This window comes from Acanthochromis polyacanthus, chromosome 3 (genome assembly GCF_021347895.1).
Source record: "Acanthochromis polyacanthus isolate Apoly-LR-REF ecotype Palm Island chromosome 3, KAUST_Apoly_ChrSc, whole genome shotgun sequence".
Classification (NCBI taxonomy): domain Eukaryota; kingdom Metazoa; phylum Chordata; class Actinopteri; family Pomacentridae; genus Acanthochromis; species Acanthochromis polyacanthus.
Genome location: NC_067115.1, coordinates 45,677,183 through 45,733,881, shown reverse-complemented (window position 1 = coordinate 45,733,881; position 56,699 = coordinate 45,677,183). Strand labels below are relative to the sequence as shown.

The 56,699-nt window shown below is 41.8% G+C and overlaps 2 protein-coding genes across 2 annotated transcripts; one reads left to right on the top strand and one right to left on the bottom strand.

Annotated features, from left to right (window-relative positions):
- The first annotated feature begins 3,540 nt into the window (after positions 1–3,540).
- On the top strand, positions 3,541–25,726 carry LOC110961860 (UTP--glucose-1-phosphate uridylyltransferase). Its single transcript, XM_022209632.2, is given in 16 exon segments — positions 3,541–3,786; positions 5,054–5,169; positions 7,938–8,045; positions 19,725–19,850; positions 19,852–19,869; positions 19,871–19,912; positions 20,008–20,141; positions 21,713–21,819; positions 21,822–21,875; positions 21,878–21,961; positions 21,964–22,007; positions 22,103–22,232; positions 22,235–22,299; positions 24,040–24,282; positions 24,779–24,883; positions 25,373–25,726. Coding segments are annotated over 16 exon segments (1,503 nt in total). The 5' UTR covers positions 3,541–3,767; the 3' UTR covers positions 25,481–25,726.
- Positions 25,727–29,341: 3,615 nt separating this feature from the next.
- Positions 29,342–56,462, bottom strand: vps54 (VPS54 subunit of GARP complex). The gene is made up of 23 exons (XM_022209631.2): positions 56,294–56,462; positions 50,659–50,833; positions 49,602–49,843; positions 44,721–44,805; positions 44,013–44,047; positions 42,937–43,068; positions 41,581–41,966; positions 40,357–40,483; positions 38,584–38,691; positions 38,437–38,492; positions 37,625–37,721; positions 37,062–37,396; positions 36,647–36,776; positions 36,388–36,569; positions 35,970–36,082; positions 34,876–34,939; positions 34,662–34,767; positions 33,794–33,881; positions 33,500–33,621; positions 32,943–33,023; positions 32,315–32,422; positions 32,134–32,228; positions 29,342–31,375 (listed from the first exon to the last, which is right to left on the bottom strand). Exons 2-23 carry the CDS (start codon positions 50,801–50,803, stop codon positions 31,270–31,272), a joined length of 2,943 nt encoding a protein of 980 aa, XP_022065323.1. The 5' UTR covers positions 50,804–50,833; positions 56,294–56,462; the 3' UTR covers positions 29,342–31,269.
- Positions 56,463–56,699: the final 237 nt, after the last annotated feature.

The following is a 56,699-nucleotide window of genomic DNA, read 5'->3' as shown; positions in this document are numbered from 1 at the left end:
TTTACAATTAATAATTTAATTGTAATGGCAAAATTCTTTATACACAAATGTAAATTTGGAAATGCCAAACCAGCTTTTATTGTTTTCTTAAAAGATCTTTTAATTCTGAAGGATTCTCTGAAACTATGTAACTCAAAAAAAGCTATGTGGCTCTACAATGACATGTCTGCTCTGTCCTTTAACCCCGTTGCACCATGATGTTGTTGGCTTTCATTGTTTTGTTTATTATTATTGTTTTGTTTCGTTTTGATATGCGAATGTTTATTAACACCGATCAGTACTTTGTCTGAATGTAAATTGCTGTTAGCTTATAAGCTTCATTTGTCAATAAAAAAAAAAAAAAAAAAAAAAAAAAAGTGTAGTTATTGCATTTTCCCCTGGAAAGACTTAAATAAAAGCTCTGAGTTGTGCTGCATTCTTGAAAATTATGGTGAAATCTGACGACATGTAGAGAAAACTGTGGTTGTTGTGATAAAAATAGAAAGTGAGCGAAGACGTCTTTAAGGAAGCTACAGGTGAAACCAGGCGGAGTGGGCGGGTCGTGTTAGTAGCTCATTCTGATTGACGGGCGTCTTCAGCCAATAACTGCTTTCCTTTGCCGCCCGTGCCGCTACGTCACTTGCCTTGAGAGAGGGGGTGGGCTCGCGCTGCAGCAGCAGGCTAGCTGTCTGCCAGCTAACGGCTAACAGCAGGTGGATGAACTCACAGCGAACTTACTCCGTTTAACTCCGCTTACTTTGTCCCAAAACCGAGTCCTCCGGCTCCGAGCACTGCTTTGTCCCGGTCCGAGGCTGTCCGTGTTGCCCTCCAGTGCGTTATTGAGGCTCCCCCGTTACTTTGACAGGGTGCTCAGGTGGGTAAAGAGCTTCGTCAGACAGAGCTGTGGCTGTTCGTGCATGAAAAAAGTTGGTCAGAAGCAAAATTTGTTGGGGGAATGTAAGTGGAAAATTCAAGAAAAGCACTGAAACATGTCTGTCTGCTGGCGTGAAGCTGCTTCTCCCCCGTGTGTGTGTGTGTGTGTGTGTGTGTGTGTGTGTGTGTGTGTGTGTGTGTGTGTGTGTGTGTGTGTGTGTGTGTGTGTGTGTGTGTGTGTGTGAGAGAGAGAGAGAGAGAGAGAGACTTCCCACACAGAAAAATACAAACTGCCCACTAATACTTACCTCCACAAAACCATACTGAAATATAGTGATTATGTACGTGCAGTAAATAGATGAATTATAACATGTGTATAATATAAACAAAAAAGGCCACTTAATTTTTAATAGGGTTACATATTGCTTTACAGCACAGAATACGTGCACAACTAAAACTGAAGTAAGTTTGTTATGGATTTAATTTTGCTTTACATGATATTGAAAACACCTTAAGACAAGATATAAAACAAGTGCCAGGATGTCAAAACATAAATGTGAGCATGCAACACCAACAACAAACTAAAATATGATAATAAAATGGTAATCTTAACATTCCAAACTAGTAAAATCAAAATTAAAAGCAGTAGAAGTTCTAAAAAATAGAAGAAGTTATATTTTGTGTGAATTTTGAGTGTTAAATAATGACTATTTGTTGTACTGTGATGAGGTTTGGGTTACTTAAAAAAAACAGTGAACAAACCCTCATGAGTCCTTCAACCACATCTTGACAAAATGCATTTAAAAGAGTCGTGCTTAACCTTTTCTCAGTGGAATCTTCACCTTTGATCTTCACACACGAGAAACAAGGTCAAGTGAAAGGGCAGCATTAAGGCCTCCCAGAGGAAGTTATTTTACATGGAAGCCATTCAAGCAACAGGACGCTGACATTTCTGATAAATTGCATCTGAATGAAACACCAAAACAGACTGCAAATTTGAGGTGTAACAAAGAAACGGAAGAAAAATTATGTACAATTTCTAAAATAGTTACTAAGTTAGATGATTCAAGAACTTTAAGTCATTTATGAGAAAAAGACTCCACAGCTTCACTGTGAAAATTTGCCACAGATAATTGTCCTCTCATCTTTAATATTTACTGTTGTGTAGGATGTAAAAAACAAACAAACTACAAATCCTTAAATGCTTAAAATTAGGATCATCAGACTAGTAGTTGCTGAATGATCTGTTGTTAAAACTGTTCCAGATTAAGTTTTTATTTGAGAACTTTTCAGTCATTGTTGTAGACCGTCTTTTTTGTATCTGTTGTAGATGTAAATTTGCCATTTTAGGGTCAAAACTAGCGCTTGATGATATTTTTTTGCAGCAGCATTTGCACGTTTGACCACACCGATAACATTCTGTACTGTGAACTAGGGGAAATTTGTTAAATTAAGTTCATTAAAGATAAAAAAGCAAAAAAAACAAAAAACAAAAAATAACCTGTTATAAACCTAAATATAGAGCAAAATGTCAAAAAATAAAATAAAACTATAAATATAAATAATAATTCTACTGATTATATATAAACGCAAAATTTGGAAGAAAATGAGTGTGATGAGTTTAAATCATCAAATATTTGTGACATCAACTAAGAAATGATATTGCTAATCATTTCAGCATAGATTGTTGCGTCTGCTGGACAGTACTGGTGAACACATCTTATAAATGATATAAATTACGGTAGTTTCTTGTCATTTGTAAATCCTAGATGAAGTCCCAAAAGGTCCCTATCTTTCATGCTGTGGACAGAATGATCATAAAATAAACTTAATAAAGTACACTAGCGTTCAAAAGTTTGGGCTCACCCAGGCTGCCAGGCACTTTCATGTTTTCCTTGAAAACTCACATTTTATTCCACAAAACTGCTCAAGGGTTTCAATGAGCCTTTCAACACCATTAGCTAACACAATGTAGCATTAGAACACAGGAGTGATGGTTGCTGGAAATGTTCCTCTGTACCCCTATGGAGATATTCCATTAAAGATCAGCCGTTTCCAGATAGAATACTCATTTACCACTTTAACTCTGTCTACACTGGATTTGTCATTCGTTATCTTCATTGAAAAAATATTTTTCTTTTAAAAATGAGGACATTTCTACGTGACTGCAAACTTTTGAACGGTGGTGTACGTAAGTTAAAGTTGCTCTATATTAGTTAAAGTTTACCTAAACTACCATTCAAAAGTAGTCATGTATCACATAAACAAAGTCTAGACTGGATTTCTGATTCATTTAATGCTATGTTTATTGAAAAAAAAATTGCTGTTCTTTCAAAAATCAGGACATTTCTAAGTGACCCCAACCTTTTGAACGGTAGTGTACATTCTGTGGTTTCTTAAAAAGTCATATTTGGGGATTCCGTTAAAACCCTGTAAATGATTTCCTGAATTAAGTTATTCATCTGTTGTTGAAGTAAGTGATTAACTCAAGCTTTGCATTGTGTCTTGTGACATTTAAAACAACAAGCTGGCCTCAAAGTGCTGTGGAGTGTGTGAGCTGCAGGTCAGGGTTTGTGGTGTGAGGACAGCGACACTGCCACCCTGCACATATTGTTAAACACACTCACACCGCGGCTGTGTGTGATTGGTGTGTGCGTTTGTGGGCAGGCCTTGTGTTGAGCTCAGGGTCGGCGCTGCAGATCGCTGAGCTTCCTCTGAGCTGAGGATGAGGAGGACTTGTGCTGCTCTCTGACAGCTGCTGACTCTGGCTTTTTCTTTGGGACCATTTTTCACCTTTTAACAAACACATGGACTCACTGTGAAGCGACACATCTGCCAACCAAACGCTGCCAGCTGCCCCCTTTCTGCAAATCTTACCATCACTGTTTCTTGTTCTTTAAGCAGACTGTGCTAAAATGTCTCTGACTGTAGCTGGTAAGTTCACATCTTGGTTGAAGTTTGGTTGGTTAAAGGACATCTCTGAGTGTGATTCTGTTCTCTCTGATATTTGTTATCCGTGTCGCTGGTTGAGTTTTTGATTTGTGCCTGTGATCTGGCAGCCATTCAGACATAATGTTTGATAAAGTTTAGTGAAAAAAGACTCTTTGTGAGGTATTTAATGTTCAGTGGTCTTCAAGTGGCTCAACCTCAACTTTAACACTGACACAAAGACTTTCACACTGATGTGAGAAAACTCTATAAGCACACTCTGTGTCGCTGTTTTGCAGTTATGGCATTTTTGTTTTCATGTTTCTGGCTTCTTTTTAAAGTGATGTGTTAGAAATATTGTTTGCCACCCACTGAATCTCATTGAAAGTCTCGATTAATGACGTTTAAATGAAGGTAAAGATAAAAATATCTCCAAAGAACTGGGGATGTGTTATTTAGAAGTCGTGCATTTTAAAAACTAGACAGTTTGCTTTGACTCAGAGGTTGTTCAAGGTCGACTTTAGTGTATTTAGACTGCAGTAGTTTTAACTTCACATTTTCTATCAGATTAGGACAAATATTCTGATTACTTTGTTAAATCGTATGTATCGCCCAGGTACGTTATTCACCGGACGGTGAACTCTCTAGATGGGTCCAACACAGGTCCCGTTTAAAGCCCTTTTGATTTCTAGATCTTTGAAGGTTTTAGAAAATCTTAGAGACATATTTTGGGTGAAACAATCTTACAGTGTCAATGTTTTTATGCTCGACAAGGTGAATGGATGCATTTCCAACTTCCTGTTTTAAGGATATGCAGAAAATTTAAAGCAAAAATAGTTTTCAATGCTATAACTATTCTGAAATGTATCGAAACTGTTCTTGTTTTTACACAATAGTGACACAAGTAATAGAAATTTCTCAAGCTCATGTCTGTGGCCTTCAGTGATGTTAGTTTTCTGTCAGTCATTGGATAATATGAATGCAGATACTGACCTAGTAGTGTCAGGAGTTAGTTCAAAGCATAAAGAACTGGCCCACTGTTCAGGCTACACTCAAAATTGTTTTTATTTGTCTTTATATTTTAGTCATTTTAAATCTGACAAAGTAATTGTAAGAAGAATCCAGACAACAACAAGAAGTTTCAGGGTTCTTAGTATCCATCATGCTCGTCTTTGAGGTCTTTTGAATGTGTTTTAGCAACAGGATGTGACTTTAAACTTCTCTGGATTTGTTCTCTAATGAAAGGGGAAATTAAAAGGACATCTGTTTGCAGATCTGACCAGAGGAGCGATGACAGAGTTCCAGGAGAAGCTCCGTCAGCAGCATGAGGAGTCGATGCACCGCGAGCTGGAGGCGCTGCTGTCTACAGCCAACAAGGCCGAAGCCGAGGTGGGAAAACATCCGACGTCCCAAAAAACGACGGACGTTTAGCACAGTACAGCAGTAAATTCAGAGAATAAAATTAGTGCTTTTTTTCTCAGCTTTATTCAGCTTTGTGTTGTGGGTAATGCTGTACTTTGACCTCATATCTTTCATTACATATATTAGTCTTTTGTTAAGGATTGCATTCACTGAGTTGAAACTGATAATACCAGAAATAACTCCTTCTGCAAACATCCCTTATCTCGTGTTTTTTATGTTACAAACATAATCTGTTCTTTTAAGGATGGGCCCCTGAGATCAATAAGGACGTCCGTATCTCTGAGTTTCTATCTTCTCAACTGGAGGATCAGAATCCAATTGATTTTATTTATTTACTTGGTCCACTTCTGTTTGATTGCTGGTGGCTTCATTCATCTGTTGCATACATAGTACAAATATTTGTACCCTGTTGCATACTCGGTGTCCAGTAGGTCATGTTAGCACACGGTACACGGACTCTGTTAGGAAAGCTTTGGCCGGTTGGGGAGCTTGAGGTGAACAACCCAGAGGTCCTGCAAATCATCACGGACACACATGAATAAATACTTCTACAAGCTAAATACTACTGCAGTGAGTGTGAGTACAGATATCAAATCTGACGACAAACTAGACTCTAGTACAGTTCAGCTACAGCCGCTGATCAAAGTACAGCAAGAAAGAAAGTACTTCATAACAGACCTGAAACATTTACCTCATTTTTGTCCCTTCATTGATGTCACATCCCCCTTAGAAAGCAGTCATTCAGTAATTTGTTTGGCAACGACAAGGACCTACTGATGCAACAGTAAATCTGGTAATATTCAGTCATTTATTACTGTCAATAAATCCCATTATAAGTCCTGCACTACAGCACCAAATGTGTGTTAATCTGCTGCTGAATGCGGTCTACAGTACATTCAGTATTTCCTTCTGTATGAATAAGACCGGGGCTGCACAGTGGCTCGGTGGTTAGTACCTTTGCCTTGCAGCTAGAAGATCCCAGTGTGCCTTCTGCTTGGAGTTTGCATGTTCTCCTGTACATGTGTGGGTTTTCTCCAGGTTCTCCGGCTTCCTCCCACAGTCCAGAAACATGCTGAGGTTAACTGGTGATTCTAGACTGTCTGTAGGTGTGAATGTGAGTGTGATTGTTTGTCTGTATATGTAGCCCTGTGACAGACCGTTACCTGTCCAGGTGTCCTCTATCCTCACTCTAAGTCAGCTGGGATAGACTCCAGCCCTCCTGCGATCATAATGAGGATTAAGTGGTGTGTAGATAATGTATGGAGGGATGAATAAGACTTGTTAAAAATGATCATGACCCGCTGGAAATTAAAAACAGGAGGTCCTCGACTTACGTCAGAGCTCCGTTGCCACAGTGTGACAAATGTCGACTTTTGCCGTAAGACAGAACTCTGGGGAAAATGTTAACCAAGCCGTTACGTGCATCACGATATCAATCAGTTCACATATTTGTACAACTGCAGTAACGACAAACAGTCATTAGCTCACACCGAAACACAACTTGGTAAGAAAAGAACGGCAAAAACGTGAGCTATTTACTTCCATGGAGATGGCTTTCCTTTTCTTTGAAGCATCAGAAGAGTCTGCTTACGCTTGGGAACCATAATGAAGTTAGCAAATGTAGCATAATCCAATGTGGTGGCAAATGTAAACAAAGCCATCTTATAGCGCTGCGTGACTACTGTACATGAAGTATTCATCCACTCCACTCGCCAGCTAGTTCCACTGAACCAGTTCTGATGTAACGACGAAACGCCGTACGTTAAACAGAGGACCGGCCCGTAATCAGTTCCAACATAAAGGCGAAATGATGTAACTGGAGGGCTTTGTAAACTGAGGACCTCCTGTACTTAAAAATGAAAAGATCATGTCTTCATTAGAACCAATGGGCTCAGTTCTAAGAGACATACACATTATAGGGAAGGCAGAAAGTATCGAGAGACGGAGTAATGTACTGATGGTTTGGGGCTTTTGAGACCAAATGTAAAATACAGAAAACCTCACCAGCCTTGTCCTTTCATTTCTAAATGTCCGCTGGTACATAAGACAGTCCTTCATTATTTCTTTTTGACCTCTGCTGCTGGTAGAGACAGGGGATATTTATTTTTTGTTTATTATAGTAAAGGCAGCATACAGAGAGACATTATTCTAGATGGAATGTGCTAATGTTTTATTCACTGTAAGCAAAACAGACAAAAAAGTCAAAGCAGGTGTAGTTAAATGTACATTCTGCAGACATTTGTCACAAACATTTATAGTGTTCAGATTTGTTTTCAGGGCTGCACAGTGTTGTAGTGGTTAGCATGTTCGCCTTGCAGCAAGAAGATCCCCGGTTCAAATCCCGGCCTGGCCTGGGATCTTTCTGCATGGAGTTTGCATGTTCTCCCTGTGCATGCGTGGGTTTTCTCCGGGTACTCCGGCTTCCTCCCACAGTCCAAAAACATGCTGAGGTTAATTGGTTACTCTAAATTGCCCGTAGGTGTGAATGTGAGTGTGATTGTGTGTCTGTATATGTAGCCCTGTGACAGACTGGTGACCTGTCCAGGGTGTCCCCTGCCTTCGCCCGAGTCAGCTGGGATAGACTCCAGCACCCCCCATGACCCTGGTGAGGATAAAGCGGTGTATAGAGCATGGATGGAATGGATCTGTTTTCAATCTTTATCACAGCAGTTTGGTGTGAATGTTTAGTGTTTCTGATATTAAATAACGGTGATGTTTGGTTTGTTCTGTTTCAGATCTCCAGAAAAGATTTTGATGGCTTTAAGAAGATCTTCCACAGATTTCTGCAGGTCAAAGGTCCTTCAGTTGACTGGCCAAAGATCAACCGGCCACCAGAGGAGTCGGTAAGCACCTGATTTCTGCTGCAACCTAAAATCAATATTCATGCTAAGACTCAGTTGCGGCTCATGAGGTCATATTACAGGTCTTCTGAGGTCCACTCAGTTTCTTTTCTCTAATTCTTTACATGTGCGTCACACAGCAGGAGCTCAGATGTGGTTTTACTGCTGTAAACACTCTGTTCGGTGTAGGTGAGGGGTGGACCTGGGTAGAGCATGCAGAAAGTAGACCACTATGCTGCGGTCACGTAATCTGGTAATAAACAACCACGTTGTCCTTGAAGTGAAGCTTTTTCATTGGTGTCTTCATGTAAATAATCCTCCTTCTTCACTCCTGGATGTTTATTTATTTTGGCTTTTTTCCAGTCGCATCATAGAATTACATCTACTCATCCACTCGCTGTGGATTAGGACCAACTGATATGTATTTGTAAGAGTCCATACTGATTATTAGCAGTTAAGTGCACCAAAACCAGCATTTAGAACTGATGCATGTTTGCAGTAAAAATGAAAATCTTGATGTAGAAATTAGAATACCAAAAAACTAAACTGTGTTGATAGGCCTTCACAGAGTGGTGAATGCAGTTAGAGGGGCATGGGAGCCAAAGTGGCTTTTAAATATCTGATCATAAATGATTTCCAAAAAATAATGGTACAGATATTTGGACTTGGATTCTTTGGACAGAAATCTTTTTACAAATGGCCTCAATTAAACACGGCAGGATAAAGTTTGTCTCATGTCCGATCCAACGTACTTGAACATTTTCATTCTCACATGCAGCTCCACGGGGTAAAGTCCAGGTAAGACCTGCTGTGTATGCGTGAAAACAGCCGTAGACTGACATATTACTGCAGGTCTCTGCAGGTTTCTGTGTCACTGTGTCAGGTGTTTGAGTTCATCCAGGCAGACTGTCAGCGCTCCTGTTCTGTGTCTGCATTACTCCAAAAGAAGCTCTTCTATCACAGATAAAGGTACACATGCGTAAATATTACCTTAGTTGTACTACAACACAATAGATTTCCTGTTAATGGCATCCTAGCAGGTAATCTAGCCGAGGGGAGCTACTCTGTGTTTGGGGTCTTGCCCAAGGACGCTTCCACATTTAGACAGAAAGACTAAACTGCAGCCGCGTGATTAGAAGATAACTTGCTTTCATTCCTGAGCCACAGTCCCATCAGCAGACACACAGGGACATTTTATGGCTGCCTTTGTGTTGTGGGCTCAAATTGTAATCACATTTTAAACCCCATTAAGAAATAATCTGTTTGGATCCAAAGATGATCTGCAGAATAGAATAGAATAAAACAGCCTTTATTGCCATTGTACACCAAATTGTACAATGGAATTGGCAATATGCATACATAATAAAAGTGGTAAATAGAAACACACTCATGTTGCTCTGCCCCATGTTTGACCAGGAGAAAATATGAACAAACCTGAAAGGTACAGGTTTAAAGCTGGTTAAATAGCTGTTTCATGTACACGTTAATGTTTATGTTTATGTATCTTTACTGTCTGATATCCAGAAAAAAACAAACTCCCCAAGATTTCTGCCCGGTCAGATGTTGCTTGTTTTTGAACAGGTAAACAGATATTTATTTACTATCTGTCGGAGTAACAGTAAGACCTTGTGGTTTTAAGCAGCCGTTAGCATTGGAGGTGTTTGTTGACTGCAGGCAGCATCTCTACAGTTCTCATATCATGGTGTGGTTGTTGGTTTTAGCTTGATCCTAACTGTTCTGTCATCCAAACCCAGTCAACGAGAGCAGTGGTTCTCAGCCCTGTTCCTCAGGACCCCATGTCCTGCATGTTTTAGATGCTTCCCTGCTCCAACACACCTGATTCAAATGATCAGCTGGTCATCAAGCCTCTGCAGAAGCCTGATGACGAGCTGATCATTTGAGTCAGGTGTGTTGGAGCAGGGAAGCATCTAAAACATGCAGGACATGGGGTCCTGAGGAACAGGGTTGAGAACCACTGAACTAGAGGAGGGGCAGCTAGCTGGAGTGTTAGCTAAACAGATCCAATATGGAAATGTAACAGTTTAGCAGAGTTTACTTCTTCACATTTAAAGGAGCGAGGCCAGCAGTTTAGGCTGGAGGGTTCAGTCTGTGTGCTGGCCTCAACACAACCTGACCCTCTACGGAGCTTCTGGTGCGTCTGCAGTGGATTTCCCAGAACGTGGATCAGCTCCTTTAAATGATTCAACGACTACAATGTGGAGATGTGTGTCGTGCTTCATAACGTAACCAAATCTGGGGACAGAACATTCAGGCTAAAGCCAGCTATTTATCAGCATGCTGACATTCCACACACACACACGTAGCTTTTTGTACGGTGTTCCTAAAATACCCGGCTGACTAAAGGTTAGGACTAAGAATAGTCTGACCGCCGCAGCATTTCAACGTCTGGCTTTAGGACAGTGATTCCAGAGGCCGGGCCAACGCTGACATTTGTCTCCTGCGGGTCTCTGGACGTTGATGGACAGCTGCTCGTTTTCACATCCACCGAGTTTGATGCCACAAAACATCACTGTAGTCATGAAGTCTGTTTAAGGAATATGAAACATTTTATCTTGAGTTACTTCAGCAAGACACGAACAAATGACCGTTCAAAGAGTATTTCAAATGACATGTTCATAGGCAAGTATTTCAAACAGGGGTCTGATCTGAGCGTTAGCTTGTCGGGGATTTTTCCAGGCAAAGCAGCAATCAACCTCAACTCCAAAAATATTCGTTGTTTCTTTAGCAGCCTCTTGCCATTCGGGTAGAATTAAAAGACAAATGTAGATAAGGTCAGCCATTTTTTTAAATCACATTCATCCTTTTTGTGATATTCTCTTTGAATAGTCACAAGATGTCTTGTGTTTTTCCAACAGAACATGTATTTGACTTCATCCTCAAGTTCCTCCAGGCTTAATTTTAGCATTCTGTATTCTGTTGTAAGTTCACGATATTCCATGTTTGTCTTTAGTCTTGAATGCGTCAGTAAATAAACTGTCCAGGTTTGGGTTATATTCTGACCTGGAGGTTCACTTGAAGTCAGAATTCATTGAAGGTATAAGCTATTAAAAACAATTTGTTAGCCATTCCACAGGTTTGTGTTTGCAAGCTCTTGTTTGTCAGGTTAATTTTCACATCTATCTCATGCATGACATATAATTTATTGTACAGACATCACCAATCAGTTCCATAATAAACACCCATGTGACGTGCAGATATTTCTTTAACAAACATGTATTCCATCTTCAAATCATGTTTGGGCTCTTCTCCATTTTGTTGCTGCCCTGTTGTCCTCCAGCCTCAACTGACAGAATGATTATTGACGGTGTGAGCTGGTAAACCTGCTGTTCGCTGTCTTAGGTAACATTAACCTACGAGTTCATGCATGTCAGTGAAGTTCAGGTCGACACTAAGATCAGAGGCTTGAATGAGATCAAGAAACACGGGACACTGGTAAACCACCAGTTTTATTAGTGAGTTTATTTAACAATCCCCACAACAGTGCCACACATATGCACTGTACAAAACAATAGAACACTTAAAAAATGTTGTTGGATGGTTGTTTCACCGTCAGAGTCAAAATGCTGCTGTAACACAGTGTGGATTAGATAATCTTACACACACACACACACACACACACACACACACACACACACACACACACACACACACGCGGGGCATTGGGCTGTTCATGTCCTAAGTCTCACTCCACTCATATGGTGTAGCTTAAAACGAATGTTCTATTTATTTCATAATGGAAACAGCAAAACTCCAGTTTACAGCCACAGTTTGTTCTAGTGTTGAAGTTTAGGCCCTTTGACCTTTTTCTGGACTGATTTCACAACTCTAGCTGTTTGTCTTCTTTGTATTCTCACACCTTGTTTTTAGGGTCCGAGCACCGAGGGTGCGAAGGACAGGCGGTGCCAGGGCACCGACTGTCCAAGGCACCAGCGGTGCCAAGGACCCTATTGAAACCCTAGGGTTTATTATTATTATTATTATTATTATTATTATTAGGGTCCGAGCACCGAGGGTGCGAAGGACAGGCGGTGCCAGGGCACCGACTGTCCAAGGCACCAGCGGTGCCAAGGACCCTATTGAAACCCTAGGGTTTATTATTATTATTATTATTATTATTATTATTTTTTTTTTTTTTTTTTTATTTATTTATTTATTTTTTTCTCCCGTAAAGTAAATTGGCTTTTTGGCGGCCTTATCATACTCCAAAACGCGTGAAATTTGGCATGCACATCAGGACTGGCGAAAAATTTGATATTTTATGGGAGTTGCGCATGTGCGTGGCAAAATGGCTCTATAGCGCCACCTGCAAACTTGAAAAAGTAGTCATTAGGCCAACTGCCACAATGTTTCATGTACAGCTACAATATTTGGTGGGCATATGCAGAACATCTGGACACACCAAAAAGTCAATTACAGCCACGCCCTAAACCCAACAGGAAGTCGGCCATCTTCAATTTGCTGTAAATTTTTCAAACTTAATCGCTCCTCGGGAAATGACTTGCCTTTTTGGCGGCCTTATCATGAACCAAAACGCGTGAAATTTGGCGTGCACATCAGGACTGGCGAAAAATTTGATATTTTATGGGAGTTGCGCATATGTGTGGAAAAATGGCTCTATAGCGCCACCTGCAAAATTGAAAAAGTGGTCATTAGGCCAACTTCCACAATGTTTTATTTACAGCTACAATATTTGGTGGGCATATGCACCACATCAGGACACACCAAAAAGTCAATCACAGCCACACCCTAAACCCAACAGGAAGTCGGCCATCTTGAATTTGCTGTACATTTGCCAAAATTTATAGCTCCTAGTGGATAAGTCTGAGAGAACTGAAATTTGGCCAGTACATGCACCAGACCTTTCTGATGAAAAGTTATCAAAAACTCAACCAGAAGCCAAAAGGTGTGGCCATGGCGGAGCCTCAAACAACTGATCCTTCGCCATGAAACAGGAATTGGTGTCTAATTCTTCTCAACATGCTCCAATCTGCCTGAAACTTTACATGTATGATGACAGTCCTGTCCTGATGTCATCCACATAGGGATATTCATTGACAGTCATAGCGCCACCTTGTGGTTTCAGGAAATAGACATCTTTTACACTTTCATGCCCTATTGTTACCCGGTTGATCATATTCACTTCAAATGCAGTGACAACAGCCTAAACACATTGATGATGCATCCCAGTGAAAATGGTGACTTGTCATCAAAGGGCGTGTCTGTGGCGGCCAAACCAATTTCCATGTTTCGCCATGAAAATTTAACGATTCATATCTCAGCTGAACAACATCCTATCTGCCTCAGACTTCACATGCTGGATACCAGGTCCAGTCTGAACACATCCACACTCATAAATTTTGAAAAAGTCATAGCGCCACCTGTTGGTAATAGTAAGTTTAAGGCCTTATATTTTCAGGTACAATGGCCCCAAACTTGGTGATATCATGCTGGAAATTGGTCAGTCGAGTCTTCACCTCTTGACAATCACACACTGTGAAGGGTGTGACATTTCATGCAACGCTGTTGCCGCAGCAACCAAATATCGCCATGAAAAACAAAGCCCTTTCTGACAGGTTAGGAATACTCCAATGCTCACAAAAATTACCACACACATCACCATTGACCCAAGGAACAACACTGTATGCATCTCGGCACTGCACATGCTATAGCGCCCCCTACAGTATTTTTAACAAACAGCCCCCCCAGCACGTTTCACCTACATCCATGAAATTTGGGAGGCTTATAGAGCACATCAGGACGCACAAAAAAGCCTCTTGGAGCCATGTCCTAAACCCAACAGGAAGTCGGCCATCTTGGATTAATTGTGAGATTTTTGATGATTTTTCTCATTTTTGAGAGTTAATACCTCCTTGGGGATAATTCCAGGAGACCTGAAATTTTGTCAGTCCACACAGCAGGACTTGGTGATGAAAAGTTATCAAAAGTTTAACCAGAAGCCAAATGGCGTGGCCATGGCGACCATTAGAGTTTTGATGCTTCGCCATGAAACAACAACTGCTGTATAACTCTCCTCTGCATGATCCAATCTGCCTCAAACTTTCCATGTGTGATCACAATCCAATCCTGATCACATCTACAGGCCAACAGACACTCTCAGTTGCAGCGCCACCTGTTGGAGGGACAATAAATGCTGTATAACTGGCCTCTACATGATCAAATCAGCCTGAAACTTTTCATGAGTGATCAGAGTCCAGCCCTCATCACATCCACTGTTTGAAATACACTCTGAGTTACAGCGCCACCTGGTGGTGGATGGGCAGGAAATGCTGTATAACTAGTCTGAACATGCTCCAATCTGGCTGAAATTTTACGTGTGATTAAACTCTGGTCCAGATGTGATTCAGAGGCCGACACACACTCTCAGTCACAGTGCCACCTGGTGAACGTGCATGGATTCGCCGACCAGCGTGGATGCGAGGACCCGTCCATCGCTGCTTGCAGCTTTAATTATTAGGGTCCGAGCACCGAGGGTGCGAAGGACAGGCGGTGCCAGGGCACCGACTGTCCAAGGCACCAGCGGTGCCAAGGACCCTATTGAAACCCTAGGGTTTATTATTATTATTATTATTATTATTATTATTATTATTTTTTTTTTTTTTTTTTTTTTTTTCTCCCGTAAAGTAAATTGGCTTTTTGGCGGCCTTATCATACTCCAAAACGCGTGAAATTTGGCATGCACATCAGGACTGGCGAAAAATTTGATATTTATGGGAGTTGCGCATGTGCGTGGCAAAATGGCTCTATAGCGCCACCTGCAAACTTGAAAAAGTAGTCATTAGGCCAACTGCCACAATGTTTCATGTACAGCTACAATATTTGGTGGGCATATGCAGAACATCTGGACACACCAAAAAGTCAATTACAGCCACGCCCTAAACCCAACAGGAAGTCGGCCACCTTCAATTTGCTGTAAATTTTTCAAACTTAATCGCTCCTCGGGAAATGACTTGCCTTTTTGGCGGCCTTATCATGAACCAAAACGCGTGAAATTTGGCGTGCACATCAGGACTGGCGAAAAATTTGATATTTTATGGGAGTTGCGCATATGTGTGAAAAAATGGCTCTATAGCGCCACCTGCAAAATTGAAACAGTGGTCATTAGGCCAACTTCCACAATGTTTTATTTACAGCTACAATATTTGGTGGGCATATGCACCACATCAGGACACACCAAAAAGTCAATCACAGCCACACCCTAAACCCAACAGGAAGTCGGCCATCTTGAATTTGCTGTACATTTGTCAAAATTTATAGCTCCTAGTGGATAAGTCTGAGAGAACTGAAATTTGGCCAGTACATGCACCAGACCTTTCTGATGAAAAGTTATCAAAAACTCAACCAGAAGCCAAAAGGTGTGGCCATGGCGGAGCCTCAAACAACTGATCCTTCGCCATGAAACAGGAAGTGGTGTCTAATTCTTCTCAACATGCTCCAATCTGCCTGAAACTTTACATGTATGATGACAGTCCTGTCCTGATGTCATCCACATAGGGATATTCATTGACAGTCATAGCGCCACCTTGTGGTTTCAGGAAATAGACATCTTTTACACTTTCATGCCCTATTGTTACCCAGTTGATCATATTCACTTCAAATGCAGTGACAACAGCCTAAACACATTGATGATGCATCCCAGTGAAAATGGTGACTTGTCATCAAAGGGCGTGTCTGTGGCGGCCAAACCAATTTCGATGTTTCGCCATGAAAATTTAACGATTCATATCTCAGCTGAACAACATCCTATCTGCCTCAGACTTCACATGCTGGATACCAGGTCCAGTCTGAACACATCCACACTCATAAATTTTGAAAAAGTCATAGCGCCACCTGTTGGTAATAGTAAGTTTAAGGCCTTATATTTTCAGGTACAATGGCCCCAAACTTGGTGATATCATGCTGGAAATTGGTCAGTCGAGTCTTCACCTCTTGACAATCACACACTGTGAAGGGTGTGACATTTCATGTAACGCTGTTGCCGTAGCAACCAAATATCGCCATGAAAAACAAAGCCCTTTCTGACAGGTTAGGAATACTCCAATGCTCACAAAAATTACCACACACATCACCATTGACCCAAGGAACAACACTGTATGCATCTCGGCACTGCACATGCTATAGCGCCCCCTACAGTATTTTTAACAAACAGCCCCCCCAGCACGTTTCACCTACATCCATGAAATTTGGGAGGCTTATAGAGCACATCAGGACGCACAAAAAAGCCTCTTGGAGCCATGTCCTAAACCCAACAGGAAGTCGGCCATCTTGGATTAATTGTGAGATTTTTGATGATTTTTCTCATTTTTGAGAGTTAATACCTCCTAGGGGATAATTCCAGGAGACCTGAAATTTTGTCAGTCCACACAGCAGGACTTGGTGATGAAAAGTTATCAAAAGTTTAACCAGAAGCCAAATGGCGTGGCCATGGCGACCATCAGCGTTTTGATGCTTCGCCATGAAACATCAACTGCTGTATAACTCTCCTCTGCATGCTCCAATCTGCCTCAAACTTTCCATGTGTGATCACAATCCAATCCTGATCACATCTACAGGCCAACAGACACTCTCAGTCGCAGCGCCACCTGATGGAGGGACAGTAAATGCTGTATAACTGGCCTCTACATGATCAAATCAGCCTGAAACTTTTCATGAGTGATCAGAGTCCAACCCTCATCACATCCACTGTGTGAAATACACTCTGAGTTACAGCGCCACCTGGTGGATAGACAGGAAATGCTCTATAACTGCTCTGAACATGCTACAGTCTGGCTGAAATTTTAAATGTATGATTGGACTCTGGTCCAGATGCGATTCAGAGGCCGACATACACTCTCAGTCACAGCGCCACCTGGTGGACGTGCGTGGATTCACGACCAGCGTGGATGCGAGGACCCGTCCATCGCTGCTTGCAGCTTTAATTGTTCTTGTTTCTCTTAAACTGAAGTTAAACAGTGAATCCACTTTGACACGCTTTATAATCCGTCACCAGTAATAACTGTATGAAGTTATTTAATGTTCTGTTATGATACATGAAGAGTTACAGCATGTCATTTACGTTTTATTTGAACAATGTTAATACTGTACATCTGAAGCAGCTAAACCATTGTGTCATCATGTTTTGTTTAGTTGTATAGACAAAGAAAATATCATTTAAATGAAATGAAGGAAGATAACGCTTGTTTTTGTCATAGGTCATGGAGGTTAACAGCATGTGAATCTGCACATCTGAAGCTCTTATTAATCTCATTATTTTATTGAAATCTGCTAGTTTACTTAGAATTGGATCAAAATGGAGACGCCAAAAGGTGGAGGCAGAACTTCTGCTGGAAGTTCCTGCCAGTTTTGTTTAAAACTGTTTAAACAGTTGCTTCTCTGAATTGTTTGACTTCTAGTCTTTCTCTGTATAATATATTATTATTGTTACTTTGCTGTGTGAACTGACCTTAGATGCCTTATGTTGGGTATTTAAGTTATATAAATGAAACTAAATTGAATTAAAGATTTGCTCAGTGCAGGATTCCCAGCAGCTTTCAAGTGTGGGGAGAAACTTTAATTTAAGTAGAGGCTGTTTTTGTTGTTGAAAGAAACAGGGTTTTTAAGTCAAGACACCTCAGATCCATGTTTGCATGTTAGAACTGCTGACTGATGACCCTGATGTGAGTTGATGTTACCTCTCTGTGCTCTTGGCAATGGTAACCCTGGCTGACTGTCTGATCAGAGTCAGATCTGGTGGTTTTGTTGCTCAACAGTCTGCTGTCTCTTCTGTAAACAAACTCAGCTGTTTGCTCAGTCTGACCTCATTCTGTTCACCTGCAGCTTTAATGTCTGTCCTGCTCTGACATCTCACCTAAACACGCTGCTTTATTCACATCATTTTAACCGTGTGTTTTTTTTACTAGCATCGGTCACTTCAGCACTACTCTCTTGGTTCCTCTCATGATATTTTTTATGTTAACATTTTGAGAATTAATTTTAGTTTTTCGAGTATTTTTCGAGTAAGGCTTTGAGAATGGCTTCATCTGGTTGATGCCATCTCTTCCGGTTGCAGCTCAGACCACCCAAACATTTGAAGCACAGTGAGAAACAGTCATCCTGACTGGAGCACTAAGCTAAGTTTGGTTCTATTACCGAAGAACCAACCGCAATGACAGAGGACTGAATACTGATTAAACAAGCAAACCAAGAGGAAAACTGTCTACCCCACTGACAGCTGAATCAAACAACGTTCATGTGACCTGAGTTTCCTGGTGATGAACCTCATCTAAACAGTCTGTCAGTCACAAACCAGACATACCAAACAAATCAGTCCATTCTCCAAGCAAACCTCTCCTTAGGACCTAATATTTACTAAACGATGGAATTGTTTTCAAAATGACCACCAGCACGCAGGAAAAGTGAATGTAGGTCCAGGGCTCCAGACTGCAACTAAATTTGACTAAATTTGAGCGAATATGAGTATATTTTTCATCTACTCGCGCATGTGCGGCCAATAAATTTGCCGATTTTTAAAAAATTACTATTGAATATTTTTTTGCTGCTTACAAACTTCTGCTCCAACTTCAGCCCAGTTGACAGAAATGCGCAAATGAGCTGGTTTAACCGACAGCAACTCTAAAGAAGAAGAAGGCGGGCCAATGTGTGTGAGAGCGGGGGGCGAATAACGGTGAAGCTCCCGATGTTTCACAAAGCCTTCATTTACGTTCAGCCTTATTTTGAACACAAATTCACCTTTCTGTCCTTCACTCCTTTCTTATCTCCATTCCCAGCTGCTTCTAAGTTTAGACACATCCTTTGCCAGACAGCAACAGTGTGGAACTGTTTTCTTTCATCTTTACGGGAATTTGCGGACTTTTCAGCAGCGTCTTAATCATGTCAAGAAACCTCTTCTTAGAGAAACACTTCCTGTGCCGCTGAAATGGTCACAAAATAAAAGCCCGTAGCATTAAAATACACCTTCAAAATAAAAACCTTTAGGAAACAGTTATTTTGACACTAGAAGAACAAAGGCTTGCCAAAATTGATGAACTGATCAACAGACCTTTATAAGAGTAATTTACACGTGATGCAGTTTAAATACATAACGTGCACATGCATAACACATGCCTGTACTCAGAACAAGGTCTTTTTGTAAAAGTTTCATCCATTGGAAATTATACATCAACTGAGCAGCCTTGGAGTACTGCACTCTGAGTGCTTTCTTATGTTGTGTCAACTGCTGCACTATAAATGTGAATTGAAAACATAGTTTCTGCATTTATTGTGCAAGTATTTATCAGTAATACAGTTAAAATGAGAGGAAATTGAATATTTACTTTGCAAGTCGATTTTGGTGTGCACCCCTAAATTTTCTGGTTGTGCTCCTAAAATTTAAGTTGGGGGCCACTGTGCTCCTAGGAAAGAAAGTTAGTCTGGAGCCCTGAGGTCATCACATCATAAACTTATTTTATTAGAGAAGTTGATACTTTTGAATGGGAGTCTTTGAGGACAGAGCTTTTTTAGTGGTTTGTTCTTGGAGGTGTTCTACATTGACTGAGGCAGATCTGATCTGACTAAAAGATCTGAATGAAGCATTACGGTGGTTAAGATGATGTGAATGCAGCTCATTTCCTCTCAACCTTGTGACTTGCTCTGTGCTCCCATCAGATCCAGCCCTATGAGAAGATCAAGGCGAAGGGACTCCCTGACAACATCGCTGCCTGCCTCAACAAGCTGGCCGTGGTCAAACTGAACGGCGGTCTGGGAACCAGCATGGGCTGCAAGGGCCCCAAGGAGTCTGATCAGCGTCCGCCAACGAGAACACCTTCCTGGACCTGACCGTGCAGCAGATCGAGGTACATAAACCCCCCAACGAGCAGCTCGGAGGACAGGATGAATCGAGGTTCACATTTTATCCGCTGTGTTTCGCTTTGTTTCTTTTTCTTCTCAGCATCTGAACAAAACATTCAGCGCCGACGTGCCGCTCGTTCTCATGAAACTCCTCAACACCGACGAAGAGACGAAGAAGATTCTGCAGAAATACAAACACCACCGAGTCAACATCCACACCTTCAACCAGAGCAGGTAGCACACGTGGTCCACAGGCCTCCTCTCCTGCATTTGCACCTAAAATGCTGTCAGTAATTCCACCGCAGCCTCCAGCATTCAACCGAGAACGATGCCCAATAAAAATAAAAAAACAACATCTAAAATACCCCCAATCAGAGTGATGCGTGTGAATAGGGCTATAGAATAGAATAGAATCTGTACTTTATTGATTCTTGGTAGGAAATAAATTTGTAAGAGCGGCAGGTTAACATAGACAACAGAAAGCAGAGGAGGAGGAGTGAGGAGAGGAGGGTCTGAGCTGATGGAGGTCCAGAGCTGGTCGGGGGGGGGGGAAGAGGGACGAGCTGGAGAGGATGAAGTAGAAGTTTGGGGTGGAGGAGATGGTGGACCTGGTTTCTGAGGTCTGAGTGTGTGCAGTAGGAGGAATGTAAACAACAATGATGACTGATCCCACACTCACTGCTAACAGTTCAGTGTCCTGCTGCTGATCTGTTCTCTGATGGTGACGTGTGCAGAGTTACACCATCTGTCCTCCACCTCTCCGTTCGTTCATACAGTCCAGAAGCCTGGACTGTGGAGTTATTCTCGGTCATGCAGTCGTTCAACCATGTTTCTGTGTAAACATGAGGCTGTTTTCTCAAACTCCTCCATGTTATTACTTATGGAGCGAACATTTCCATGATAACAGACAGAAGAGCTGGTCTGTAAGCCTGTCTTCAAACCATCTTTCCCTTCTTCCTGTTCCGTTTTACTCCAGCTCATCTCCCTCTACGTCTCTTCCGTTGAAATTCCTCCAGAATATCAGTGAGATCAGAGCCTCCTGTTGAGAGTAAACAAAGCTCCGTTTCTCAGTGGACTTCTACCTGTGAAGCAACAGAGCCAGCCGGCAGCTACGCTGTTTTCTACTCCAGCTCCACTTCTCACTCCTCCAAGACAACAAAGAATTAGAAAGAAAGTCACTTCAATCGCCAATGATTGTAAAAATAAAATAAAGTATGGCATCAAGAAAAAAACACGCTAAACTGAAAAACACAGGACTAAAGAGCTGCTTTTAACAGACTGCTGCATCCCTGGTTTTCTTTCAAACTTGAGAAAAAAAGTTAGTGTTAGTGTGTGTTCTTCAGTGATCTCAACCGTTCATCCGACACATTTCAGACTTGGTGTGAGTCACTGGGAGCTCCAGGAAGTTGAATTTGAAGCACAGACATGTATAGTAGGGGTTGATAGACGCCCAAAACTATCAAGCATATTTACACTATTTGGACTGTTGTTCCTCTTTATCTGTCTGTCTGTCTGCCACTGTATCTCATGGTCAGGTTTACATTCACTCTGCTCTGCTTTCCTTACTTCTAATTTTGCTTCTAGTTCTTAATTCACTTAGTTTAGCCTTTTAAAATCTGCTTATCTTTTACATATTAAATTTCTAAATAAATGTATGTGTTCAGAACCTTCTAAGTGTTATTTAGAGTGAGGTCATTTTGATCCTTGCTATCTCATCTACATATTGAAGAACTGATAGTAAAGCTGATTTGACTTTGAAAACCATACTGAGTAAATTACTCCTCATCTCTTTCATTTCGCTGCAGATATCCGAGGATAAACAAAGAGTCTCTGCTGCCGATCGCCAGTAACATGGGGATGAGCGGTGAGAATGCAGAGGCCTGGTACCCACCAGGTCATGGAGACATCTACGCCAGTTCTACAACTCTGGGCTGCTCGACAAACTCCTAGCTGAAGGAAAAGAGTACATCTTGTGTCCAACATCGACAACCTGGGAGCCACCGTCGACCTGTTCATCCTCCAGCACCTGATGAGTCAGCCGGCCGACAGACGCTGTGGTTCATCATGGAGGTCACCGACAAGACCAGAGCCGACGTCAAGGTGGGTTCATTTCACGGTGTGGTTTCACATCCAGCTGGAAGGAGGTTCTGCTGGGCCTCTGTAGCCTCTCAGTGCTTCCTGTTTCCTGTCTGCAGGGTGGTACTCTGATCCAGTACGAGGATCATCTGAGGCTGCTGGAGATCGCTCAGGTCCCGAAGGCCCACGTAGACGAGTTCAAGTCTGTCACCAAGTTCAAGATCTTCAACACCAACAATCTGTGGATCTCTCTCCCGCCATCAAGAGGCTGCACGAGAAGAACACCATGGATCTGGAGATCATCGTCAACCCAAAGGTGGGAAACACTTTCTCCTTAAATGTTTGTTTTTTTTCACGCTGGACTCCTTAAAGCTGGCTAACACAGATTTAAAGTGGCTCATGCTTCATTTTCAGGGTTTTCTAATCATCAGCTAAAGAATTTCAGACACAGTGTTTAATTAACTCTCTGCTGAAGTGTGTTTTTATAAATGACAGTAAAGTCCTGCTGAAGTTCCATGTGCTTCAAATATAAAAGGCCACAGAAGTCATTTTCCAGTAAATATCTGGTGTTTAATTATCATTGTGGCTTCAGTGTGGATTCAGCTTTTTACTGCTGGAGGTGCAGACGGCTCTCAAAGATGGTGTTTCCTTGACCTGGTTCCTCTGTGCTCAGCCAGCCCATGTTGTTATGTTTGTATTTCATCTGGGCGGGGTGGATGGGGGGTGGAATGGGGTGGGTCTTTCGGGAAAGCACGCGTGTGTGTGTGTGTGTGTGTGTGTGTGTGTGTGGTGTGGTGTGTGTGGTGTGTGGTTGTCTGTGCGTGCATGCGTGTGTGTGTGTATTATTCTATGTAAAGCACTTTGTGCTGCATTTCTAATGTATGAAAAGTGCTTTATGAATAAAGATTGATTGATGATTGATTGATTGATTGATTGATTGATTGATTGGAGATGAAACTAGTTGTAAATATTTCACACAAGATCATGCAATAAATGTGAGCGGGCATGAGATGATAAATAGGAGAGAAGGGGGGAAAAAAAGACGGACATTTCCTTAAAGTTTTGGTTTTATGGGACTTTTTTGTAATCACTGAATTTTAATATTTCACTTTAGTTAAACTTTGCTCTGAAAAGTTGTTACTTGTAGAAACTGTGTGAATTGATTTAAGCTTTGACAATGTTTTTATGAGCTTATATTTTTTTTACTCCACCAAGAAACGAGGCAGAGTTATGTGATGATCGGCGTCTGTCTGTCCGTCTGCAACATTATTAAAAAACAGACTGATCGATTTAGATTATATTTTCAGGGAAGATTAGAAGGACACAAGGACCAAGTGATTAGATTTGGCAGTGATGCAGCTTAAAGTCTGGATCCACAGATTTGTTAAAGATTCTGTGTCACTGTGAGATAGCAGCACGTAACCATGACAACAAGTGACCTGCTGATGATCACATGATTGTGATCCTACTACAAATCCACCTCTGAGGACTTATCAGGACTTATCCATCAGAAATGATGAAAGGAACAGTTGATTAAATGTGGGGGTGTTTCTGAGTCCCATCAAGTCCCACTGCCCGCTACATATTTAGGTCACATGATTCAGTATCCGTACATAACGTACACATGTGAAACACATGCCTGTGCTCAGAGCAAAGTCATTTGGTTTGTGGGTTCATCTGTATTAAATGAACACGTTCTATGTTAAAGTGATTTCTGATCATCAGTAACTAATAAACAAATTCTGGGACTTCTCTGTCAGAAATGATACGACTGAACAGAGTGCTGCTCTCTGAGTGCTTTTCTCGTTTTAATATAAAATCTTAATCATCTAATAATTAGTAGAAATATAAAGCTGCATCAAATGAAGTGTCATGAAGTACTTCAGTGCTGTATTTAAATGTAGTACTTGAGTTTATCTTAAAGTTGAGCATCTGTGGCCTTTTATGAAACCCTTTATATGAAAGTGATTTTAAACTTGATTCAGCTGCTGATGTTTGTTCATGATCCAGTTTGAAGCCTTCCTCCTCTGATCCAAACCCTCCGATCTGCCTGCAGACGCTGGACGGCGGTCTGAACGTCATCCAGCTGGAGACGGCCGTCGGCGCCGCCATCAAGAGCTTCGACAACGCCTTGGGGGTGAACGTCCCCCGCAGTCGCTTCCTGCCGGTGAAGACGTCGTCAGACCTGCTGCTGGTCATGTCCAACCTGTACAGCCTGGACGCCGGCTCCCTCACCATGAGCAAGAAGAGGGAGTTCCCCACAACACCACACGTCAAACTGGGCAGCTCCTTCACCAAGGTCAGCAAACAGCAAACCTCCTGACAGCCTCCTACCGGTTCACCTCTTTCTCTGCTACACATCTTCAGGAAGGTTATTGTCTGCTCATCACAGAATAACTGGAGACAAATATGCTGTTTTCTGATCTTATTATTGCTGTGAACAGTTAGTTTATCCTGTGTTAATGTCATGTTGATGAAAAGTAAAAAGGACTTACTATTGTGAAATGTGCGTTTGTGATGAAGTTCTAAAAGGTTTAATGACTGAACGTTTATGGTTTAATCCCTAATTACAACGTGAGACCACAGGAACAATTAAACCAAGGAACTATCAGTGTTTGTATTTTATGTTTACAGTCAACCTGTTTTAAACTTTGTGGTCCCGTCCAGTAAAAAGCTGCGACATGTTGGACGTACTTTGCTTCCTCTCACATTAGAGCGGTCGATGGACATGTAGGGCAGAGCTGAGAGGAAAACTCCCCCACTCTCTACAACTTGATGCTGTTTTTGTTCTGCAGGTTCAGGAGTTTCTGGCTCGGTTTGAAAACATCCCAGACATGTTGGAGCTCGATCACCTCACCGTGTCCGGAGACGTGACCTTCGGAAAGAACGTTTCTCTGAAGGTAAACGTCGTCGTTGGCTGCTGGTTTCATTCCACATCATGTGAGCTGAACCACAGCAGACTTTCTTAGTGATGCTCACATGATGTTTAGTTTGGGAGTTCTTACAAATAGTAATAAAAAACCTGCTCCACTTTTACAGCTGTCACCACTATGCACATTTAAAAGAACTAAATGTTGTTTCTTACAGACATACGTGGACAGCAGGTAGCACATGTTAGAGTCCAGACGCTACAATGAGCACAGACAGAACAAATCTGCTCCGTTTGTGTCGACATCAGCCTGATGTCTGCAAACAGCTGCTAGCTTCCATTAGCTTCCCAACAGGGACACTAGAACAAGTCCACATGTCCACTCACATGTTGTCTCGTGTGTCGTCGCTGTGTGACGTAATATCTCATCAACAAACACATCAGATAAAACAGAAGTAGAAACAACAGATTAGATTCCTCTTTCACTGTCAGCTTCTCTTCACTCTGTTTCTTTCTTCAGGGAACCGTCATCATCATCGCCAATCACGGCGACCGGATCGATATTCCTGCTGGAGCGATGCTGGAGAACAAGATTGTTTCTGGAAACCTGCGGATCCTCGACCACTGAGGCCTTCTGGGGACAAAAGAAGCCCAACATACTCAGATCAAAGCCGTTTGCACCTTAAGAGACTGAAGGAGATCTTCCTTCTGCTGTTACCAAAACCAGTTTGTGTCAAACTGTAACGTCAATGTAACGCCGTCCTCCTGCACTGTGCAGACGTGCAGCTCATCATGAACAAAGCCACTGTTACTGCAGATAGTCAGAGCACCGTGTTCGTCTGTTTCTGTCAACATAAAAGTGCACTGTGGCTCATCTGAGCGTCCTGTGGTCCTTAACTAAAACACTGATGCATTCACCAAACATTTCACTTTTTAAACGAGGCAAATTCCACAGTGTGACTTAGTTTCTGGTTTTTGAACTCACAGCGGTGGATTCACAGCAAAGAGCAGATGGGACGAACAACTGGTGAAATAGTTTCATGTTCACTGATCAGCTCCAACATTCTGACATCCATCATGTTCTAATGCAACGTTCTGCTGGGAAACCTTGAATCCTGACAGTCATGTGGATGTTTAACATGAACCACAGGTCAGGCAAACCCGACCCCCGTCCCCATGGCAACAGATGTCCTTGATGCCAGTTTCCACCCTCAGCAGGAGAATACACCCCCACACACCACCAAAACTGTTCCTGAGTGACCCGAGGAACACGACAGAGCTCAGAGCTGTTCACCCCCCACATCCAGATCTTATTGAGCATCCTCAGAGGTCCTGGCTCCATGATCCACTGGGCCAGAGGAGTTCTAGCAGCAGAGAGGAGACCAACATGATGCAGGAGAGGTCAGGATGTTCCGTCTGAAGGTTAGAAATGGAGGGTGCCTGCAGTAACATCTATCTGGCTGTGCATAAACCATCATTTTCCAATAATCTACTCTGTATTTTGTACATGGATGATTTTATCCAGTCTTCACAGTGATGCTGTGAGATCTACACTGAGGAAATGATCCACCATGGTCTGATGCTGCAGATCTTCTACAGCTAACTGAAGTTATGAAGGTTCTTCACTAACAGCTAATTCTTTAAGTTGTGCTATTTTGTAGATCTTTCTAATGATCTGAGTCAGAGGAGGACATTTAGACTGTCATCTTCAGCCCCAAACACATCCCATGTCTGAGTCCTACACATATCGATCTTTGTCTCACTAATTTACAAACAAGCACTGTTGGGTTCTTTGTTGACAGAAAAAAACAAACAAACTGCAGCAGATAGTTTCCCATCAGTTCAGGAAGAAATGGTCACCGTTTTAGTTTTCCATCCACCTTCTTGTGTTCCTCCAACTATTTGTCTTTTATAAAACTTGATGATGAATATATTATGTCAACACTTCACCGTGTAATAAAATGCTGGTTTGGTCGAGGAGAGAATGTTGGAAAACTAAAAAATGTGGGCAGAAGAAATGCTGTCTTAACATTTATCCCAAAGACATTCTGAAATGCAGGTATGTATGTTGCATATAAAAACCTTCAAAACCGACCAAAATGTCATTAAAAATGGGCACGAGGTCAGTTTATAGTTTACTCAGCAATTTTGAAAATGTCACATGGATTCAACATCAATAACCCCCCAAACCATTCATGATTCTGATAATTAGCAGCAGGTATGAGCCACACAGTAGAGCTGTGATGTAAACTGGGTTATTCAGTTTACGGTAGGGCTCTATAGGCTGGTGAACAGACTGCAGGCATTGTATCATTTTAATCTACAGACCTGGGCGTTCTGTACTGGTTGTTGTTAAATAGATCACATTTAATAGACCCTCCAGAAAAACGCGGTTATGCGATCGCATGAATTCCCGCATTAATCACCAAAATGCCGCTGATTATGCGGGGGTCAGTTATTTCCCAAAAGGCCGCATAATCCCTGCAAAATAGCTCATAATTCCCGCAAGAATCTCACATTTCCAAGAAAAAAAAAGAGAAATATGCGGGTCCCGCTTGATTTCACAATTTCCGCATAAAACGAGAAAACTATAACCGATATAAATATAAATGGAGTTGTGAATGAGTTTTTATGTGACGCCCGGCCTGACGTCATCAGTTCGCGCATTCACACACACACACTAGAAGCATGAGCTGATGTGGAGCGCGGCGCTCAGAGACGAAAAACAAGAACGGCAAATGCTCAAAGATCACATTTACCTATGAATATTTCAGCCAGAGACCGGGCAAAACAGTACCCAGATTTACTGCACGAAAGTGGGGGGAAACTTTTTTGCACCCCGTGCAGCATCGTTCTGGAGCACCGAAGAAAATCAACCATGTTGGAGGTAGTTTGCTCTGCCTCACAGAATAACTAAGCAGAAAGAATGTTTTATTTCTGAGAAATTTGTGATTGAGGAATGTTTAAGTCATGCTTAAGCTGATAATAAATGAAACATTGGCAACACTTACAGTGATGTGTCTTACATACAGTATGTCTGTTTATCTTTATTTTGCTCTTTTTCATTCACTGGTGGCCTAGTAACAGGATGTAGGAGACCTTTTTCCCCCAGTTCTTACATATTTCGCATCTTTTTGCATATTTCACAACTATTCGCATACTTTGCAACTTTCCGCAATTTCCCCGCATAAAATAGCGGAAATTGGAGGGTCTAATTTAAATGACAGAGCAGTGCTGTAACTTCCAGGCTGACCTGATGGTGGCAGTGTTGTCTCACTCCTTCACTACCTAAACCCAGATACGCTCATACAGAGGAGTGTGTTTGGTAACAGCAACCAAACAGGAGGGCTTTGATGAACATGTACCAGAGGCTGCCGCCTTTTAAACGACCCTCTCTACACACTGATAAACCCCTAAAAACTAAACTCCTCTCTGTGCATCAAATTACAGATTCAAAGGTTTCTGTTCCCTGGAAATAATCCATCCATGTCCTAAATGTAGCTGCATAGATCCAGAATGTGTAGATCTATCTAAACACTGCAGAGGGCCTTTAAAAGCAGAACCAGAACATGACGATGACAGTCTGACAGTATGATGAAAACATGTCCAGTTAGAACCACCACAGAAGTCAGTTTGTCTTTTTTTGTGTATTTGTTATTAAAACTACACTCTGAAAAGGTTACAAGCAACATGATCTTAATAAACGATTTAATCTACAAAATACCTGGTTACCAGTGTCCTGAGCTATGAAATAATCCCAAAGATTAAATACGTCAAGCCCCAAAATATTCAGATTTATGCTGAATTTTTGTTCATGTGTCAGTTTATAATTGTGAGACTTTTTCTATCATAGTTGACATTTTTGCTGCTTTCAGACCTAAAATCAACATAACTACTATAACTAAACACCACATGGCATTTTGCAGAAAGATTCTTCTAAATATTATACAACTGAGTAAAATGAAATTTATTTATAAAGATATTGTAGTAAACCTGTTGACGTGATAAACCCACACCTGATTCACGCGCTACTTTATATTAATTGTCTCAAACAGCAGATCACACTCTCCCTCCCTCCATGAGTCGGTAAATGCCGGTGAAGTCCAGGCCTTAATTTATCGCTTTTCATGATAAGCAAAAAAAAAATGGTGACAATATCAGGCTGATTATGACATCCCTATTTCTAAGCCTTTATTTTGCTCCACATCAGTCAAACGGTTCTAAAAACTGCTGAGAGTCTTTCCTCATTTTGTTCCACTCCTCTTCCTCATCATCAATCTTCAGTTCCCCCACAGATCCTGGAAGAGATTCAGGTCCGATAGTTTGTAGAAATGGTCCAAAATCCCAGTGGAGACGTGCAGTTTGTTACAAGAACCGACTGACAGCTGTAAATTAAGGCATCACCGCTGATTACCGAGGAAGAGGAGGAATAAATGTGTGATGTTTGACAGTAAAAATGGAATAAAAGAAGAAACAGTCGACAAACGAGTCGCTCCGTCATCCTGTTTTATTCACAGCAGGTTTGAAGGATTCAACATACTTTGGACACACACACACACACACACACACACACACACACACACACACACACACACACACACACACACACACACACACACACACACACACACACACACACACACACACCGGTAGTAGGCACACTGTAGATGTGTCGTCTGACCGTCCGTCAACAGGAGGCACTTCTGAAGCAGACGGTGATGATCGTTCATACTTTGTTCAGCTGCATCACGTCACACCTCCACCTCACTCGCTTCAACCTGCGGTCATTAGATTCATCCGTTACGTGGGGACACTAATGAGGGGTGATTTAGCATTTTTCCAGAAAAGCATCATGAAAAAACGAGCAGCTGTTCTCTGGTTAAAACCTGTGAAATAAAAGCACAAACCAGGAGAGCAGCTGTCTGCTGGGAGTCGGATGCTGGAACAGGACTGTAGTGTTCACACTGGAGCAGAGACGGACGTGAACGCATCTGTTTTTTTCATTTTGTTTGGCAGAGCGGCTGAACTTCAGGTCGGAACAGAAAATCTAACGTTTGTAGAAAAATCTGCAGTGAGGAGAGCTGTGAAGGTGTCCCAATCAGCAGAGGAACAGGACAGGCTGCAGGTCAACTCTGAACTCCACACAGTTTACCGGCGTCAATGTAAAGTCCTGCACAACAGTTTGAAGGAAAATTAATTTTAAAAATGGATTTTGTGCAAATTTATAAAGTTGGAATGCCAATCACAAGCTCTGAAGCGTTAGAATACCGTCAAATCTGAAGACAACTGAACGGTTTAACCTCCTCTCCAAACCCCTAAAGCTCCGTGTCCGTCTATGAAAAGTGTTTTAAAACCAGTTTGGATGTTTGATTCTTGCAGCTTTGTCTTCATGTGTTGGGATTATTCTATTGAGACACCAATGAAATAAATCAGATTTTCTGTTCCGTTCTGTTGTTTCAGCTTTAGATGAAACTAGAAGCTCATGCAGATGAAATCAAACCACAGCAGAAGGAACGAGGAGAGCAGCCGATATTCATGCTTCACGTTCTGCAAACTCTCTCCGATACTGAAATGATCGTCTGATCGTCACCAAGACTGAACCTGAAGGAGATCTGGAGCAAGACCGACTGTTTAGGAGGGAAACGGAACTGAGGAGTTGAAGTCCTAGATTAGAAACCGCTTCACTTTGGAAACGTCAGGATGTAGCTGACAGCTGTGATCGGTTTGTTTCAAATATTAAAGGAAATCAACTCTTCAGTGAGACGTTTCTCTCAGCTGCTCCTCCAGGGTTCAACACGAGTCTGAAAAACATCTTTGTTCCGAGTATAAAAAAGTCCGTGTTCTGATCGGAGTGATTTGGAAAACAGGAACCTTGTAGATTCTTTTGGAGCAGTAAAAAGGAAAATCATCTTTTCAGACTGAATCATTTTATCCCTTGAACTTTCTATCTTCATCTGTGAAGTTTCCCTAAAGTTCATGAAATCAGCGACATAAAAGCTCGTTTTCAGTGTAGGCCATAAAAATCCCTTCAGCTTCAACATCCCAGCCCCAAGAAAAAAGAAAAGTCAGCCACAGTATAGAATGTTTCTCCAGAAGTCAGAAAAATAAATTATCCCTCCACACCTCCACCCCCTGCAGCGCTGCTCTAAAACCGTCTAATAATTTACTATATTTCTGTCTGATTGCACACAGTGACATGAGGTGACAGCAGATTTTAGGAGTGGAACTTTATCAAGTCTGTGAAGCTGTTGGAGCTCCGTCATGCTGCTGCTGCTGTTCTTCTCCCAGTTTTGTGTTTTTGGTCCCTCTGGGCCTCCTCCACTGTCGGCCGGCCGCCGTCGGCCCCTGAGGTCGGCCCCTGAGGTCGGCCCCCGTCGCCGGGTCGGTCAGTCCTGGACGTCCAGACTCCGTCCTGCATCACCTCTTCTGCTCCCAGATCTCAGCCATGTTCAGGTCGAGTCTCTCGAGGCTCTTCAGCGCCTGGACGTTCTCCGTGTAGAAGGCCACGTCCACCACCACCAGCCTGCACACAGCCACAGGTCAGAAAAACAGTCAGAAAAACAGCCAGAAAAACAGTCCGACCACAGCAGAGTAAGAGCACAGCCGTGAAAATAAAGGCTTTCTAAGTCTGTGCAGGAAACATGCTAACACTTGTGACTTTTTACACAAACCTTTTAGTGAATGATGCCTTACATGAACCTGTTCAAATGTGACCAATGTGCACTAACATCACGTCCTACAGTCAGAAACACTCTGAGGTTTAACCGTTTCTAAAAGAGCTCCATCTCACCAAACAGACTTACTAAATACACGTTCTACCTCAAACTATTCATGACCAAGTTCTGCTTTACAGTGAGTTTATGTTTGACCAACAGATTTATAGGAATGAAATACAGAACGATGTGTTATGGATGGAATTTAACCATTTAATTCAGTTAAATGTTTGATTTTTTGCATTTTTAGTAAAACTGTAACGTCCAAAACTCGTCCTTTCTTAGCATTCAGTGTCAGAGCGTTTATTTGCCCAAAAACTTTCCTCTATTACTGTTTTATTAACCCCTTGGTACCTGAATTTCACAGTAGTGATGTGAGCAAAATCAGCCTTTTAAATAATTTAAAAAGACCAAAACTAAGCAAAAAGTAACAGTCTGCTTGTCTCCAGCTATCAAACAGCGCTGTGTGGTGGCAGACAGGAGCTTACAGTTTAAATGTGACTTCGTGGAAGCACAGAAAGCTTTTCTAGTGTGTGAACATGTTGCTCTTGTTGCGTGGTGCTGCTACCCGTGCTGTGGTCCTCCGTCGTTAATGACCCCGAGTCGAGCCAGCTGCCTCTTCAGGTGCATTTTAAAGCTGGCGTTGATCCTTAGAAACAACATCTGTGCAGAAAAACAACACATCTGTGTCTGAACTGTTCAGATCGTCCAGTAAAGAACGCCTCAGGATGAAAACACGATGAACTCACCTGTGTCTGTTCTTCAGGTAAGAGTTCAGAAATGGCTTCGTGCATCTTTGCCATCTGCTTACAGACGTTTCTGAAGCAGGCTGAGGGCATCGGAGCTTTCACTTCATACTGAGGAAACAGCAGAAAAACACGTGGAACACAGCAGGATGCAGCAGGAAAACATCCACAGCAGAGTGTTGGTTATCTGGTGACAGAGCCGCTCATCAACGTGTTTAATGCTGGGCTAATTCTGCTAAAGGACGATACAGGAAGCTCTCCAGAAACCCAAACAGAATGAAGGAGAAACGCTCAGACACGGTGGAGATGGAAGCTACAGAACGGGGCCTTGGAGCTCCAGAAGAAAAGCACTTCTGTAAAATGATTTCTATGAATAATATGTCAAACAGAGGAAGTTTCCTATAAGAGCTTCCATCTTGCATGTTTTAATAAATTCAAGTATAGACAACGTTGGGTACAACCAATGGGAAGCACTGAGTGTTTAGTTTATTATTGTATTTGTCGTTATGCCCCTTTAACTTCGGTTAAACTTTGATCTCACACCACCAGTTCTGGTAAGAAACAGAAGTTCTAAATAAAAGCTGCTGTTATCATTTCCTGTGCCTTCGAAAAACACCAGCACTGATTTTACCTTTGATAAAACCTTCTCAAACAGACTGTCCATGATGGCCACCAGTTTAGCAGAGATCTCTGCTATGTGATCATTATAGTCCTGAAAAACAAACAGGAAACACTCAGACTAAACTTACAGTCACACACATATTCAGATTTTTATTACTGGATGCTGGACTTCAAACATGAGTCGACACGTTTGGGGTCACTTGGAAATGTTCTCATTTTTAAAAGAAAAACTTTTTATCAGTGAACGTTAAATGAATGATAAATCCAGTGTAGACATAGTTAATGTGGTAAATGACTATTCTAGCTGTAAACAGCTGATTTTTAATGGAATATCTCCATAGGGGTACAGAGGAACATTTCCAGCAACCATCACTCCTGTGTTCTAATGCTACATTGTGTTAGCTAATGCTGCTGAAAGACTCATTGATGGTTAGAAAACCCTTGTTCTGTTATGTTAGCACATGGATGAAAGTGTGAGTTTTCATGGAAACATGAAATGATCTCTGTGTGACCCCAAACCTTTGACCGCTAGCGTACATTCAGACTCTGGTCTGGACTGTGCGTTACCTTGGTGATGTGATCAAAGTGTCTGAGGACACTGAACTGTTTGGGCTGCAGTTTGGTCTCAAAATGAGCTCTGATGATGGGAATGTAGTGAACCACCAGCTGCAGACAGCGGGACGCCAACGCTACAAACAATTAAAACAAAGAGTGTGAGTATTACACCACAGCTTTCTTGTTTAAGGTTAGGAGACAAAATAAGGATCTTCAGCATCAGAGGAACACATGCTTTAAAAGCTCCTCTGTGGTTCTCCTGTCCTCACATGGACCTGGAATCAGCGTGTAGCTGCTGGTACCTACCAAGGTTTTTGGTGGTGATGGTCTTCAGGCCGACCACCTGCAGAGCTCCGGCTCCCAGAACCAACTGGCAGCTCCGAGAGTTGAAGTGCTGCAGAAACACAAAGAAACACTGAGTCAGTAAGCTGGCAATATCCAGATTAATAATTGTGTAGTACTTGACAGTACTCCACAATATCAATCTGGGACCGCTCCATGTAAATCCGTTCGGAGGAAAGAGGCACGGATTGGACAATGCAACAGTATGTCCCGCCTCTGACAGGTTTGTTTTTAGACAATCACGGGATCTTCACAATGAGCGGAGCCAATTGGTAGAATAAACTCTGACCAAAACCCGTAGGTAAAAAAGCACAAACATCTTTACCATCCAGAAATGCGCAAAGCGCCGCTCGTTGTTCTTCCTTCAAAGAAGCGATAGGAGATTCAGCTAAAACTGACTTAATAGCAGCATCTACACGATCGTTGTCCTCCGTTGCCATGTTTGTTTTGATCTACTGGCGCTTGGTGTCGTCTTCACACCCGGATATCCCGCCCCACACACGAATACTGCTGATTGGCCTGTGCCAACTTGGCTCTGTACGAACAGTGAATGCGGGAACGGAGCAAGATGGTTTCTTGAGAGATTTGTGAACTCACAAATATCGCGAGAAATCAACTTGCTGGCAAAGTTACCGAGTCAGACCTGACGGACACTCACATCAGGAAACAGTCTCGTGCACTTCTGGTTTTCAGCTCACGGTTTCCAGTAACCATTAGTTGAATTAATGTGTTGTGTGTATTTGTAATCAACCAGCACAATGTGAAGGATCCAAACGGAGGACAGAGGGGGTTTTTATTGAAGGTAAATTTGATGGAGTTTGTTGTTTCTGACCTTGAGGAGGTCCGACAGACGTGTGAGCATGTCGGTGGCGATGGATGGGATGTCGTTGACGCACTGACAGTATTCCAGAAAGATCCGGATCAGCAGCAGAACCGTCCTGAAACATGGCACACGGGAGATTTCTTTAATTTGCTGGAAACAGGAACAAAGTGAGCGTGTGACTAGCTGAAGTGTTACTTCAGTGCAGCAGGAAAAGGAAACCTACCCAACGACTGCGTATTTCTGCCCGTTAACGAGCAGAAACTCAGCAGGTTTCTTCTCATCTGGACCTGCAGAAGGAAACCACATCAATGAGAGCTTAAGTCTTTAGAAACTCATCACATATTAGGGTGTTAGAGCTCCTTCTATAACATTGTGAATGTTTGTGATTAAATGTATTTGTTGACTTTAAAATATGCAGAAGTTGTAACAAAGTAACAAAGGAAATGTTGACTGGCAACCCGACTGAACGAATCCAGATTCTAATCTTAAATCAACAAATTTTATTCTTATATTTTCCTCCAAATATGGATTTAAAATAAACATCTGAGCCCTGACCAGTTAATGGCTGAACGTACTTTTCAGAGATTGGATGTTTCTGTACAATAGATCCTTTGAAATGTTCTAATATTGTGAGACAGATTTGGGTGGGGACGTTCATGAGCTCTAAGCTGTTAAAATAAAAACTAATAAAAGCTTCAAATATTTCAGTTTATTTTCAGAGTCTAGAATACAGGAGGTCCTCAACCTACGGCGTTTTGTCGCTATGTCTGAACTGGCAATGTGAAGCTGGTCGTAGAGCAGAGTGGATGAACACGCAGAGATGAGGCGGATTTGTTTACATGCGCTGGTTGTACGCCACCTTGGATTGTGTTACTGTTATTCTGCTGTTGTTGTACTCATTATGTTCTGTTATCTTCTCACTGATGCATCAAAGTTGTTGGTATTCTTCATTTTTCAGAGAGCTGATCGATACTGTGATGCACATAACGGATTTGTTTTCATTTTCGTGGGAGTTCAGACTTCCACGAAAATCGACTCTGTTGGGCCGTAGGAACAGAACTCCAACATAAGCTGAGGACCTCCTCTACATATAGATTTCACTTGTTTGGTGAAAAATATTAAACCTTTTCCACCATATTCTAATCATGTGAGTGCACTCGTATGTGCAGTATGCCTGTGGAATAACATGTATGTTTCAACAGTAAAAACAAAAACATGTGGATCATAAACTAGTATTGGTCAATAAACAGAACTCCCTGGAACAAAGAGCAGAGATTTATGAGAAGGTGATAGCTAACACTTGGAGTTAACTGATACCTGTGGCTTTGCGCTCTGGTAGTGTTATTTTTCCATCAGCGATGGAGTTCACCAGATCCTGAAACTCTGCAGGAACCTCTGCCTGCTTCCAGCGCTCATTGTCCAGGAGGAGGCTGTAGGGACACAAAACACACATTAGAAAACACAAACCCCCACAGATACACAATCAAACCCAACACTATGAAACCAGGATGGAAACTATATTCCTCAAGTTGTAAAACAAACACAAACGCTGACGAGTCACATGATATCACTCACAATACTCCAGCAGAGCAGCTCATAAAAATGAAAGCAGAGAAAAACAGCAGGCTAACCTTTGAGCACCAAGCTTGTTTATTCACATCATTACCTCTAACCACCATCTGAGCATGAGTCTAAATGAAAACAGCAGTGTGGACAGCACTGTGCTGCAGCGTACCTCAGTTTGGTCTTGCGTTCTTCGTGGAAGCGGTGGACGAAGCGGTTGGCCTGGCTCTGCAGCGCCCCCCTCAGGGAGACGCTTCTCCTGCCGCACAGCTCCTCTGTGTCTCGGACAAAACCCTCCACCGCCTGCGACAGACACACAAACTCGGCCGAGCTCAGGCGCTCCAGAGAGCCGTCCTGTTGGAAACACCCACACATTTTACCAACGGATAAAATCCCCCTCTGCAGCAGAAAGCGGGTTTAGGCCGTCATACCTTGGCTCTGGCTGTGAGAACTTTGACACAGCGGTCGTGGCTGACGTCGGAGGCGGTGTACAGCAGCTCCTGGACGTTGTTGACCACACGGTTCAGCTCCAGCTCAGTGGGCATCATGTTTTCCCCTGACCTGAAAACAAACACTCACCGTCAACAGATGAGAGAGAAAACAAGCGTCCCCTGTCATCAACAGTCTCTGTTTGCCCAAATGATTAAGTATCTATAATTGCTCTTTTCTACAGAGACTAAAACACCCAGAAGCTGCTTGGGCTTCAGAGCTAACTTTGGAAATGCTACAATCAGCTGTTCAACCAACCAACAGACCAAGTACTGACTCGGTTCCTGGAGATGATGTTATGAGAATTAAATGTAGTTTTACGGGGGGGAAATGAAGGAAGCATCTGGAGTGACGTACATGATGCTCTGCTCTCTGCTGGCCGACATCTCTGAGGCTCCAGATGTCGAGTCGCTGCCTGCAGTCTCCAGGCGGCCCTGCTGGATCCTGGAGCCCACCGTGGAGCTCTGATCCTGGGCCGCCAGCGCCGCCTGCTGCTGGGCCTCGTTCAGGGCGTCGCTGATGAACAGACCCTCGTGGGTGAGGTAGGCCAGCTCAGCCTCCCCCTGCAGGACCGACGGGCTCTGGGAAGCCTCTTGGCCTGATGCCCCTGAACTGGCCTGCTCCAGGAGCCGGTTCCTCTGGTTTGCGTTCAGAACCTCCAGAACCACATTTCTGATGATGTTCAGCGTGGCCTGAAAAAAAGACAGAACGGGAAAAAAGTCTGCACTCTGATCTATTTTACAGAACTTCTCCACAGTGTACTTGTGGGTTTGCAAGTGTTAATCTGGACAGCTGCTGAGACTCCAAGTTTCCTGACAGTCAGGACGCTGTTTTGAACATTTTATGATTCCTTCTGAAATGTAACGGATTAAAAATAGCTGCCGTTGGATCGACTGCTGAAATCGACACGTTTGACTCACCTTGATTCTCTGTAGGAAGAGAAGGAAGCTCTCAAAGATGTTTTTCAGCAGCTCAAACCACTGAGGGAACGTCATCAGACGCATCTGGTCAGCTTGTCTGCAGAAACAGCCATTTTTCATACGTTTAAACCACAGTGTAAGTCTGCATTTGAATGCTCCTGATAAAGGATTCATGTTATATTGTGTCATTTTATAAAGTCTACAGTCATTGCACTGCTCAGATAAATTACTCCACATGTCTAGTGGATCATTTTCTTCATATAAAACACATTTAATCTTTCCAGACTGCTGCAGCATTTTGATGTGTAGGTTAGTTAAATAGTACATAGCAAAATCTAAGGTTCTGACATCACTGGCTGTTTTCTGTTACAAGTCCGGTAAGACAACAACTGAAGGTTTTTAAAGCCACTGAAGCATGAACTGAACCTAAAACTATGGAGGGCTCAAACTGTGAAACATCCCTGACACACAAACTTTTAATCTCTATGAAGCTGAATTTCCAGTGCAGCCCTTCTGGAGGTGAACGTAATCACACAAACACTGTCAGTGAGTGATTATGAAGTGTCTCTACCGTCAACTGAGAGCTTTAGAAAGAAGTCTACTGAATGGATGGAAGAAACAAATGGTCTGTTTTCAGGTGATCTAAATCAGATCACATTTATCTAACAATCCAAATCAGTTCCAATCAATCTGCCTATTGATTTCTGTACAGCGTTGTCTACAATGAGCTCATACACCCAGAGACACCAAAGGACAGCTACAGCAGCATGAACAGTACAATCCCAGGAAAGAACCACAGAACTTCAACTCACTTAATGACGACTTCGGTGTCAATTTCTTCAATGTGCACGACACTGTCTGCCACACACTGCAGCACAAACAGGCTTCATAAGATTACATAAGAACCAAATGGATTGATAGTCTTCTGTTTCAGACATCTCACATTAATTCTGTCCTACCTGTGTGACGATGGCCTTAGCAGCCAGGATCATCTCATCGCTGTAAATATCCAGAAAGTCCAGCTTCCTTTGTCTCAACAGACCAAACACCAGCGACTCCAGACGCTCCTGAAACACACACAGAAAAACGACAACGTACCGATTCGTCACACACTGAGCTGGAGTCACATCTGTGAAAGTCAAACTCAACAGGAAAAAGCAGATTCAATTTAGAATAAAAATGAGTTTTGGTCCACATGCTGAGGCTGGAGAAGCACGTCGGCACCAGAAATCAACCGAGGATAATTAAACCGATCATTAGTGAGGGCTGCACATGCAAACAATGAAAGCAATGTTCAGTTTGTGAAGCAGAAACAGTTACACATCCATAACTAAACATGTAATGACTTCAGAATCAGTTCACCATCACGTTAGATCACATTCAGTTTTGGACTGATATTACTTAAACTAATAAACAGAATACTGCATTCATGAGATTATTAAATAACGTAGTGCATTATTATAAATTATGAATCATTTACTAATAACATTTCTCAACATAAAATCTAGCGACACAGATTATTCAGCAGCAATCACAGAAAGCACATTTTCACTGTATTTGGAGTGTTTTTTTTAACCTGCTTGGATACAAAGGGGATTCACAACCTTTTCAAATTGGAGTGTTTACACACCAGTGTTTACACCAGTGTAATGTCTCTGATATAAAATGTAGAAAAAGAAACCAAAAACAGTAGTGCTCTCATACTCTACACGACTTACCTGAATGTTCCTAAAGCCCTAAGCTCCACCCGTCTGCTACTCCAAGCTCATTAAAACAAACACTGATCCACAGTCTGAGCGTGATTTCTGCTGGTTTCATGGATTTCATGTGATTTCATGTAAATCAGCATCGTGTGTGTGTGTGAGTGAGTCAAGCCCACCTTTTGTGACTGTGCATTTGGGTTGTGGACCTGTGATGGGCAAACCGTCTGTTACACACACATTAAAACACGTGAGCGTCCACAACAAACTGTTTTCAGCTACAATGGAAGTCAGTGAAAAAGAAAAAACAGGCTGTGTGAAAATCAAAAACAAATCCTTAAAAAGAGAAGCCTGCTGCATCTCAACCCAGAACACGTTTCCCATTAATGTGCTCTGATACAGACACATTTCTTTCTTTAACTGAATTTCTTTCCCCTAAATTCCGCTGAAATAGTCTCATTTGACTTTCATGAAGTTAAAATGGACAATTTAAAAATTCAAAACGTCATTTTTGCCTCCCCGTCTCTCACACAGATGCCTTCAAAATAAAATACTTTGGTAACATAATAACATACTTAACTTATGTGCTGCAGAAAAAATACATACAATCATAATTCCCCTGAAGCAGTGGAACCCGATGCTGATGAACGGATATTTATTTATCCACATTTCTGAAAGCAGCCAACTACTAAAGGAAGTAAAGAAGGAAAAATAGTGGCAGTAAAAATACTCTGAGAGGCCTGAAGACACAGAATCTAATTTTCTTAGGCCTGTAGTCGACAGGTTAGAGGATGCCAACGTCAAATTAATCCAAGATTAACAGCTGCAGGAACGCTGAACTGAATGTTAAACACATCACTACCTTTGTGTTACATAAATGACTCAGCTCACTTCTTTGACCTGAGGCAGTTTGGGCTGATGTAATGACTGTTGGAGGAGGTTTTTGCTTTCATAAAGTAAACACACAGGATGAATAAATGCTTTGGAAACAGTCAGGTGTTCAGTAAATTGTGTACAGCAGTTTGCTCAGACCTTCTCTAGGACCTGTGGCTCGTCCTTCAGACTCCGGCTCAGCTCGCTGCGCGAATACATGCTGAAGTCCTCCACCATCATCTTATCGATCAGCTTCTCCAGCTCACACAGCTGGGAGCCCAGATGTCTGAGAGACACGAGCACAGAAAGACAGGCGGCGTCAGCAGTGTTTCATTTGTGATGTGGTGCAGCAGCTGAAGTTTCGGTGGTGTTCGCTCTGACACGCAGACATTTTCAGTTGTACTTTCTATCTGGAGGCTTAAAAGGTCGAACGAAACTGTGGAAAGAAACCTCATCTGTGGTTTGATCTGTTTTACGAAGATTTCATGTGGAATTGACTAAACGAACAGCAAATTTAAACTCTGATCCTGAACAGATGAAGAGGTAAAAACAATGAGCTCAAAATGATTAAAAAATGACTAATCTTGACTGATCGCTGAAATCTTTTTTTCTCCTTATTTTTCTATTTATTTTGCTGCAGAGCTTCAGTTTCAGTTTTTTCTGGTGTAAATGTCTGTTCTTCCTACGGATATTAATGTACCGGTAGCATGTCTACCGATGGCTCAAACATGATGAATAACACAATATCAAAAAGAGATACAGTTAAAAACAGTCAGTAAAGACTTTAAGACTTTCAAAAACACCAGAAGCTCCAGTGGTTCTCCTAATTTCTGCTCAATAACAACCTCATATCTATGAACTTTATAAAGAAAATTGTGTACTTTCAGCAGAGACTTTATGCTGCATTAGGGGCATTATCAAAACTTCTCCACAACTGATCCTGTTGCTTTACACGTAAGATGAAGCTCTTATTTTCCAGGAAATGCAAGTATTTCATGGTACCTTTAACACAGTGAGGAGGAGTTTTTTTTCAGCTAGCCTTGTTAGAAAGGACACATGCTGCAGGTTCATTTCTGCTACAACTCTTTGCAATAAAGACTTTGAGAATAACTAGACCCTTTAGAAGAAGAAGGGACGTGAATTTGGACACAGGATGTCGGCTCTAAGGGTTTTGTTGAGTTAAACAGCCAAATAGGCATCTTGAGTGAAGAGACTTGAACTTTAGCTGAAGTTCTACATTGCTGCTGAGTTATGTCCAACACACACACACATGATGTACAGCTGCGACACTTCTTGTTTTCTGTCAGAAACCATAAACAAGTGAACTCAGTGGCCAAATCTGTGTCAACGAGAGAGTGTGACAGACCCACAGACCCTCCTCACCTGAAGCTGTGTATTCCCTGCAGCTCCTGCTGCAGCACCTCCTTGGTGGTGGCGATGAGCTCCAGTGCTCCAACGAACTCGGAGGTAGAGAGCAGCAGCTGCACGGTGGGCTGCGTCTGATGCACCGCCGCCATCAGCTTCAGCTTGTTGTGCAGCTTCACGCAGTTGTTGCAAGTCATTGCTTTGCGGAGGGCCTGGAGAGGCCCCTGGCACATGACCCGGTCCATGGCCGCCGTCCGGCCCCGCAGCACAGCCACAGCCCGCTGCGTCTCCTGCAGCCGGTCCTGCAGCTCGTGCTGTGAGGACATGGCGTGGAAAAAGGCCTCTGAGCGCAGCGAGATCTGTCGAGCAATGCTCACCTCAACCACGTCCAGGTAGTGGCTCAGCTGGAGGACAGAACAGAGGCAGAACGTGATAAACATCTGCTCAGAAAAATTCACTTTTAGCTGCTTTCCGTTGCTAACTCAACAGTGCTGCTAACGAACAGCTTGTTTTTAATGTCAGACCTCACAGAAACTTTTCCCAAGGGTCTTTTGTTCAGAACTGCTATAAGGTAGAGCTGAAATGATCGCCTGCTTTGGGAATAATCTTTAAGGAAACCACAAAAACTCAGATCAGTTTCAACTCTTTAACTGTTAAATTTCATATCTTGTTTGACAGTAAAGTGAATAACTTTAGATTGTGGATGGCTGCTATTATAAAATGTGGAATTCATTTGGATAATCCTTTGACTTGCTCCACTCCATTTAGGTGACTGTAAAATCCCTGCTTTGACCAACGAACTGTTCAAATCCCAACCAACACACAATGTTCAACGATAGAAAGGCAGAAAACCCTTCTATTGTCTTCATGTTTGGAGTTTTGGCTTGTTTAAGGGAACAACTAATTACCAACACTGTTGTAGATTTATTCTCTGTGACTCAGCGCTAAATGATCATAACGTAATGATCCCATTATTTACCACATTCCCTGATCTGATGCTTGATAGTAAAATGCTTTAATCACCATTTTAAAATCAAATGACTGCAATTCTTCTTCAAGCAAACAGTTTGATTTTGACAGAATTAGTGAAACTCAACTCACAATGATCAAAAAGACAAATAAACAAACATCTGAATAGGGCATGGATGACAGGGGCAAACTGTTCTTTTAAATGTCATTTCAGAAAATCAGTGTCACAAGTTGTTCATCTGCTCCTGGTTACGTACGAGACATTTTAAACGAGCAAAAGTCTCCTGACACTGGATGACATTAGAGAACGTTTATGTGGAGTATGACTGTCCTGCACCAGAGGGATTAGTGTCTAAAAAAGCTTCACATTCAGATGAAAGCCTCCTCTGAGTGATCTGAGCTCACCTTCTCCTGCAGCAGTTTGGAGGAAGCCACGTCTCTGCTGCTCTTTCCACCGGCGCTGTTAAAGTGGGACCAGGGCAGGACGTTGTTGAAGGTGGCCGGGTCCTCCAGGGCAAAGTCTGGCTTCATAAAAATCTGGAAATACAAGACACAGACACAAAGGTCAGAGTGGAGAGCGCTGTACCTGCTGTAACCCAGAGAACGAGGCCGGCTTCACTGACCTCGTTAATCTAAATATATCAGACATGTTCATTCTGAGGTTGTTATTAACAGGATTCCAGTCAGAGAAGCTAGAAATGGGGACAACGCGTGAATTTTCATTGAGCAAAGATATGGAAATTCTGTGACTCAAAACTGCACCTATCACACACCCGGATTAAAATTCAGGCCACAACCAACCCATCTAAAGACCAGTACGGACACTGGAGAGGGAAATAAAACGTCCATGTCAGTTTTTTATTTATTCAAAGAGCTTCACACTTGAGAAATAAACTTGTCAATGCTTTCTGGTAGAAACAGAAGCATGCATGTAAATAAATAAGTCAGTAATGACTCAGTGATGCAGTCAGTTTCACTACTGTGTCAGCTAGTGGAACTACAGGAACCTCATTTCTTCGAGCAGATTTTTCCTGGGCATTGCAGATTTCCCTGTATAACTGAGTTTTCAATCAGTTTTTTGCAAATGTGCATGTACAGAACAAAACACCACAGACAGGGAAAATAAGAGAAAACGGAGATGTACTCTCACATTTCAAGTCACTCCACCCAAAGTCAAACTACAACAGAAATGGACCGGTAAGTCAGTTTCTACCTCTGAACATTTAAAAGTCACTGAGCCATGCTTTCAACGCAGCCAGGCTTTAATTCACGGGTAAATTAAACTTTTTATGTGTACTTTTGGCTGATGCTTGTGCCGATCTTGGATTTGAGAGAAGCTGAAAACCTCCATGTGAGGGACAGAAGCAGAGGTGAGGTTCTGTGAGCGGGCTTCTAACATGGGTACATTCAGGGTGAAATCAAAAAGCAGATACATTTTTACAACAAGTCCACATCCAGTGAGAGAAAAGAAGTGTTTGTACCTTTGGGACTTGTTCCAGCTCAGCTCTGGATTTGTCTGAAAGAAGCAACAAAACCTTCCGATCAGTCACCCGTCATTGTTAGTTAGTTGAATTTCAGTGTATTTTATGGCTTTCGTGGCTGCATGACGTCTACAAGACGCTTTGAGTGTGAATAAAAACAACACAAATGTTTTTATGACACTAGTTTTTACAGCTAAGAGTCACGATACATCCACCTGTACTGCTCAGTTTATTATCAGGAATGTGTCCAGTACAATTAGCACGGATGTTTTAGGAAATGATGTAAAGGAATAGAAAGACATCCTTCTGAAATGGATGAACATGCCCATGGTTGGAAACAAACTCAAAACCTCAGAACAAAAACATAATCATGAACAGTTTCCTGCAGATATCAGGGGTTTCCAATATCTGAATGTAGAGAAGAAGAAAACATGAAATATTAACCATTTTAACCACTGCTGCACAAAATGTGCCTTTTGGTGCCAAAAACACATTCTAAATGTAATGTTTTTGGCAGTTTACATACATGGGTATTTTCTTAACACATCCTGTAAACAGGAATAAAGGTGCAGCCAATAGAAATGTTTGGTTGCACTCCAGCTCTGTTTATGTGTTTGTCAGCAGTGTGCGTTTTGATTGGTCATTTTACAGACAGCAGAGGATGAGGCACGGCGAGTCCTGCAGCAGGAGCTGGTTAATAATTCATACCGTGGTTGGTGGTGATACTTGAGACGGCGTCCACGTCGTCTTTGTTAGGACAGATCGTCTTGCAGCGTTCGTGGATTCGTTCCCTCTAAAAATAAAATCATGAAAAGACAAAAAGATCAGCGAGTTTACTGAAAACCTCAAGTCCTCAGCCGCAGCAGTATCCTCATGAGGGTCCACGGATCTTTAAAGATTAAGGAATGTTTGGCCAGAAGGTGGCATGAAGCGGAAGAAAACTGAAAGCTTCCAAAGATCACAACTGTCAGCCAAACGAGAACAATGAAGCAGCGGAAAAGGGAAGCATCACAGGAATGTTTGACAGCTGATCTTATGTCTTAGTCACCGTTTTAGTCGTCATTCTGAGACTTGAGGAGGAAATGAAAACACGGCAATGACAAGCAGACGACATTTCTGTAAATGACACGAGTCCAACAGGATCAAAAAGAAGCCGTTCAGAGTCTAAAGAAAATAAAGAGACGTTCCGCTTAAGTCTGGATGTGCAATCACACTCTGACATCTGAAGACTAAACCTCTGTTTCATTTTACAGCTACATGAAACTGAAAACAAGCAATAAAAAGCCTAACCATAAAGGTCATAAACTGTAACACACAGGTGATGCACATTTGAATACATTTAAGATTTAACAAGTAAATCCTACAGTCAGAAGTTGTAAGAACAAAATATATTTCATTTACTCCCTCTCCCGTAGATGCTGATGTATTTCTGAGTAGAGTCAGTTTTATCAGATTTATTAGTAAAATGACAGGAAACTGCATATATACACATTTGAGCAGAAAAAACAAACAATAAAACAGAACCCTCAGTCGTTTGTGGCTCCTCTGCTACGTTTTACCGCTTTCCATTCATATGTCCATCTGTGGCGCACAACTACAAAATATCTGCAATAAAATCATAAATAATCAACCTAAAAAACTGAACTACACAGCACACATGTAGAAACTAACACTGCTGTGACAGACACGAGCAGAGAGCAGTTTATTCTGCACACTGGCATGATTCTGACGGACATAAACGAAGTGAAGTTCTATTCCATTACACTGGGAACGGACGCTGAGTGTGTGCCATGTTTTTGAACAAAACAGGAGGTCAGTAATCATAGTTTTATTCAGTTATTTCCCCAGTTTTTCACACAGTCCACAGGCTGCGGTGTACTGAGGTGATGGAGATTCACAGCATAAAGAGGCTCGAGCAGTACTTTAAAACCGCTAACAGCTGATCGCACAGATCGACCGATCGCCTGACCAGTCCAATCAGATATTCAGCATTCTTCCTATTACTGGTATTGATATGTTTTTGGAACCAGTTTCAGATAAAATAAATAACATCTTAATGTGCTACTCTGATGCAGCTATGTCTCTTTATCCGTCGTCACTCTGTGGTGTCAAAGCAACGTCCCGTCCACTGTGCTATCTGACTGATGATGTATTAGAAGTAAAACACTGAAGGACCAACGCTGGAAAGTTCCGTTTTAAACAAACACATAAAACAGAAACAGGCCGAGGTGTTTTAATGACGTCTGGTCATCATATGTTACTGGAGGTTGTGCTCACACTTGTGTTTTAACTGGAAATCTTAATCAATTCCAAATACCAGTTAATTATTACCAGCTATGTGACATACATTTGTCGGTCTGTCTGTTTGTAACATCACTCAAAAACAGACCGACGGATTTGGATGAAATTTTCAGGAAAGATCAGAAATGACACAAGGACCAAGTGATTAGATTTTGGCAGTGATGCAGCTTATAGTCTGGATCCACGGATTTGTTAAAGGTTTCTGTATCATTGTGAGATAGCAGCACTGTAACCATGACAACAAGTGAACACTACGTGATCACATGATCGTGATCCGACTACAAATCGACCGCTGTGGGCTTATCGCGACCTTAGCATTGGAAATCATACAACTGGGCAGCCTTGGTGGAGTACTGCACTATTAATTGGTATTAGAGCCTGAAAAAAATCAGTTAATCTCTACTGAACTACCATTTTCTTTGTGCTGAGTCATACTGCAGCCAAATCTGATGGAAGGATGAACAATTTGTTGAAACCATCTAACTGCAGTTTTCTGACAGGTTGCAGATCTCGTTTTAAAAATGGAGCTTCAGTTCAATATTTACTGTCTAACAGATGTAAACCATGTGATGGAACATTACCACCATCAAAAGTGGAAGGAGGATGGAATGAATTTATAAAACAACAGTTTAAAGCATGGGTCAGACATGCTTTATATTCCACATATAGCAGCGCTTGTGATTTTGATAACTGCACTGTATCTAATAGCATTCATTCATTTGAAATCAATTAATTGTAAAGACCTTATCTGGATTCAGACATACACGTATTTTCAAACTCACCGTTTGGGTGTCATATATAAGATTAAATGTTCATAAATCAGCTTAAAAACTATTGAAAGAAACCTCCAGAAGAAAGAAGAATTTTCTTCAATATCACAGCAATCCACTGAAGGTTGTCTTGTACATCCATGCACTGCAAAAACTCTAACCAAGTCTGTTTGTCTTATTTTTAGTCAAACCGTCTCTTCCCTCTTGATTTAAGATAAATTCACTTAACAAGTAACATTTCAGCAGATGGAGGGACTAGCTTCAAGACAATGCATCTTAAATATGTGGTTAAGTCAAACAATCTTGAAAATATAGTGTTTTAACCCCCATGTTGTCCTGCGGGTCAAATTGAACTGTTTTAAAGTTTGAAAATGTGGGAAAAAAAAAAAAATATATATATATATATATATACATATACATATATTTTTTTTTCACATTGAAAACTTCCACATGTTCACAATTTTGGGGGGAAGTTTTTGAAAATTTTTTGGTGGGAAAAAAAGAAATGTTAAAAAAAATGTTTCTTTAAGAACATTTGGCGGGGGGGGGGGGGGGGGGTGTCAACCAAAATCCAGCAAAAATTCTGATTTTTTCCCGAATGTTCTTAAAGAAAATATTTGAACTTCTACTGATATATATGTAATCACTTTAGATATTTTTAGGATTTTTTTGGTAAGATTTTTATTCATTTTTTGAAAATATTTCCAGGTTTTAGATTTTTTTTAAAAATATTTTTATTTCTTGCCAAATTTGGGGATTTTTTATAATAAAACTTTCAAGGGAAACTTTCAAGGAATTTTCTTCCTGAAGATTTTGCTAATTTTTGGATTTTTTTTCAGACAAGGAAACAATATTTTTTGGTGCCTGTAAATGAGGACAGCAGGAGGGTTAATACATCTCAAATTAGGGGGTTACATGAAAGCAAAAATCTATTTTTAAGTGGAAAAATTGCTTTTTTTTTTAAAGCATACCTGGCTTGTTTTAAGACACCTAAGCTTGATAATCCTGGTAAAATACAGTTTAAAATAAGTTTTCCCAGCTAATTTTAAGATCTCAGTATTTTAAATATCATATCTTATTTCAAGAAATCTTACCAAGCCATTTTTTCACTTGTTCTATTGGCAGATTTTTCCACTTATTTCAAGGTAAACGTTTATAGAAATAAGTTTTTTCTTGTTTTGAGAGGGGCATTTTTTCCAGTGGGGGCAGACAGACTGAGAACTATCAGGTGAGTTCTCTACATCTTCAGTTGTAAACATGTTGGGAGAGCGTTCATTTACTGCCAGTACAGAAAGGTGTAGTACTTACAGTGACCAATACGGGTGTGTGAGTACTGCAATAAGACAGACAAGACAAAACTGGAAGCTATTGTTTAAGTAGGACTATTAGAGCTGGGCGAACATTACGGCACTGTAGAGAAACCAGTTCTAGTCAAGCGTGAACTAAGCGTGACGTCACCCGTTGGTTTCAACGACGAGAAAATGAAGCCCGGATTTTGCTACTTCCTGGTCGCTGTTTTGGATTTTTTGGAGCCAGTGACGTAAAAAGCGTCATCAAACAGACTGGACCGGAGAGCAACTAGGGGCAGGATTGGCTGAGGACTCTCTTATCCCGCCCACATTTTACCGCAGAGGCTTCTGTTGCCGTCTATCAAGTATAGCCACGCCCCCTGGCTCCGCCAACTTTAACGATTTATTTAAAATTCAGTATTGATTTATTTTAAGATCGGCCACCTGATCTCTCATTTTGACCATGAAAACTAACGGGAAAAAAATCCTGAGCTGTAGAACATCAGTCTATCAAATTTTATTTTTTCCAAAAATGAATTGGGGTCTATGGAGAAAAAGCTTCTTGGAGCCAACCCTAGCGGACGGTGTGATATTGCAAGTTTTTGACACTTCCGTGTTTGCTTCAATGTTGGAGCCAGATGCTACGTCCACTATATATACAGTCTATGGTTCTAGTCAAATATGTTGAACAATTCTTTCACAGAGGGCAGTCAGTCTGTCCATAAGGCTCTGGAGCTGCTTCACCTGCCGGTAACATCTCCAACATATAAAAAAGCACTGTCAGCTAGCATGTGCTTGCCATGTTTATCTTCACACATGCACCAGTCGGCACGCTCCCTCCTAGCTAGCAGCTTCCAGTTTTAACAAATGTGTAACATGTAGAGCAGGTCAGCACCCATGAACTGAGAGAGAACAGCGAGGACACGCTGAATGTGAAGATCAAAATATTTCCAGAAACACAATATTTTATAAATATTTTTAAAAAGTTGGAAAAGTTCCAGCACTGAACCAACGAAAAAGGAACCTGCTGGAGCTGACACTGCCTCAACAGGATTCCTGACACACCCACAACAGGAACTACAGGAAATCTCAGCATAAACTTTGCCTTCAGTAGCAGAAAGGTCTGACCAGCATCATCTCAGTCTCCTGAGGAGTGAGCTGCAGTGATGCTGAGCTAATCAGTCCTCCACCAATCAGAAAGGCTCTGAATAATGTAGAGCAGGTGCTACCTGAGACATCTCCTGGAGGTAGGGCCCGAAGTCTTCCCTGGTGATGTTGGGGAGGTAGAAGGAGGGCATCACCTCGGTTTCTGCAAAGTCCAGCCCCCATGTTTTGGTGAAAAAGTCAGACTCTCGTTTGGCGAGCCGTGGGTCGTTCAGAGCAGCTGGGAGGTTGACTTTTGAGCTGAACACCGTCCACCGGTCATGCTCCGCCACAACGGACGGTCCGTTGCACAGGCCTCGCACCTCACCTGCACGATCAAAGGGAAGCTGAGTCAGCCTTTCTCACAATTTCAGGGAAAACCTGAGCAGAGCTTTTGTATTATTTTCCCCTAGCAGTGGTTGAAAAACCTGTAGCTTAAGATTTATTCATGGAATATGTTTTTGATTCAAAGTTCTCATCTCTATGGGGAAAGCAACAACTGATATGTAGAATTAAAAGCACATTCATTAACAATGCAGGGCATGTTTGATAATAACATGTTTTAGTATTAAATGTGAGTTTTGCAGCAGTGGTACATCTTGCTACTCGTGTGCTGTGAGCCTTGGCAAATATGCAAAAACATTCGTTTATCAGTAACTTTTGAGTATCGTTGGTATTTTTCAATATCAAGCCACATTTCCAGTAGTTAGCCAAGTTTTAACCTCTGCAGCTTGGAAACACAACAAAATGCTGAATTGCTGTATTTTTAGAAGCTCTGAAGCATTTTTCCTCTTGTCTCACTTCCTTCTTTTCTAAATAAAGAGAAAATGGAGCAGCATGATCTTTTTTTGAGTGTATGGAGCAGGTCAGCACATTCAAAGCTACAGCATTTAAATATAAAAGAAGATGTAGACTAGCTCCTTGTCTGTACAACAGCTAGAATAAGTATTTAATGTCTTGAGCTTCTAAAATGTGATAGTTTCCCTCAATTTAGTTTTGCTATGAACTGACAATTTCAGGACTGTTGGACAAAATAAGAGACAAATTGACCACGCCACTTTTTCACTACATTCTGATCTATCAGAGACCAAAGGTTTAAAAGAAAGAAAAAACATTTTTGCTTTGTTTTTAGTGCTTTCCCACCGGTGGGCTCCTTGGGACAGACATCAGGCAGGGAGCGGATGGTCCGACAGCGAGGAGGGGAGGGATCCCGGTCCTTACGGTAGATCCCATCTCGGCCTCCACTTCCAGGACGAGGCACTGGGGAGGAGCTGTGGCTGGAGGCCATGGCATTGGGACTCGCCTCCCAGGAGGCTAGCTGGAAACACAAATCCAGCTGGAATTAGATTAAGGCAAGAAAAAACAAAACCTCAGAGCTAAAGTCAGCCTTGCAAGATAGTTTTTTTCCTTGTCTATTCAACAAATCAAATGAAAAACACCAAACCAACCATTTGCTAGACTCTCTTAATAAATGAATTTCTCTGTCTTGTTTATGACTCTCAGTTGTAAGCTCATAGCTACACACACTGATCAACTACAACACTAAAGCCCTGGGGCCTCATTTATAAAGCTTGCGTACGCACAAAACAGGGCTAGAAAGTGGCGTACGCCACTTTCTACTCAAAGGTTGTGATTTATAAGAACAAACTTGGCGTGAGAATGTGCGCACCGGCGCACCAACTTTGATTCTTGATGCTTCTTTACGCACAAAACAGGGCATAAATCACAACCTTTGCGTAGAAAGTGGCGTACACTGTGTTCGTTGTGATTTCTAAACACAAACTTGGCGTGAGAATGTGCGCACCGGTGCACCAGCTTTGATGCTTGCTTAAGCACATTTTGGAGACAGAGGGAACGGCAGTGCCGGAGGGTGAAGTGGCGAATTGAAACCAGATTGATCTCAAACCTTTATTGTTATCACATATTAGACTTGTAGAGCCGGATAATCATAAACCCTCGTTGTTGTAGATGTTCCTATAGTGCGCCATTCGGCCAACGACTGTATTTGCAGAACTATGTTCATATATTAACAGGGGCGGATTTAACGTTATTTCATTCGGTCGTTTGACCGAAGGGTTGGTCCACATCTGGGGCCGGTGCGGTGATCTTTATTAAATAATTTTGTTTACTGATCACCCGGCGCCTGTATGGCTCATCCATTTGTAGGGGTGGTCTCTAACGCAGTAGCCTGGGTTCGGTTCCTGCCCGCGGCACTTTTATGCATGTCTTCCCCCTACTCTTCTCCCCATTTCCTGTCACTCTTCACTGCAACTATCACAGTAAAAAGGCAAAAAAAAGTAAAGAATTTTGTTTATTTATCCATATGCGGCCGAATGGGATGAGCGTCCAACCATTAATCAGCCCTGTACAGGCACACATGCTTCACACCACAACCCCCGAGTGAAAATGAATTTGTCTATGTGAACCGAAAAAAAATGTACATTCAATCAGTTTACAAATTATTTGTACATCGGACATGATCAGAACAAATTTAGTGGCAGGGTGGCCTGGGTCAACACATGATTCATTCATCCTGACGCACAGCAGTGAAAAGACTGCAGGGGGCGCTGTGTGAAATGCCGTGGATCAGCAGCTTAATTATATACAGATACATTCATGAGTTACTTTGCATTGACCATTCATGGTAAAATGTGGGTGTGTTGTGGGCGGAATGTGAGGTGGATCCACCTGTGCAATCTTCCAGCTGGTGTGTGATTTATCAAGAAATTGCATACAGCTGTGCTTACGCACAGTTTTATAAATCAGGGGCGAGGGGCATACGCCCTTTTCGTATTTTTGGCGTACGCAAACTTTAGTATGGATCCTACGCAATGTTTTATAAATGAGGCCCCTGGTAGCTTAAGTGTATGACACCGACCACCTCATTAAAATGGAATGTCCTAAAGGTTAACTCTGAGTCCCGGCATTCTTGTGGATGTAACTTTGACATTTAGCGCTCACAATAGATTGAGGACATTTTTCTAACACTCACCAACAGCAGAACACCCCCATACTGCAAAAACTGCTCAGAAATGACTCCAGGAACATGACAAAGAACCCAAAGAGTGGCTTCCAAAGGGCTCACATCCAGATCTTGGGAAATCACAAAGCAACAGAACAAGTCCAATCCACAAGACCTACAGTCAGACCAAAGAGCCACACACCACAGCAGACCTCCAGAGGTGTCCATGCAGCTCAGGTGGGATCAGACAGGTGGTTTTAAATTCAGGCTGTATTTGTTCAGGACTATTTTATAAGTGATGAATGAATCCACATCTGGTGCTCTGCTATATTTGACAGCAGGGTGGTGTCTGTGAGGTGGACAAAAATAGACGGGGAACAGTGTGTCTCACTAATAGTTTTTGGATAACAATAGAGCGCTACAGCCCAGAGGAACAGGATAGATCAGACTCTGATAGACAACAGTGGGTCTTCATGTGGGATTTGCTGATAATAAAAAAAAATACAGGCAATAATGAGACGTATCACTTCAGCCTAAATCATCAACGGTAAAATATCGACTAATCTGCTTCACGCTGACATTTCCACTGAGAGTTTTGTCACTAACAGAAAATGTATATGGACAGGAAGTGACACCTGTTCATGTTTGTTTTCATGTAGCTGCTAACCTAAACTCAAAGTGCAGGTTTCAAGTTCAACCATATTTCACAGTCTGTGCCACGTCTTTGCAGCTCAGTCCATGAGATCAAACTGAACACCTTTAAACTGCTTGATGTCAGTGTCACTTAACAACAAAATGCAACAAAAATCCCAAAGCTTACAACTTTAAAAAGCAAAGCCACTTACGTATACAGACCGAAAAAGAGGCCAGTGTGAATGAATTATTTTTCAAGTCTTGATTCCATATACTTTCGTTACATTTTATGACTTAAATCATTGCTTTTCCACATATTTTATTGATTTTGTAGTTGCTTATATTCACATGCAGCTCTATTGTTTGCTACTTGTAGGAAGCTTATCAAGCTGTAAACACAAACATTTTACTAGCTAGTTAGGCTGATATGTTCAACAAGCAAGCAAACAAGTGCCTTCTTCATTGCCTCCAGTGCCCGTCTAAAGGATGAGGAAGTCCATTAATCTGCTGCTAAATTTCCTTCTTCTTCATCAGAAAGCTGGGCTCGTAGTCTACCAACGGTTTTTCAGAGTTTGTTTTCTGCTCCTTGGATCACTGAGACTTAAACATAAAATAAATGAGTCTTAAAACAAGCAGGAGCAGAGAAATGCTGCATAGGTCTGTATAGCTGGTGACAAATACTACAAGCAACACTTTCCCATTAGAAACACTCATTTGAGCCACTTTTAGTGGAAAACATCCATTGCTGCAGCCTGTCCTACTTGTTAAATTAAACAATGCTCTAGAGGCTTTTATGTGGCTTCCTTTAGGTAACTGTGTAGCACTAAATTAATATCATTTTTCATTTCCAAATACAATGAAAAAATCCTCATTACAAAGAAATAAGTCTGAGCAGCTCAGGACGTGAAGCAGTAATGTGTTGAGCTGACAGTCGGTTCTAATCCGACTGTGGAGGTGTAAGACCCTCTGCTGTTAATCCCATCACACTGATGAGAGGATTACTGGGAACGTCTACAACCTCACTGCTGTTTATAGCTCCTTCTGTCTTCACATACAAGAAGGCCTGAATGAGCATCTTTAAAAAGTGTCAAACTTCAGACTTGTCAGAATCCAGCTCTCACAAAGAAGCTCGGCTGCCTCTTTCTACCACCTGCTGAGACCTCTGAGGTAAAAATAGAAAGAAATAGGCGATTTATTCAGGACAGATGTGCTTCTTTCAAGGCTTAGCACTGATCATCATCATTTGAGCTATTTTATTCCTGCAGTAACTTCAGGTCTTCACTGTATCCATTATGCCTTACAAAGACAGAGAAAGAACAGCATCTGTTTAGCCATTTTTGGTTTAGGGACGCTTTTCCCATTGTTTGCATACACACACACACACACACACACACACACACACACACACACACACACAGAGAGAGAGAGAGAGAGAGAGAGTGAGGTGTTGAACAGAGAATCTGAGCCCCAGGCAAAACAAGGAGCTTTTTAAACCAAGCGTGTCCTGTTCTGGTTCATTTTTCCTCGCCGCAAGAGAACAATTTTAACACGATAGAAGTAGAACATGCGGATTACAGACAAACAATAGAAATGACAGCACAGAGCTAACCCAGCTGTGATCCGTAAACCTTTTTACATTTCTTTCTTCACATGTCACTGTAGGGCTTCTGTGATTTTGTTTAGTTCTGAAAATGCTTCATCAGTTAAAAGTATAACAAGAAATCCCCGTCCAGGCCCTACATCTGCATTTCTGCCCCACTGATCATGCACATCTTGCACTAAAATACACTATTATTTTTGAGTCACAGGTTTATAATGACAAAATGGGTTTACAGTTTAGTCTATCTGTGCACCAGTAGAAAAACAAAGCAAAACACATTTCTAACCATTTACAGTTAGTCACATGGTTTAGTAACACAACTGTAGAAAATAACAGTTCCTTACAAACACCTCAGGCTTAATCACAACAGACACACCGAGGAACAGATATTCTGACTTTTCATTTCTCATTTTCAAAAGTGCAACCTGGAAAACACCTAGATCAAACCTTCAGGGTATTTAAATCAACTAAAACATGTACAACTTCAGCTTTCCTGTTTCAGTCCAATCTCCTGCAGGTCAAAGTTTGACTGTGACAGTGCAGATGTGCACAGCTGGCCGTTGCAAACACAGATTCACTGTTAAGTAGTTGGAAATGGTCTTACTCTGGCATGCTTAATTACTTTTTCTTTTGATTGTCCTTCAGATCAGATATTGTGGAGATAAAGTGTTGAAATAAAAATGCAACATCGTTGATCTGAATAAAAGTATGAAGAAATATAAATATACTATACTCTCCTACACACACAAGCAGTTTAAAGGTGGACTCCATTTCATGTTTACGACTCAGGAAAGTTGTACACCTGCACAGCTGGCTCAAGAAGCATTAACTACTGTAAATTAACAACACAGCTTTATCCTCTAATCACACTGAATGACAGACTTCGGCTGGTATTTGTTTAATATTATTATTATTATTATTGATTAATTTAAATCTTGATGTCTGACATGAACACCGTCAGCAAATCAGCAACTAAGAAAAATCACAACTGTGATGAGACATAAGCATGGCCTTTATGTATGTCATTAATGGTACGAATACATCAATTAAATGTATTAACTTACTAAAACAAAATCGATGTCTTCTAGCGCAATACAGCGTTTGACAACAAATTCCAAACGCAAGAAATAAATATGCTGTTAGTAATATTGAAATGCTACAAGTTAAATGCTGCCTTTGTAAAAATGTTTCGAATTTGCTCAGTTAAAGTGTCAAATGATTGCTCAGCCTCCCTTCAGGACAGGCAGCTGTGACACAGGCTAGCCAGCTAGCTTTAGCTTAGCTCCGGCACATTCACTGCCTGAGGTTTTTAGCATTACAACCGCTGAGCTGGCAGTGAAGTCGACACTAACTAGCATCACAAGACACGCAAAATCAGCTGCTCGTTGTATGTCAGGGGCTGGTGTGGGGCAAATTATCCACGGCCTGAGCCAAAAGCTAATGCTAAGGCTAATATTGTCAGCGACAGTTACACGTAGACTGGCTAATGCTAGTAGGTTAGCAGCTCCAGAACAGCGGAGCTCAAACATGAAACAAACTCAGGGAAGGCTGAGCGACCGCCGAGGCTTCGACCGCTGCCGTACCTGTCGTGTGAAGCACGGCGGCCGGTGGTTCTCTTCTTCACCATCACAGGGACACTGGAAGAGCCGGGAGGACAACAACAGGACACAAATCAGCAGGTAGCACCGGTGCAGCGACCATCATGCACCGCCAGAAGAGGGGCAGCGCCGGCGCTTTCTTCTGCGTTATGTCGACTTTCAGAATAAAGCTCTCTGCTGTCACCTGCTGGCCACAGCTGTCCAATTACTTCTGGCCATACTGCCGATTCTATTGCTAATAATTAGGTTTACAAATTTTAAATCATTGCAACTTTAATATAAAGCAACTTTAGTTAATGTAGAGCAACTTTAGCTAATGTAGAGGAACTTTAACACAGAGCAACTTTAGCTAATATTGAGCAACTTTAGCTAATGTAGCTCAGCTTTAGCT

Excerpts from the sequence above, each read along its gene's own strand:
- vps54 (XM_022209631.2), bottom strand. The coding sequence starts at position 50,803 with ATGGCCTCCAGCCACAGCTCCTCCCCAGTGCCTCGTCCTGGAAGTGGA. Across the intron at positions 38,692-40,356 it reads AGCCACAGGTCCTAGAGAAG|GAGCGTCTGGAGTCGCTGGT; the intron begins GTCTGAGCAAAC and ends TGTGTGTTTCAG. Across the intron at positions 36,777-37,061 it reads AGCAGAGAGCAGAGCATCAT|GTCAGGGGAAAACATGATGC; the intron begins GTACGTCACTCC and ends GTTTGTTTTCAG.